This window comes from Mixophyes fleayi, chromosome 1, assembly GCF_038048845.1.
Source record: "Mixophyes fleayi isolate aMixFle1 chromosome 1, aMixFle1.hap1, whole genome shotgun sequence".
NCBI classification, from domain to species: domain Eukaryota; kingdom Metazoa; phylum Chordata; class Amphibia; order Anura; family Limnodynastidae; genus Mixophyes; species Mixophyes fleayi.
In genome coordinates this window covers 90,111,107-90,183,195 of record NC_134402.1, presented here as the reverse complement: position 1 = coordinate 90,183,195, position 72,089 = coordinate 90,111,107, and positions in this window count along the sequence as shown.

The window sequence follows — 72,089 nt, the reverse complement described above, 5'->3', positions numbered from 1 at the left end:
AAAAAACAGAGTCCAAAATAGTCCCAGTGGCAGATGGTAGCATTATCCCCCACTTACAGGGGCGGATTACAGTCACTCCATAAAAGGTTCCTTTCAGGCTTTTTTCCTCTGCTGCCTTTTCTTCTTATGGGATCACCTCGAAGGAACAATAACGCCCTTCTCCAATGGAGTGTAAGCAAGGCCCAGCTCTTCTAAAACATAAGAAGAAAAGTAAAGTTCATAGACTAAATATCTAGAGTTGTCAAGGAATTCGCTCTCAGAGTCTGAGTCCCAGCCAAGAATAGGAGTAGAATTTTATATTTTATGACAAGATGGTGATATGCCCATGAAGCCGGTAACCAAGGTTTGTTGTAATTGATGCAGTCTGGGAAGGGGCTTTTCCTTATTGTTCTTTTTATTATTTGAAGATATAGATTGACCAATGGAAGCAACGTGCATAGATGATTTGTGAATAAGCGAAGAAGCTGAAACACAGGCCGGAATGGAAACAGAAGAACTATGACCAGGAGACTTGACTGTAGATGGAGAATACTTCTGACAACCGATATTAATAAAGTCCATATTATTATGGATAATGGGTTCATCGGAATTTAGTAATGAATTGGTCAACAAAGTAATCCGGATATTCCTGAAACTGTTTGATACAGAGTATGAAAGTAAACTGCTTGAGGTCACTGTCAAAGAAGACTGAAGGAGGATCTGATGATTCAGAAGAGGCTTCTGGGTGCACTGACTTAATAGCGGACTGTGGGCACTCTGGCTCTTAGCAGACTGTGGGCGCTCTGGCTTAATAGCAGACTGTGGGTAATCTGGCTCAATAGCAGACTGTGGGCGCTCTGGTTCAATATCAGACTGAGGGCTCTCTGGCCCAATCGCAGACTGTGGGTGCTCTGGCTCAATAGCAGACTGTGGACGCTCTGGCTCACTAGGAGACTGTGGGCGCTCTGGCTCAATAGCAGACTCTATAGAATCCACGACTTGGGCAGTAGTCTCTGAAGAGTCCCCGACTTGGGCAGCAGTCTCTGGAGAGTCCCCAACTGGGATGGCAGAGCAAGAGTCCCCGACTGGGACGGCAGAGCAGGAGTCCCCGACTGGGATGGCACACCTGATGGAGAGCCTGGACTGGGCACACCACTGAGACTGTACAGCACGGTAAGAGGCCTCGGATCGGACAGCAATGTGAGAAGCCTCGGACCAGACAGCACTGTGATAAGCTTTGGACCGGACAGCACTGTGAGAAGCTTTGGACCGGACAGCACTTTGAGAAGCCTCAGACCGGACAGCACTGTGAGAAGCCTCAGACCAGATAAGGCAACTGGGGCAGAGCCAAACTGTGTGGCAACTCGGGCTGAACAGAATTGTGTGGCAACTCAGGCTGAACCAAACCGTGAGGCAACTCGGGCTGAATCGACTGTAATGTTTCTGGTAGCGCGGTGGGCAGCACGGTGGCTTAGTGGTTAGCATTTCTGCCTCACAGCACTGGGGTCATGAGTTCGATTCCCGACCATGGCCTTATCTGTGTGGAGTATGTTTTCCCTGTGTTTGCGTGGGTTTCCTCCTGGTGGTCCGGTTTCCTCCCACACTCCCAAAAAAACATACTGGTAGGTTAATTGGCTGCTATTAAAATTGGCCTTAGTCTCTGTTTGTGTCTGTGTATGTTAGGGGATTTAGACTGTAAGCTCCAATGGGGCACGGACTGATGTGAATGAGTTCTCTGCACAGCGCTGTGGAATTAGTGGCGCTGTATAAATAGATGATGATGATGATAATAATGGTAGAGACTGGAGGGACAGGGTCCTCTCTGGAACAGACTAAAGAAAGTGGGCCCTCTCTGGAACTGATTGGAGGGACAGGGCCCTCTCTGAAATAGACTAGATGAACAGGGTCTCCTCTGGATTGCTGTAAGGGCAGTGCCCCCTCTGGAGCAGGCTGTAAGGGCAGCGCCCCCACTGGAGCAGGCTGTCAGGGCAGTGCCCCCGCTGGAGCAGGCTTTAAGAGCAGCATCCTCGCTGGATCAGACTGTAGGGCACTATAAATCTGCATCACATTTTAAATTTAACTCCCCCTCCAATGCAACATGGTTTACCTTACTTGCTTACTTTTGCTTAACTTTCCTTAATGAATCCGTCCCAATATGCATTGAGATGGTTCTTACTTCATATAATGTCTTTTAAAGATTATTATACTTAATCTTAATTTGTCATATCTTTTTCCTACCCTTTCCCCTTTTACCTTATATTCATCTGAATAGTAAATTGATTATTAGAGATAAAAAATGGTATTTTGGTTATTGTCTATTGTTAATGTCTAGTTAAATAGAAATACTTGCTGTAGTATATACTTCACTAAAATCTTTTAACAATATCTTGTCTGATAGTATAGGACGTTTTTGTTCCTGGATATTGTATCCCCTGCACATAAATAGGGAATTACACATTCAATAAAGAAACTGTTATTATAGATCTTTAATTAAAAATGTGTGTTTATGGTTATAGCATTAACTAAGGATATTTCAATTGGCTTGGATATATGTGTAATTTGTTAATTAGTAAGTTTCCTGTAAAGGGCAACTGATTTGTATTGTAATTTAGAAATTTAGTAATTTATTAATATATTTTTAATATTGTTTGTGTCCTGTAATCCAGTTTATCCTGTGCAGAATGGTGGCTCAGCGGTTAGCACTTCTCCCAGTATCTGTATGGCTTTCCTCTGGGTGCTTTGGGTTTAAACGCACACGCCAAAAACATAGTATTAGGTTAATTGGCTGCTGACAAAAATGTCTCCTTAGTATGTGTACGTCTGTCTGTGTTATGGAATTTAAACTGTAAACTTCAATGGGACAGGGACTGATGTGAATGACAGATATTCTCTGTACAGCGCTGTGGAATTGGTGGTGTTACATAAATAAATGGGGATGATGATATATCTAGTCTACATTGCTTACAGTATGTAAGTTTAAAGTAATAACATAGAATAGGTATCCTTCCTGCGCTCCTATAGGAAAGGGGGGAGGGATGGGGATTGCAGCCCGATTCTCTTGGGAATACCCACTAAAATTCCCAAAATTACAGTAAATAAAACAGAGATTCGGAATAAGGCGCAATTGGGAAGGTAATGAAATGGACGGTTTTTCTGGGTATCACAAGGTGGATTTCATCAATGGTAACATATATATATACACAATAAAATAAAATAAATGTAGCAAATTGTCCACAGTCACAATATAAAATAAATAAGATCCCAATATACAGCGCTGAAAGACACCCTTATGTGCACCGTTATCCTTACAGAATGTAAGTGTAAACTTTATTGTTGTTTATTAAACGCGTCTTTTATTGGAATACTACACCATTTGTGGACTTTTTCTTCTCTTACCTTCCGTTTGGGTACTGAAATAACTGAACTCGGAAGACTGTATGGATATATGATCGTGATGTTAGAGTGTTAGCAGGAGTCTTATCGCTTGTGAAAGATACCTTGATGTGGATTGTTACCTTTACCAAATGTAAGTTCATTTGATTATTATTTGCACAATTTAACTCTATATTGGAATACTACACTACAAGGAAATCCTTGTTTCTTCTTGTCTTCCGCATATATGTGAACTATATGGTGGACCCTGGGAGGAACGGAAGTATATCGAGGGACCATTTGGAATTGTATTCAGATGACCTGAAAAGACTGGGGATCTTATTTATTTTATATTGTGACTGTGGACAATTTGCTACATTTATTTTATTTTATTGTATATATATGTTACCATGTTACCATTGATGAAATCCACCTTGTGATACTCAGAAAAACCGTCCATTTCATTACCTTCCCAATTGCACCTTATTCCGAAAGTTTGAAGTAATATTTGTATGGGTTTTTTTATGTGAACTTTTTTATTGAGGTTGGTAATTTTCATAGAAAACAGTAACAGACTATTCTAAAATAGAAACATTAAACTTATAAATGTAACAATTTTATATAAAAACAAGCGGAAACTGGAAAAAAGTGACAAGAGAAAACAGGGATGGAAAGGCTGGGAGGGTGCCCTGTGCTCCTGTTAACTGACATGGTTAGATTTAAATAAAGAATCTTTTTATATGTGTCTGATTCTTTAAATGTTAACCAACTAAACCAGGTATGTTTTATGTCTTTTTGATGTAATCAACTGTTGATTAATCTGCAATTTTTTATGCTATATTAAAACTTATTTTTTGGATAATCAAATCATGTTCTGCAATGGTTACGCCAGTTGTTGTGAAGGTGATATCTGTCAAATGTTGCTTTTGCATAGTTAAATTAATTTATTATTGATTGTTTATTTATGAGCGCTGTCTATTTTTTCACATTGGTTTAATGATCACAGATTTTGAGCATCAATGAAAATTCAATTATTCAACATCTTAAAGACTGATAATGAATCAAAAATAAACATTTGGAAAAGCACATCATGAGTTTGGTTCGTTAAGGAACGTAAATGCCGATATGTGCCATATTTTTTGTAAAATCACTCTGCGCATGTCCAGAAAAAAATGCAATTTTACTTTCGTTTTCAATACTATAATGAATCAGGCCCTATGTTTGTGATACAACCCTGAGGTATTACTGTGTTCAGGATGCCAATATTAGAGATAATAGAGACCCAAAATCTAGTCAATAACCTTGATAATTATTTATTTTTGGAAGATATAAGTAGATATTAGTAAAATATATTAGTAAATGTTAGTACCAGTATTTAGCTCAGCGGTCTAAAGGTAACGTGGAAATTCCATGACCATGATCTTGAATATTAAACCTTGCAAAAATTAATGGCTGTCTCGGAGAACCAGGAGCTGTGCAGCCACCTCTGCTGGGAGAGGGGGTGAGAGCCATGGGGTGCTGGGAGAGAGGGTGAGAGCCATGGGGTGCTGGGAAAGGGGGTGAGAGCCAGGGGGTGCTGGGAGAGGGGGTGAGAGCCATGGAGTGCTGGGAAAGGGGGTGAGAGCCATGGGGTGCTGGGAGAGGGGGTGAGAGCCATGGGGTGCTGGGAAAGGGGGTGAGATAGCCAGGGGGTGCTGGGAGAGGGGGTGAGAGCCAGCGGGTGCTGGGAGAGGGGGTGAGACCCATGGGGTGCTGGGAAAGGGGGTGAGAGCCATGGGGTGCTGGGAAAGGGGGTGAGATAGCCAGGGGGTGCTGGGAGAGGGGGTGAGAGCCATGGGGTGCTGGGAGAGGGGGTGAGAGGCATGGGGTGCTGGGAGAGGGGGTGAGAGCCATGGGGTGCTGGGAGAGGGGGTGAGATAGCCAGAGGGTGCTGGGAAAGAAGGTGAGATAGCCAGGGGGTGCTGGGAAAGGGGGTGAGATAGTCAGGGGGTGCTGGGAGAGGGGGTGAGAGCCATGGGGTGCTGGGAAATGGGGTGAGAGCCAGGGGTGCTGGGAGAGGGGGTGAGAGCCATGGGGTGCTGGGAAAGGGGGTGAGATAGCCAGGGGGTGCTGGACAAGGGGGTGAGAGCCAGGGGTTGCTGGGAGAGGGGGTGAGAGCCATGGGGTGCTGGGAAAGGGGATGAGAGAGCCAAAGGGGAAGGGGTGCTGGGAGAGGGGGTGAGAGAGCCAAAGGGGAAGGGGGTACTGGGAGAGGGGGTGAGAGAGCCAAAGGGGAAGGGGGTGCTGGGAGAGGGGGTGAGAGAGCCAAAGGGGAAGGGGGTGCTGGGAGAGGGGGTGAGAGAGCCAGGGTGTTAGGGGGTGCAGGAAGAGGAGTGAGAGAGCCGGGGGGTAGAGGGTGCAGGAAGACGTGTGAGAGAGCCAGGGGAGTAGGTGGTACAGGAAGATGTGTGAGAGCCAGTGGAGAAAGGAAAGAGGGACAAAGGAGAAGATGGTGCAGGGGCATAGGTAAAAGAAAGTATAAAGGGAGAGACATCTTAAGAATTCGAATGTCAGGGATGCAGCTATCATAAAACACAAGTAATAATGAAGAATGGAAATGCACAGAGGGTACAAGTGTTAAAAAAAATAAAAAATCAAGCCTTCATACTCCATTCACTTATATTTTCTATACCCCCACTCCTAAATTTCTGCTTCGACCACTGCCCTCTATTCCTGCTCCCGTCTGCCTGTGTGAGCTGACAGCTGCTGATCCCTCCTCGCCCAACGCACCCAGTAGGAGAACAGAACACAGGATGCCATAATCAGGTAAGTTCATATATTTTCTCGTGTGCAATATGTTTTTAACCATCCTTTCTTGAACTGGGGACACTACAGCGTATCCAATAATGTTTAACACTATGTATTGCTCATTATTACGCTATAATGTTTTTTGCATATTTATCTGTACAGAGATTTTTAATTAAGAGGAAAAAACATTGCTTGTCATAAATTTTATCTTTAATTGTGTCAATATATCTATTTTTGTTTGCATTGTAAATGATGTATTAAGCTGCTCTTGGGACTCACACTCAGTATCTGATATGCTGTACCAATTTTTATTTGTGAATGAGTTTTTGTCTGAGCTTTACTAATGATTTGGGGGCACTACTATGGCATAATGTTATTTGGGGTCACTATTGTAGCATAATATGATTTGGAGGCACTGTTGTGACATAATATGATTTGTGGGCACTACTGTATGGTATAGGTTTTGGGGGCACTACTATGCCATAATATGATTTGTGGGCACTTCTGCATGACCAAATATGAATTGAGAGTGATACTATGTGGCATAATATGACCTTGGGGCACTACGATGTGGCATAATATGAACTGGGCACACTACGGTGTGGCATCATATGAACTTCTGCCAAAGGCAAGTCTTTCATTGTTGAATATGATGGGATCCCAAAGAAGTTGCTGTATCGGGGCCCAAAATTCCTCTTGTCAGCCCTGCCTGTGAGTCAAGGGGGTAGACGTCTCCAGGTAAATAATCTAAATGTTTCCTATCTAATCAAAACTGATGGATCACATCCAATTATTTCTCACCCACCTCCTCTATCCCCCTTAATTTATATACTGTGTTATTTAAAATGAATAGAAAAGACGCATATCCAATTACTGTAGTAAAACAAAAATATTTTTCTCTGACATTTTGCTGTAGATGGAAATACTTTTAATGCGGCCGTGTGGGTTCAATTGATCATTCAATAGTTATGTTTTTTAGATATATGTTAGTTTTATTTCATGTGGAATGATTAATGAAAATTCTGCCATTTCTATTTAATTGAGGGAAAAGGGTACCTGTTACCTATATGTGTGTGTAAGTACTCTGTTCGTTGTTGCTATTTTGTGGGAGATTTGAAAAAAGCAAAACATTGTTTCCTACAGTGGCGTCTGGATAATTGGTGGTATTGCTGTAGTATGGGGTGGCGTGGTGGTGGCAATGTTGTAGTGTGTTTGGTGATTAGTATTGCTAATAAGTAGGAGAGGGTATTGCTATAATGTGGGGGGTAATGCCGGTTGCTGTAATGTGGGGGGTGATGCCAGTTGCTGTAATGTGGGGGGTGATGCCGGTTGCTGTAATGTGGGGGGTGATGCCGGTAGCTGTAATGTGGGGGGGTGATGCCGGTTGCTGTAATGTGGGGGGGTGATGCCGGTTGCTGTAATTTTGGGGTGATGCTGGTTGCTGTAATGTGGGGGGTGATGCTGGTTGCTGTAATGTGGGGGGTGATGCAGGTTGCTGTAATGTGGGGGTGATGCGGGTTGCTCTAATGTGGGGGGTGATGCTGGATGCTGTAATGTGGGAGGTGATGCCGGATGCTGTAATGTGGGGGTGATGCTGGATGCTGTAATGTGGGGGGTGATGCTGGATGCTGTAATGTGGGGGGTAATGCCGGTTGCTGTAATGTGGGGGGTGATGCTGGATGCTGTAATGTGGGGGGTGATGCTGGTTGCTGTAATGTGGGGTTGATGCCGGTTGCTGTAATGTGGGGGGTGATGCCGGTTGCTGTAATGTGGGGGGTGATGCCGGTTGCTGTAATGTGTAGGTGATTGATGAGGTATGAGTGTGTGTGGGGGGTTATTTATTGCTGTAATTTGGGTATTAATAATGTATTGTCATGGTATTTATTGATGTAATTGGGATGCTAACAATGTAATGTTGAGGGTCATTAGGAGAAATAAATATCCCCCCCCACACACACACTCATAATACATCATGTTGTACTGCGCCAGTATTAGTGTGCAACAATATAGTGCATGGAGCCCACAACACGTGGGCCTGTGAGCTTTAAATGCCAGGGCTGATTTTTAGCCCCAGTCCGGCCCTGCCCCTCATCCAAGTCAGAAGTACAGACAAGCAGTTCTCCCCACACTTCACTCCAATCAAGTCGGAACAAAACCATAAGAGGAGAAGAAACGATGTTAAAATAGTGTAACTTTATTAACAAATAGACAAAGTATACACTTACATGTAGGAACGCGATGTCCCGTATCCCTAAGGTAAAAGATCACAATTGAAGCTATAAACGGTCTGTCACTCAACGCGTTTCGCTCCCCTAAGGAACTTTTTCAAGAGTATGAAATAAATGGTGGGAAATCCTTAAATACACAAGTGTGCTTCTCCCATTGGGTAATAACAAAATCATTTCATTGGATGTCTGCGAAATAATTGCAATAGGGGATTTTGTCTCAGGTGGTCACAATCAATTAACCACTGGATACTAAAAGGGGACCAATGCAAGTAAAGGCATACAATAAACCAATATAATATTATATTGTTTTAACATTATATTGATGAGCACTGCAATCAAACCTATTTGGTTAATTCCTATATGCGAATATATACAGCAACAAATATAATGTATACAAAATAAACATAAAACATGATATAAAAAAATGAGAAAATGAAAATAAAAATAAAAATAAAATAAAAATATAAATATAAATATAAAAATAAAAATAATAATATAATTGTAACTATACACCCATATGTGCAATGATAAAAGCACAAGTACAAAAATATGCTGACCACCAGCAGGGGAGTGAAAGAACCACCCTGCTGCCTAACAGCGAGACGCGATATGCTGCATTCATGCACTCGCACTGGGTGCCAAAGGAAAGCAATTAAGCATCTCGTTGCTAGGAAACGGGACGTGGCAGTCAGGTAAAGACAGATGGCCGTCTGCTGCACTTAGTGTCAGTGGAAAAACGGCGCCTGACGATGTGATAAAGGTGAATGTTTAAAAAGGTTGTGTAAAATGATGCCTCTGAAGTACCTCTGAGACGGGTGTGAGTTATTTGATGTGACTAAAATAGCAAAAAGTTTGCAAATTGCATCATAACAGTGAAAACGTTAATGGCCTGATAGTTTGCTCAAAAGTATGTTGAAATGAAACTGCACCCACGCCTGTTAGATCCTGTTCTACCTTGTTTAACCTTGAGACATATACTTTGCTATTCGCTGACTCAATGCCTTATAATGTCACCCTGACGAATGAACTTCAACTTTACTGATTATTTGACAACTTACCTTTGACAACTTGGAAGTCTCTTTGAGATTCTAAGTTCTTCTCTGTGTTCAGAAAATGGTTGTGGTGGGCACTGAATAACAGAATCGCAAAAACCAGTCTGTGAGTAAAACTTATTATCTGCTCAAAACAGGCACTTTTTTGTCTTCTTGTACCTTCCCTTCAGTCAGTGCTTGGGGAACACTTGGGGATCAAATGTCTCAGTGACCAGTTGTCTTTTAAATGTGTTTTGATTGTCATTGGGCGTATGACTGTGTGAATTTATCAAATTAAGTTGTATTTTGCATTATGAGGCTGGATTATTCTAAAGACCAACACGGGTGCCTCGGCTGGCTTGTCTGGCAGATTCTCTCAGACATCCCTAACATCCCTAACTCTCTGGGAATATAGTTGATTGTCATTGCCTAGATCAACAGAAAGAAGTGACGGTGTATAAAGCTGCCCATTGAGTTTGGTCAGGGAACCTTGCATTTCTTCGTTGGTTCCCAAGTGAGGCGCTTGTAGTCAGGGTGTTGCCCTATATGTTCTCATTAATTCTAGTCACCCATGCAAGAATGCGTAGAGATTCATTGGAAAGAGGGAAAACTTTTATTATTAATCCTAATAGGATTACTTGTGGTGGCCATAATATACCACGTAGGTGTCAAAGCAAAGAAGGGAAATCCAAGAGACAGTTTATTTTTATAGAAATAAGTAGTTTAATGGCTTGATTAAAAGTAACAACTTAATAAATGGGAAACAGTGGCTGTTGCGAGGTGTGTGCATGCACAGTATTATTGTTAAAATATCTGTGATATATTTACATGACATTATTTTTCAAGTAAAACTGGAAAACGGTGTTCCATATCAAATAGGATTGACAGTCTATATAACCCTCTGCTGTCATTTACTGCCATTAAAAAAGATGTATCGAAAAGGTGGGATGGTATTTTAACTGAGGTTAAGCTATCAACCCACAGTGTAATAACGCTCGATCCATTAGATCCCGGATTTTGAGTATAGTAAAAAATTGTTGTGGGTTCTGATGGGTATGAACAGACTAGTCAATTGGGCAGGACTCCCACTGCAGGGGACATTAGACCCAGATAAACTAAGGGATATGTAGATAATGCATAAGAAACATATGCGAGAAAAGGGCCTGGATCAGTGGCATGAAACAGCAGAGAGATTGGTATATGAGAAAGAATTAGATGAGATGGAAGAACAAATGTGTTGCATGGAACTTGCAGCTGGAGAACAGTCACAATCAAATATACCAAACTCAACCTTAAGGAACAAAACAAATGGAGCACTCTGCTACACTAATTGGTGGTGTAAAATTGCAGATTTTGTAATGAAACAGGGGATACAATATGTCTCAGTTGTCAGGCAAAATGGACCCCATCATGTCTATCTTGCTCAAAAACCAACTAACCACCATTATCAAATATTTAGAGAAATAAACAAAAAGCCACTAGGATACTTAGGATACTACTACTTACATCTAGACTCTGTAATCAGAGGAGCTTCTTCATTTGTGCGAGCTGTAGCTGTAGTCGCCACACTCACAATCAAATTCGCAGACATTGTACTAGGATACCCAATAATCATTCAGGTTCCTCATTCTGTCATTAAGATCCTAAATCAAGCCCAACCTTGCTGCATGACTTACAAAATATGAGGTAGCCTTACTCACACTGTCCAACATCACCATCAAAAGATGCACAGTTCTGAAACCAACGACATTCTTACCTCTGGGTCCAGAAGAGGGGAATATTGAGATAGGAGAATGGGATGTTGAACAGGGAGAAAGTGAAGAGGAGAATACAAATGACAATCAATTTTTTTCCATTGCCCCATGAACATGGTTGTCCTGAATTAATGAAATCTGAAACCTGAGATTTCTGTACTATGGCTGATATCCCTCTTCAGAATGCTGATTTACAGTTTTTTGTCTCAATACTACATAGATCAGGTACCACATACAGGGGCAGAGGAAAAGGACGAGGTGTGGGTAGTGGCCCATCGCTATTGCCTGCTCGGTTCACTCTAACCAGTAATGGCCCAAATCTTGCATGGTAAAACGCACATTTCAAGAGACATGATTGTAAATATTCTAGACAAATACTGGGTGGCACTAGGCTTCACTCAGGCAGCACAAGCCTATACTATGGACTGCACAATTTGTGCTTTGCATAAACCTGGAAAGACTGTCCCAGTGTCTGCTAAGACCATGCCCAAAACTTATTTTCCATTTCAAAGACTACAAATGAGTTCATACAACTACCCAGGGTTGCAGGGTATAAGTTCATTCTGGTGTGTCTGTACCTCTTTTCAGGATTGCCTGAAACTTGGTCCTGCACGTCAGAAAGTACTAAAACTCTAGGAAAAAAAATAATATCAGAAGTGATCTGTAGATATGGTGTCTCAGAGGTAATAGAAAATGGCAGCGGACCCACTTCATTGGAAAAGTGTTGATGCATATCTTGACAGACTTAGGCATTTCCCAGGCCTTACATACCCCTTATCATCCACAATGTAGTTGCAACGTAGAAATACTAAAAGGTACTATTAAACTGAAACTACAGAAACTAATGGCTGAGACCCAGAAAAATTGGTTGGAATGTCTCCCATTAGCTCTCTTTTCAATAAGAAATAGCCCTAGCAAGACGCACGGTTTAACTCCATATGAAATCCTTTTTGGAACCCCTGCTAAGACAGGATGCTATTTCCTTGAGCAATTACAGCAATATGTAATACGAATGCAACAAGAACGTATGCAAATACACCACAGGGTATATGCTTCTATTCCAGATTCTAACCTGTCTTATGAAACTCACAACCTCTAACTAGCTGACTGGGTGTGTATAACGAAGCATGTGAGGAAAGGACTGGACCCCTGGTTTAAAGGACCATATCAGATTTTACTTACCACCCCAACATCATTAAAGGTGGCAGGATGATACACTTGGATCCATGCATCCCACTGCAAGAAAATCAACAAGGGAAGTAATAATCTATATCCAAATACTAACACTGGTTCTGGGTTGTGCATGAGCCTTAAAGATTTGTTAAAAGAGAATTGGGGTGATAAAATTTATCAAACATCAACAGGCAATATATAAACTACTTAATCGCTCTTATTGTTGGTTACACACTCACTCTCCAGTTGGGGCTAAGTCCATGCTGTTTTTAGCATTACTCCTGACTGAAGAGCAATTGATATGGGAACATGGATGTGCACCACCTCAGAATGAAACAGGATCACTTGGAGAATGGGTTAATGTTTCAGTACCATTATCTATAGAAGGATGGGTAAAGGACCCATGGTGGCAGATTAGCATTACCAAAATGGTGGTTAAAAAAGCGATTTAGCAACAAGACCTGGGAGGTGTATGGAAGTGGGTGTCACATACCACAGTACCATAGGGAAAATTCCCTACGCTAATATTCAAATTAGTTTTTCTTCATCAAACTTCACTGATTCTGAAATCTATATATGTGTACATAATAAAACATGGAAATATGCCAGATCTTTCCCTAAGGCTAACCAAACCACCATTCCCTGTACAGGACACAAGGAAGCGGGACCTGATACATTTTTCCACTTTATAATAGTAGCATTCCCTGTTTCACACTGCCCTTTATAATCCCAATAATACAGGCAAAGATTGGTGTGTGACTAACCGTACTCTAGGACTAGTCACAACCGCAGCTGATCTCATGAATACCCCATAGCTAGTTGCTAAAACCAATGTTTACATAATTTGTGGAAATCATACATACAGAGGATTACCACAAGGTGCCACTGGTACATGTACTCTTGACCATGAGGACTTACCTTATTTACAGATCCCCAAAAACTCTATATTCAAGAGCTGCACCTAATTCAGACAGGTGAATCTGAACATTTTTTTCGAAACCCTTTTCATTTACCTTGTGATAATGACAACCTATAATAAACTTGTAGAGTTGGGAGATCTTTTTAATGATACCACTGAGGCAATATTTGGTCTTATCAATGAAACCTCTAAGATATAAGAACAATTGGGACATGTATCAAATTGTAGACCAGTGTTACAAGTTGCAGTGGTACACCGCATCCTGGTGTGAGGTAGAAGCTGAGCACGTACATTAGTTACAATGAACTGTTATCTCTGTGGCATAGAGTAGGAGGGTGTAGGGACATCATCCAACTCCAGGGGGAGCTCTTGCATGATTCTATTTGTCATTTATACATGTTCCTTTTTTGTGATATGACCTATACTAGTTCTAAGCTAGTAATTAATTAGCAGCCTCCTGAGGCTGATTGTCAAACCCTCTGAGCACGTTCAGCTCTATGGGAAAGGCGACTGCTATAGGCAAAGACCTCCGTGACCTGTTCTACACGTTTATGACACTTCCAGTCAGCCCTAACATCTACGAACTGTATTATAATGGGCTTTATAAGACTTGTTTAAATGATCTGTATGGCCTTATTTCTCTAATCACACACAGGATATATGTTTATGTTGGGTGTAGTTGTGTTCAGTACTCAGTAAGTTACGGGACATATAACTCATGAGGGATTCTAGAAGGTAAAGACATGATTGGTAACTGGTACACCAACACTAATGGATATTTAATCTCATAGTTTGGAGTTCAGTAGGGATCCTAAACTGTGATATACAGGTTGCTATGGGGACTGATAATCTGAGTTGAGTTAGGTAATAGATAATTTTGAACAAAAAGAGGGTAGTTGAAAGAGTTAATTGCCTGATACTTTGTTCAAAAGTATGTTGAAATTAAACTACACCCACGCCTATGATATCCTGTTCTACCTTGTTCAACCTTCAGACATGAACTTCAACTTTACTGATCATTTGACATCAGTAATTAATGAGATTAATTATTAATAAAATCAAAGGCATTTGTATCAGTATTATTGCATAACATACAGTTTCCTACTACAACAAGCAGCTCCAGTAAAGGTCACCAAGATATTTTGGCTCTTCCCCCTACATGTTGTGCAGTCCTATTTTATATGAATATCTGCTATTACTGAACTCAATCTTATCTGATGGAGTTACAATAAGCATGCTTTTGCTAAAACCTTTTACGTCATTAGTGAATAGCATTTACCCTAATACAACAGTTGCAATAATGTGTAATACAGCAGTTGGATATTTTTGTTTAAGCATGTCATGGATGTGTATAGAAAATTGCCACAATGACTATAAGTTTAGCTAGACATACTGGAGGTAACTATGTAATAATAATTAACCATGCTTTACGGCTGGCATCACTGTGTATACAATTAGATGCAGGTAACAAGGAGCCGCAGTAGCATATTCCTCATTTACAACTGTATTACAACCTGTGTGGTGGTATTAGTTACACAGCATAGCATTGGGAAATGAAACGGTATGAAATATGACATGTGATTCCATGATGTATCAATTGTGTTATAGTTATGACAACAAGTTGAATCTGACATAAAGCCCAGAAGGCTTTTGAAATAAGGTAGGGTGTGGAGTTTTATCAGCAGAGTATGATATGTGAGGGATTAATTATATAGTGTAACATACAAAACAGAAGGTATGGTCACACACAATTCAGGACCATTCATCTATAATGGGTACTTAAAGTAACCTCACAGAAAAGATGGGGTGCACTCTAATGTATACTTTGATCATAGTCAAAAAAAGGGAGAGAAAAAGAGTAAATAGAGGCACTCCCACCTCTGTGAAAAAGCAAAGTGCGAAACGTACGTCGAGGCTTAGTGGCGTCATATGTGACGTCACAAGCACCCGACAGTGGCATCTGGTCCCGGCTGTGTATGCCGCGGCTAGTAATCCCGTACATCTAGTAAAAAGCGCTGGAGGTATTTGATTTACCCTCATATTAATAAGCGCGCCTTTGAGATACAGTGTTTTAAAACTATGAGTGCATGTATATACCGAGTGGGGCATAATGGGAATTGAAGGAGGCAGAATGGTAGTGACGCCACTGCACCATCCCGTTAGGTGTTAGAGTGGCAGTATACCTATTAAAGGACAAGATCATTTCACAACACTAAACATTGTATGGTTCTACATGTGCGAGTGCATATTTCATCCATTCACCTTGGGTGTTTATTAAACTCAGCGTCTTGTGCTATTCAGACCTGACACAAGGGATTTCAAAATACTGTGTTAATATAGCCAATAAGGAATCAACATAACTAATATATGCCCGTAAATTATACTTAATAAGGGCTATCGACATGATGGTAATATATTCCCCTTTGATGTCATCATACATATATGTCTAAAGGACCCCTCTTATTTGGTGTTATGTGCTTGGTGACCATTTATATAACATGGTAATAAATCTCTCCCTCTTAGCCCTGCATACCCCCACTACATGGTTGTATATAGATGCTCATTCATATCTGGGGTACTGTCTCCCCTTTCATAGCTCTACTGCATAGGGATTGATATATGGGTTACACACTTCAAATAGGCCATAGGCAGACCTATGTAACTTTGGATACTATCTGTTTGTGGAACTCATATTTGATAATTGATAGGTTCCTGGATGGACGCAATATATCTTATTTGGCTTTTGTGATACCCTATATCTGCCACTGCCAGGGTGTTTAGTATTTTAACACACTACATACACTATCTTTCATTTTCATTTTTATCTATATTTCGCCGCTTTATTTGATGTTTTAATATGAATCCAATAAAATTTAGTTTTAATTGATACTATTTCTTTGGGGACCGGAGTGCCTCTATTTACTCTTTTTCTCTCCCTTTTTTTTTATATAGTGTAACCCCACTATTTTCCACTCTATGATAGAACTAACAGAATGTTCTAAGTACAAGAAGTAAGGGCAGAGGAGAGAGTGAATCATTGGTTTCTAAAGGTCATGTGCTCATAGGCACCAAATATGTAAAGCCAGACATAGGTTTTGTAGATAGAATTTCCACGTATTCTATACAGAAAGCAGTGTATTGATTGGACTTCAAGGTTCTCTGCAATATTGTTGACTTTGTCAGACATGTTTCACTATAGAAAGACACCTAACATAACTTGGGGAAATATGAAATATAGTGCTCAGCAGCAATATTGATCTTGCGCCCCCGCACCAATCAATAATGCTGCTGAGCACTTTCAAGGGCTCCCTGGATGCCTGAGGCCCCTGGGCAGTTAGACGTCGGGTTAATCCGGCCCTGCTTCCACTGGATGGATTTGGACAAAAACTTCACAGACTGGTTACATTGGATCCCAGAAGACATACCAGGGGGATGAGGTCCCAGTCAAACCTCCCGTTGGTGTATGCTCAGCAAAACTTTGAGCAGGGGCGCCTGTTCCAGGCCATCTACTGCATGGATTTGGTTTGTTTGTCTGTCCGGTTATACATTCGGACACCCATGCACCGATTGGGATGAAACAAACGCAAGGTTAGGGTCCCGGTCGGAACTCCCGTTAGAGTACGCTGGACAGGCTTTGACCCAGGGAGCCTGTTCTGAGCCTTCCACTGGATGGATTTGGACAAAAACTTCACAGACTGGTAACACTGGATCCCAGATGATATATTAGGAGGTGAGGTCCCAGTTGGACCTCCCATTGGTGTACCCTGGCCAAAAATTTTACCTAGGGAGCCTGTTCTGAGCCTCTCACTGAATGGTTTTGGACCAAAACTTCACAGACTGGTAACACTGGATCCCAGAAGCCATACCAGGTTGTTGAGGTCCCAGTTGGACCTCCCATTGGTGTATGCTGGCCAGAGCTTTGACCCGGGGAGCCTGTCCTGGGCCTTCCACTGGATGGATTTGGTTTGTTTGTCTGTACAGTTATGCATTCGGATATCCCTGTACCAACTGGGATGAAACTAATGAGAGGTGGTCCAGTTGGATCCTGGCCAGGTTTTAGGAGGTTTCAGGTCCCGGTTAGACCTCCCATTGGTGTATGCTGGCCAAAGCTTTGACCCGGGGAGCTTGTTGTGGACCTTCCACTGCATGGCTTTGGAAAACATTTAATAGAAAAGCAAAATAGACACTGGGCAGCCACCTAATAAGTGTGTTGGAAGAGCTTCTAAGCTGCTAATTACTTTTAAATTGTTGACAGTTACATCCAACTCATTGTTAACTTAAAGATTTAAACACTGTTAATGCCAGGTACTTCAGCTAGTATATATATATATATTGATAAAGAAGTCATTGTTCTTATTGTATATTGAAATAAAGGCAGAATGACCAAAATTAATACATGTATTTTTCAATTTCTAATTTACAGATGTTGACAGGATAGTAAACCTTGTACATAAAAAAAACATTTCTCCAGAGAGTCTGGTCTAAATCTTTCAGTTTAATCTCAGTTTTTAAATTAATTCTAGAACAAATGCACTGCCTACCCATGCTATCTATTCATCCATTATTTGATCCATGGGGATATTTCAGTTTTTGTCATTAAATATATTATAAGCTCTTTTAAAGCTTTAACTTGCTACAGCTCCAGGAAATGTTTTCTTTCTACTGTTGTGACAACGATTTGTTTGATGAGAAATATAAAGATGTTACATTGCAGACACTTACAAGAAAAAGAGACAGTTGTCACTGGGTTTGGAATATGAGCATAGTTTAAAATGTGGCTTAAAATTATTTTTTCCAGCAGATTAAGTGCAATTAAATAACAACTTCTATGTAGCAATAACCTTATGCACATCAATCTATTTATGTGTGTTCAGGTTATTCATTTTGCATTTAACTCAATAAATAGTAAATTGTTTTTTCATTATAAAAGTTAATTTGTTAACCAGTGAAATAATACACTGAAATAAAGATGTTAATTTACTTGTATACAGAATCATTAAACGCAACACTGCAATTGTTCCAATTAAATCAATACAACAAAGTAGGAGACATTTTACTTAATTACAAATCAAGATACACAATTAAGGAGCACAATCAAGAAACACACATAAGTGTAAATTGATGGTCACCAAGAAGTGTAAATGCAGTTCAGTTTTCCTAGTGTCTCTTGTTTTAAGAATTAAATCAAAATTAATTTGAAATTCCAATAAGTGGAGAATTTGATGCCATTATATGTGGACTAGTGGTAACTATACTATATTCCTTTATTGGAACAGTTGCAGTTATTCAAGAAATCATTCAGAAGTGGTTCACAGTACACTGCCATAATTTTGCAAGATTGTCCAACATCTGAAATCACCAACTTAGAAGAATAATCAAAACTGCTTTATTAGTAGCAACAGCTGATTATTCAATCCCAAACTACCTGCTTACAGATAAGACTTTTTTAAAATTGAAAATAAGAGCAAAGGAATTTTATTATTATTGAGTTTAATATGCTGTAAGCATATTTTGCAAAGTACCATCCATTACGAGAGAGCTCATTATGGCAGCCGTGAGACTACAGAATCTGGTGTTAGTATTAAATTCCCCAATATTACTTTCACATGTTAGGATGGATACCACTTACATGACATTTTAATCTTTATTGCCATTCTTCCCACTTGAATTATACACATCTCTACTATCTATGCTTACTAATAATAGTCTTAAAGAATTGACTTTTTTTAAGTGGTGAAATGTGCAAAAATGTTTGCACATTTTGTATGCATTCTGATGTGGTTATGTAAATATGATTTTCAAGCATTTTTGGATCAAAAGCTGCTGACAAAAGAAGAAGACATCATATTAGTGAGTATATGGGGTTTTATTATTTTTAATAAACAGATGTGGTATTAAAGAGGGTGTTTTGTGTTTATATTGGGATTTTATTATTTTTATTCAAATGTAGTGGTTTAATGAAGGTATTGTGGAATTTTTAACATTTTTGCTTGTGGAACTACAGATCTCAACAAGGCATGGGTGTCAGGCCATGTTGGCACTTGTGTTTCTCCAAGTGCCAGCATGACTTGGCTACTATGGGTATGTTGGTGCTTGTAGTTCTATAAGCACCAGCATGCCCAGACTGTTTAGAACAGCCTGACCTGGCTGGAACTTGTAGTTCCACAAACAACAATGTTGTCTGTTTGTTCATTTTGTACTTTATTCACCATTATTACCCTACACCCACCTCCCAGGGGTGTAGGAGGAGCCCTAGTGCTTTCAGCACTGGGCTAGTAATTCCTAGAGGGGGGGGCACATGCTTTTTCTCGAACCCCACTCCCTATTGAATCCAGCCCAGCACTGAACAGCCTGTGGTTGGTTTGTCATTATGACAGGGGGACCCCTGTCGCAGATCCCCCAGCTATAGTGCCAACCACCCCAGCTGGTTACCCTAGTGCTGGCTGTGTGAAAATCAGGGGAACCCCACAAAAATGTTTATCCGATTCTTCACGCAACCAGCAGTAGGCTGGCAACATTAGGGTTAATCGTGATTGGCTGGGGAGGGGGGTTCACGCATTTTGTATTTTAAGCACTCATCTATTTTTAAACTTTTGACAGCCGTCGGGACCTGCGGCGGTATAGGCAGGGCAGTGTAACAGTGATGTGTTTAGAAATATTGCATCTAGAAAGCGGCGTGTTGTATCTGACGCTTTTTATTTGATACTTGGTCAGGTTAGCAAAATCACAGCTTCATACATTTGGAGATTTTTATAGCTAGAGTGGGGAAAAATTAGGAGAGTGATTTGCTCCGAGTTTGAAACCAGCAATTTTTTACAATAATTCATCACCGGCGATTTTACATCAAATCTTAGGTTAATACATTAGCGAGTTTTAACTCGCCCAAGAAAATCGCAGGATTTTCAAAATCGCAGCTTGATACATTTACCCCCAAGAGTCCAAAAGGCTCAAGTGGCTGCATCGGAAAAAGGCGATAAGGCTGACAAGTTATTGGTCCCTAAACTCCATGCAACAATTTCAGTCAATAATCTCCTGGCTATTAGGGAATCCAATTAAGTACTAGTTTATGATACACAAAAATTTGCTAATAAATTTAGAAATATTGCCTCAAACTCTATAATATTCCCGGACCTCAGATGAATTAGCTTGCCATAGGCAGGTTAGGGCAATAGAGGAGTTGCTGACAGCTGCTTGACCACCCAAATTAAGCCCTCAAAAGACTGACCAACTTAGCACTGAGATCACTTCATATGAGAATGAGCAGAATCTTGGACCGATATAGCAAACTCTCAGGCTAAAAAAAGAATATTGAAAAGTCTGAAGCCTTACTACTCAATATCCCCCCAATATGGTCAAAAATTTACTTCCCTATTTAATTTTAAGTTGCAAACAGAGAAGAGAACATATCTAAAAGTTTACATCACCAGCTCCTATGAGTTCCTCTGGCAGGAGAATTACCTAAGCTTGTTCATCAGAATCAAATTAGATCTATTCACCTGGCGTTCTCTGATCATCTTGCGACTGGGCAGGATAATTGCCATGAAAACTAATGTTCTCCCCAAGCTCCTATATCTTTTTCAAACCCTTGAATCTCTATATCTCCTTAGTATTCAAAATGCTTAGCAACATTTATTTGGAACTGCAAGTTTCCCATAATCTAACTGGCACTGCTCAAGAAGCCCACGACTAAGGGGGAAGAGGGTATCCTGATTTAAAAGCCTACTATTGGGCTGCTCACCTTAGCCAAATTATAGCCTATAGATATGGCTCTTTTCTTTATAAAATTATCTTTGACAATTTGTTGGTATATGGGAACTGACATGAGAGGTAATGAGAGAGGGACCTGGGACTCCCTCCAGAAGAGGATTATTGAGAAACTACCAGGACTTTATCTCTATTTCCACCTTGATTAAGGAGAATGCTTACATTTTAGGTGGTATCTGACTCTGGACAAGCTAGCTAAAATCTACACTACTAACTCCTCTGCTTGCATGGCGGGATTGTGGTTAAATAGGAACATTTATACATTGTTGCTACTCCTGCTTAAGGAAATCATCTTCCTGAAAGAGACCCTCCACTCCTTTCTTCTCCCACGCCCAGTCCCCTTGTCCTTTTTCCTTTTCCACCCACTTCAAGATGCAGCCAACCACTTAACAAAGCTGGCTTCTCATATTCTCATATTCTCGCCACTGCCTCATGCTTAATTGTCAAATCTTGGTAACAGAATGATCATCCTCATGTCTCTTTGTTAAAATCCTACATTTGGTTTATAGCACATATGGAAAATATCACTCACCACCTGTATGATAAGAAAGATACATTCCACCAGCCCTGAGCTCTCTTGTTATATATGTAGTCTACTCATACATATCCCTCAGTTTGATTTTGGAATGATACTCCTCTTCCTTTAACTATTTTATATATTTCATACCCCCTCTAATCATTGCCCCAGATTCACCTAATAAGTGCCACTGTCTATGTGATTACCCCCATTTCCTTCCAACCCCCTCCCCCTTCCATAGCCAGGCCTGTATTGATGGCCATACAGGCAGTGCAATCACCTAGAGCACAGAGACATTGGAGTGCAACACTTGACTGCTATATGCAGCCCTCCAAAAATACATTAAGCCCTGTGGAAGGAACAGGGAGCCAGCATAGTGAGGAAGGTGCCCAGCATCCTGATGACTGCAGCATTGCTGACCTGCAAATGTTATGCCAGGACACTGAATAGAGGAACCAGTGTGGAAGCAATAAAAAGCAGGAAAAAGACAGACAGAGGAAGATAATGACAGAGCAAGAAGAAGCAGGCAAAAAACTCAGAGATAAGAAGAGAAGCGGTGTAGCCCAAAGGTAGTTAAATTACTGTGAGGCTTAGAGAGAAAAGGATGGGTGGAGAGAGCAGGGTGAATGGGAGAGTGGCCTGGAGAGAACAGGGAAAGGGGTCTGTAAAGAACAGAGGGGGAGAGGGGGCTGGAGAGAAAAGTGGAGGAGAGGGGGCTGGTGATAACAGGGGGGGAGCGTGTTGGGGATTGGAGAGGAGGAAGGGTTCTTTTGAGTACTGTTATGAGTGTTTTGTCGCTATCCAATAATGATTGTTGAATCTCAATTTGTGTTTCCAACGCACAATTATTTATTCTCAAAAAGTAGCAGAATAATTCAAGCAAAATAATAGTAAATACAGCCGTTACTTATCGCAGGCGCTCTGGATCCAGTGTACAGTCATTCAGTCCTGAAGTCTGTGGTCTAGGTGACTGAACACTACATGAGAGCTACTGCTTATATGCAAACAGAGATACAGTGAAACAATACAGGTGGTATAGCTTGCTTCTATTGGTCCAGGCATCAGGAAGGTCCAGGGTGTTACACATCATAGGCTGATTCAATCTATGGAATCCAAAGGTGGGGGTCTCTCCAGGGGATGAGCTCTGTTCTTCCCGCCAAACTGCTCTGTTCTTCCCGCCACACTCCAATTACAATCAGTCCATTTGCATTTGACAGTTAATATCATATTAAAGGTTTATTCCCTAACATCAATAACTAGAGTATGCAATGTGCGATCTCTTCGCCGAATGCACCGAACAGCTGCTGATGTAAAGGGGATTAATATGATATTAGACATGACACATTTCTTTTAACTTGAACCATATGTATCACTAAAATGCATATAACTTATAATATTACACATAAACACTACTATATTTCGACATAAATAACTATGTGTTGCAACTACCATTAATGTGTACTATTTTACAAATGTGTGTGTTGGTGCGAATGTATGTAAAAGCGTAAATACTGTTGTTGCCACATGTTGCGGCTGCGTACGCCCTTCCACGCCGTAGCGTGCCATACGCATCTTTTCAGACAAAGACAACCAAGTTTGCTCGATTTTAATTGAAATTACTTTATCCAATTTACTGACTTCGACAGTACATAAATATATGCTACATTAATGCAATAAAAACCAAAGTAATTAATTATAGAAAATACATTTTATGTTCAAGAAAGAGGTAATGTATTTTGTAGTAATAATCTCTATTAAATGTGGTGGAAATTTGTAAGCCATTCAATTTATTCTGGAACTGGTGATGGAAACATATTGTACTAAATGGGAACACTATTAATATAATGTTGAAGATGGTGAGGGATGAAATTGGTTGGTTTATTAAATGTGAATGTTATTAATTTAATGTCAGGGTTGGTGAGGGGGGAATATGTCTGTTTATTAAATGGGAATGCTATTAAATGTTGTTGCTGTTAATTTAATTTATTGTCGGTGATACATTGGGGTGAAATAAGCATAGTTATTAAATATTAATGCTATTAATTAGATTCTTGGACAAATTGGGTGGAAGGAGGCCAGTTTATTGAACAAAAAAGCTAATTATTTAAAGTCAGTCTGGCTGGAGTTAGGGTGGCCTAGTGTTTAGCCATTGATTAATTTTCCAGAAGGTGAATAGCAAAACTAACAGGACTCCAATGTACCAGGATCTGGCCAAGCAGCAGCCGAGCTTAAGACACCAACAGCAGCACCACGTATTCAAAGCTCCAAAAAAAGGTAGGAGAGGACCAGCACAGTGTTGGAGAATGGCTTAACATTTGTAAAGTGCTAGGCATGTCCCATCTGGCTGTGTGTTCCCACGCGTATGTGTGAAAGGTGAGGGTGCAAAACCAGTGCTCTGTATTGCAGAGGGCACTAAAATATCAAGCTACTGCTCTGCCCATAACACATAAAACCGGTATTATTATATGCTCCAGATTGTTTATATATAGTTGTTATTTATCTGGTTTTCATTGTATTTACATTTCAAATAATTAAAAGATGTTTCAAGCTTGCTTTCTAGATTGTGTGCTACTAATAACCATCACTAGTAGTAGTACCAATTGCAAGATCTGCAAGAAAACAAATCATAGATTTAATTAAAGATTTTACACATTGCTATAAGTAGAAAACAAATTGATTTAAAAAGATCTGCAGCCCCTATGTTGTGCTTGATGAAGTATTTTACCAAGGAGAACAATGTATTCCCTGAAGTAGGATATAAAAATAATGTTGAACACCGCTGACCTCAACAACTCTTATAGAGCTGAAAGGGCAGTATTAATTATTGATGTTGCTAGTGATTGACTGGTTCAATAACCTGAGCACACGTAATATTGCAAATGTACCATGTACCATACTCTACTAATACCAGACTTAAGGAAGGAATTAGGCACTGGTAAATCAAGAAACTTTCTTTTTGTGATAACTAATATTATGAATATGTTACTTTTTAAGAAAAGTAAATTACTATAAAAATTATAACAATTCTCAATAGTAAATAGCTAAAAACTTTTGAGGTGTGTATATTTTAATACCATTTATAAAAACAGTTGATGGCAGGCATTGATGACAATGGGTGATTGAACTTATTGAACTTTAATGTCTTTAATGAACTTATTGAAATTTAATTGACAAAATTTGTCAATTAAACAATTTTTCCCATCTGACATATACTGCAAATAGAAAATTGAAAAATGGACTATTAAGACAATGGTTCGCTTACACATTTACTTTGATGCAAAACTAATACTGTATTTAGCATGTTGCCTGAAAAGGAATGTTCAGTAGTTTCTTAGGTTCTATTATCTGCAATGTGAATATGAAGAGACCAATGCCCTTAAAAAAACATTTACACCAAATTTAGTGTAATAACACTTTAAAAACATTTTATGTTAAATATTTACTGATCAAGCTCACATGGGCAGCTCCATGACAACAATGCACATCTGGGCAGCTCTATGATTTTTAGTAGAAATAAGCGGTTCGGATTGGGTGAAATCTGACAAGATTTGACATTGAGGAACTGAGTGAAAATGAGTCATGGCTCAGGTTTGCGTACCAAATTCGGATCTCAAAACGAGGAAAAGCGTCATTTACAGGAATGTCTTTTTTTTTAGAACAGACAGCGTGTAGGAAAGAGGTTAGTTGCAGTGCTCTTCTCTGAAAATAGCATTCAGTGTGACATAGAGGGACATTGAGTGACATAGAAAGCAATAAAATCGTTTCATTATTGTAAAGTAGTTCTGTAGAGATTAGTCAGCTAGAATAGTTTGCTAATCAGTTGCTTTTCATTTCAATCTTTTAGAGACTTTACACAGACTAGTGGCTATTGGTTGTTGTTAATGCATATATAATAGTACTAGTATATAGACTGAGTTAGATATCATTCAGAACTAAGTAGTATATATTTAATGGAGGAAAACAACGTGCTTTTGTTGTATGACTATTAGCAGCAGAATCCAAAAAACAAATAGATTTTTTTCTTTTAAAATTTCTAGTGAAAGTAATCTAGTGTGGGGCAGTGACATTTGAAATCATTTTGGGGAAAAATTGGTGTTTGCATGTGAGCAGCAGCTACACACCGCAAAAATGCTATATATTGTAATATTTTCTATTTTTAAATACTTATCAATTTTGAAAGGGTCATTCAGTGACATCTATATTTAAAAAGGGTCTTTGTGTGTGAGGGTTTTTTGGGGGCATTTTTCGACATTCAGTGATAGCATGTAGAACATTGCAGCGGCTGCAAAACAAATGTCATCTGCCGTGCTACCAACTGAAGCAAGGTCATTGGATAAATTGAACAACAGCAAAAATTTAGTGTACGGTGCAAGAGATAAAAATATTGAAACGCTACGCCCACACTAAATTTGGAATGTTACACAGCATGTATCATGGAGAGTGAAGAGGCAGTAACAATCAGATGTCATTAGATGGACAGAGGTATCAGTAGATATTTAGAAAAGAAGATACCCAATTGTAAATGTGCTACGAAATTTACTGTCGCTATATAAATAAATGATGATGTTGAGAGACGGAGGTGGCCTGCACCCATACTAAACAATTTCAAAGACTACTCACACAATACATTTCCAGAACATTAATGGGTAGACAACAGCAGTGCTTTCCTAACCTTGTTTTACTTATATGCTTTGTGCCGTAATACGATACATCTAAAAACTGGCCTGGATGTGAAGGCATACATAAAGTGAAAACAGTAATAATAATGAACGCCTCTCCTTGGTAATCCAGCAAACAGGCCATGTTACATGCAACCTAATCCCATGCCCAGTGATGCAGTGATGGAGATCTCCCACCTTCAACCCTGTATTGCAAAGAGGAAACCATGAAACATGGTCATGAACAAGATAAAGTGATATATTACATAACTTTCTTCATTTAAATCAAATAAAAAATAATGTGAGGGTGCCCAGAACAAGTTGAAGCCCCCTCCCAACCAGTAGGCCGAGGGCATATTTACAGGGTAGCTATAGAAGATTCATAAATGTGGCATAACCCTATACATGTGAAATAAATTATGAGAGAGATACAGAGGAAGAGAAGGAGAAAGAGAAAGAAAGAAAATGGATGCTGGATAAAGAGAAATATAGAGCATTGTTGATATCTTAATATAAATAAAGGATACTAACAATATCATAAAGTTTATGCCTAAAAGTATTTTCTGTTATTTAAATTGCAAAAGCAGTGGAACGAAGCACATACCGTTTTGTTGGAAATTTTAACATAACTGAAAGTCCTGCATATTTTTTTCTTCTATTTCAATCTTATAGATAGAAAAGAGGCAAATGTGTGTACAAATAATAACAATGAAATAGAATGCCAGGATATAACTGGCAAAACATTTTAATCCAAGATAGGCTGAAAGAAAATGTTTACCAATTGTATGTGATATATTGAATTCATGATCCAAAATGCTATTTATTGTTTGTGTTCTTCATTATGACTACAAGTTCTCAAGATTCTTTGTTGAGAAGGTTGTTAGGCTAGCCCATTGAAAAATGTCAATAACATACTGTACAATACATAATATCAATATGCTATAAACAATTTAAACTAAGCCCAAGTCTTTGCTATATTTTCTATAAAGATCTACAAATGCATTGGGAACTCTTGCTTTATTGTAAACACTTTAACATAAAGATTTCGATCAGACTCGCACTTCATTTTGTGAATCACAGTAATGTACAGTACCCCGGAGGAGAAGTTTGTTGAGAAAGAAAAGAATTCTTCTATTACAAGGATCATTAAGCAACATGCTTAGTTCAGTTTGTGTTCTAAATACAGACATTATAGTTGGTGCTGCTCCACTACCTTACAAAATAACTTTATATTGCTTTCTGCTTTACTACCTTCTGCTCTATAATCCTTTTGATTTTAACACTTTTACTACCAGGAAGCCTGAAACATATTTCTAAATGTGTTTAGCTTGGCATCTGTCCCATTTCCTCAAAATAATACTGTATGAATGCAGACATTATTGCTCAATAAAAAGTTAGTGGACATAAAATAAACTATGCTTCTGTTGTATTCATATCTCATGTTAAATGAAGAATGCTAAGTATATTATAGCATAAAAGGTTCATGTATGCAACTTCTTTACATGTCTTCTATATTTAAAATATAAATATAAAATATAAAAACTTTATTATAATTATTGTCATGTGTGGGAAGATATGTTGTTTCAAGGGCTATTATGGCTGTTTTGTAAATTTTACGTACATAATTCTAGAGTATCTGCGCCTATTGTATTTCTTCTTCTTCTTATTATTATTATTATTATTATTGTTATTATTATTATTCCTGCATTATATTATTATTAGCCTGTATTTAAATATATTTAACATAATATGCAGTGCACAACCACATCTGTTCATCTAACCCAGTGATGGGCAAACTACGGCCCGTGGGCCAGATCCGGCCCACTTGGAGGTTCTATCCAGCACGCCAATATTTTAAAAAATGTCATTAAAGTATGCATAAAATTATTAGGGCTGACTCTGTGTGTCAGAACCTTCATTTTTATGCCTTCCCAGCTATTTCCTCTATTATACTTTATCCTCCTTCCTAAAAGGACACTTCGTATGTCAATCACTCAAACACCTGCCCGCCCCCTAATGGCTGAAAGTCATGTGAGAAGAGATGGGCTGGGCCATATACTAAAGGCGGATTTCGATTGGTTGCTGTGTTGTCAGTAAGGGGCTCACCAGAAAGACAGATCTGCAACAAGCTGCTGAAATAAGTGCTGTGTCTGTACGATCGCTGCACTTATAGAGGTTGGCTGCAATTATATGCACTAACCAGTGATCTCCGTTTTGTAAGTTAATATGAAATTTAAAAGTTTATGCAGGATAAACATCAAGATAAACATATTATCCAGTAGAAAATTATTAATGATGTAGTGTAATAGCAATATATTTAAAATAAAATAGAGCAAAAAATATATAGCAAGTAGGTTATATACTTCTCTGATTTTGTTATACAGTTCACTATGCTACATATTTTTGAAAGTAAGAGAGGTTTTCTGTCCTCTGCCTCTAGTCTGACTACATCTGAACTGACAAGGTTATCACAATTGTCTTCAACAAAATGCACTGAAAAAAGTATAGCACCCAATAAACAATTCTAGCTACTGAGACACATACATGGAGATGTATTTCCTATGGAGAGTCAGAAGTTGCTAAAGCATAGCATGAGCATTTTGTAAAAAGCCGCAGAATGTTTTAAATGGCAGCACTGTATTATATTTAATTTAAACACTGTTTTATCTGAATTCACTTGTAAATGAATGCATCTAGCTAATGAGTGGTTTTTACAGTTATCGTTCACCTTCGCTGGTTATTGCAGAGGTAATTTAGTAAACACTTGAACGCTCTGCTGTAAGCATCAAAGAGCAGCTATGACCAGTGAGTTTAACCCCAGCCCTCTTCAGCGGTGAGCAGAAGAAATAGTGAGGAATATGGTTGCTATAGAAACCAAGGAAAACTGAACCTCTTACTAACCAGCAATGTTACCACTGGACAACACTTTAAAGATTAAAAAAAAAAAGATTAAAAGGAAATTGTTAGAATTTAAAAGAAAAACATTAACCCCCAGCATAGTCATGGGTTTTATAATCCTGGGTCACTATTATCTAGTGAGACCCAGGTTACTTATTCCTAGCTTCCCATAAACCATGATGCATTGGAGCGTGACATAAAATAATGACACATGTTCTTAAGCTCGGTCCTACCTTGCTCCCAATTGGTGTGAGGCCAGGGAAGCCCTTGGAATGATTTTCCCTGTACTACCAAGTGTGTTGTGGAGTCAAGACCTCAAGGACCTTGAAGTGGTCTTTCTATCCACATTTTAGTGAGAGGGATAAATAGGTTCTCATGTGTTTTAGTAGTGATTGCCTGTATCACAGCCCAAGTGACCAAAAGAGTAATCATTGATGCTCTTTCATGTTACATTTAAGAAACAGTGACAAATAAAACAGAATTTTAATTCCTATAGTGGTGTTTCTTGCTGTTTAAAGACCCCAAAATAATTTACTAAATTAAAATAGATAGCATTTGTTTGTTTTTAACTATCACTTGAAGCATGACTGATTCATAATTACCTCCTATAGTACTTATCGAAATTATAGTCTCATCACCTTACTTTTACATTTGGAAAAGGTCAAATTTAATTTCAATTGGCCCTCCTTACGCTGTTTATTTCAAAATGATGTTATTTGCTTTTTAGAAGAACATTTTACAGTTTATGTATTCCTGGGTCTGCAGTTAATGTGTCCCCTACAGGCAGACTTTTTATAAATTAGAGTGAAATTCAATTAGTGAACTCCAGATAACTTATCACAACAGAATACAAATACATGGTTTACTGTGTGGTGTCTTAAAGGTGCATGTCTAAACATTTGTGCAATAGCTGAAAGGAAGTGTACACTACACTAAACAAAGGGAATCATATGGAGAAAAAAATTAAGATATTTGATAAGATGGAAAGGTTTGCATTAAGGGCACTCTGTGTGTTATTTATGTCTCACAATGATTTTGCACTGCACTTAGATATCCCAACCTGCACCCATCAAGGTACATACCTGCTATCTGTTCTTTGAAGACCAATAAAAAAAATCACAGTATTCCGGGCACTATGAAAGTTTTGTTTTTATATATAGATATAGATATAGATATAGATATAGATATAGATATAGATATAGATATAGATATAGATATACCACAGCAACATCTGACAAAAATGTCTAAAAACACTGAAGCAGCAAACTTTGTGAAAACCAATACTTGTGTCATTCGCAAAACTTTTTGGCCATGACTGTTCATCCATCTATCTATCTATCTATCTATCTATCTATCTATCTATCTATCTATCTATCTATCTATCTATCTATCCCTGTACCTTTTGCAGAATATCAGTCTGTCCCTGATGTTTTTCCTGGAGAGTGGTGGCTTCTTTGCTGGCCTTCTTGACACCAGGCCATCCTCCAAAAGTCTTCGCCTCACTGTGCATGCAGATGCACTCACACCAGTCTGCTGCCATTCCTGAGCAAGCTCTGCACTGTGGTGTCCCGATCCCACAGCTGAATAAACTTTAGGAGATTGTCCCGGCACTTGTTGGATGATCTTGGTTGCCCTGAAGCCTTTTTCACAACTATTGAACCTCTCTCCTTGAAGTTCTTGATGATCTAATATATGGCTGATTTAGGTGCAATCTTACTAGCAGCAATATTCTTGTCTGTGAAGCCCTTTTAATGCAAAGCAATGGTGACTGCACATGTTTCCTTGCAGATAACCACGGTTAACAGAGGAAGAACAACGATTTCAAGTACCACCCTCCTTTTAAAGCTTGCAGTCTGTTATTCTAACTCAATCAGCATGACAGAGTGATCTCCAGCCTTGTCCTCATCAACACTCTCACCTGTGTTAACGAGAGAATCACTCACCTGTCAGCTGGTCTTTTTGTTGCTGAAATACAGTGTAAATGTTGTTTTTGGGATAAAGTTCATTGTCATGGCAAAGAGGGACTTTGAAATGAATTGCAATTCATCTGATCACTCTTCATGACATTCTGGAGTATATGCAAATTGTCATCATAAAAACTGAAGCAACAGACTTTGTGAAAAATAATATTTGTGTCATTCTCAAAACTTTTGGCCATGACTGTATATTATTACAGGGGTACTCTAACTGCCATTATAGAGTGAATTCTAGTTAAATATCTCCTAAGTGTAAGTTATAAATAACTATCACACATTGTGTATTGAAACAGAATACCCCTAACAGTATTCATTTCCGTTTTTTTACATACTTATGCTGGATTTGGACACACACCTGCTGGGAACTATCATATGGGACGGTCATTGGTTCATGTTAACATGTTCAACTGTTCACAAAACTATTAAGAGCAAATTGTTGCAGTTTTTTGGTGGTAAAAACATACATCTCTATATTGGCAAATACCAGACATACTTAGAAGCTATAGTTTGTTTGTTTATATATATATATATATATATATATATATATATATATATATATATATATATATATTACTGAAAGTAACATTTTAAGTTAAATAAGGTTAGTCATTTTAACATATAATTAACCATAATAAATCTGAATGAGCGCTTGAAGTCAGTTGTGGATGATGATCTAAACAATGCACAAAGGGAGCAACATTTATTAAAAAAGTGTATTCTAATATCAGTTTTCCTTGTCACAAAGAATTGGTCAAAACACTGAAAAAAAGTTAATTGTAAAGAGACTAAATATATCATAATCTCTAAAAATAAAACATAACACGGTGGAAAAGACTCAAATTGGTATAAAAAAAAATCTGCACAGTGTGAAAGCAGGAAAATACTTAGCGTTAGCCTTAGCGTCCTTAAATATCCCAAGTATATTAGAACTGGAATACCAGTAACGTTTAATACAAATTTAAAAATATCCTCCAAGCTCAAAGTGGGAGTGGGTGTAGTGTGGAAAGGGTTCATATGATTTTGAAGTGACAATAATTCGGAGGAAACTGAATTTCAAAGAATTAAATTTTATTATCCTTTTGTGCTTTGGTGTAATGAATAGGAGCAGATGAGCCAGCTGTGTGTGTGATCTGGGTGCTGGAGCCCCCCCTTCCCCCCCAAATTTGTACAGCTGCTCCCACTAATTATTGTATGCATGCCATTTTTCAATTCTATGGAAGGGAAGGGAAGGGGTGGGGATTAACGCAAGCACCCCCAATTATTTGTAAAAGTTATCTCCTATTGCTAAGAGTCTTTTAGTCCCTTCCCCATTAAATAGGAAACCATTAACACCACTGTGGCTCAAAGAGCCCAGATGCTTTTCAGTGCTGTGGCAAATTTGAATTAAATGAAGGGGTGCACAATGTTTCCTCTGTTGACCCTGCCTACAAGCTCACTATCTGGCTATTTTGATGGGACAAATAAACTACAGAAAATATGTATTACCTTAAACCAAAGGATAGCATGCTTGGACTTGGATGATGTGGATATCTGTTGCCACCAGTGATATGGGGTCTGCATTGTATCGCAGTCTTCCCACTTTAAATTGACGCCATTAAAGTATTCATTAACTTTATTGAAGATATCAATCCCACGAGATCGCAAGTCGAGAGGCGAACCCAACAACAATTCCTCTTCAGTGAGACGTAAACCTTTGTAGCGGACATATACCATCAGCTGCGAATTACTACTAACATCTGTAGTCTCATCAAGCTGAATAGCAAAGTATTTACTCTCTTTTATTGAGGTAATAACGTCTTGCCTCACATTTTCTGCTAAAATAGAAATTCTTCCTTTAACAACTCTTGCAGACAAGGGCACTGAATTTAGTTTCTTGGCTTCATTCTGACCACACATAATCTCTGCCATTTTCAAAGCTGCTGGTTTAACCAATTCTTCACCAATAGTATATGGTTTTTTGTTCCGAGCAATCAACCAGGCCACTTCAAAGCTAGCCTTTGATGCTGAACGTTGATTGAATGTACCTCTCAAGTTGCTGTCCAGTCTTTGTCTTTTGACAGACAATTCCAAATTTGCGAAATATTCCCGCGGTTTTGAAGTCAGATGTGGGTGCAAATTATCCAAGTGCTTCTTCAATTGACTCTTTTTGAAAGATTCTGCAGTCAGTACTTTTAAACAAACAACACACTGTGGTTTCATTATTCCTTTGTCGTCAATTTCGGTAAACCCATAATCAAGGAACTCTTCCTGGTATATTCGTTTTCTATTTGATGTCATCTGAAGGGTAAAAAAGACAGTGATTGGAAAAGTTGTAACCCTTCAGCACACATTTAGAGAGCACAGAAAGGAGGTTCCATAACCACTGAAATTAATTGTAATGCACACTGTACCCCCAGAAATTGATGATATATCCTGCTAGTACGGTACACAGCCTGGCAGCAATTGATGACCATATCATACCACAAAATCTAAAAACGGTTTGGATGAATTTCTTCCAAGAAGTTGAAATTGTAGCTATAATAACTCGGACATTATGTTCCATATATAAAAAATTAAATGAAAATACAGTGAAAATATATTTATTCCAATAAAATTCAAAAATAAGTCAGATTCCCCCAAAACAAGCAGTATGAAATTCTCTTGGACAGACACAAAAAATGATCACACTTGCTGAAAGCTGTACAAAATGAACACATGGAAATTGATTTAAGCACCAATGTAAAACAATCCAAAGAGAGAAAAAGACACTAAAGCACCTCTAATTGAGCACCAGGTGGGGCCTGATTGTCGCGCAGGGCTCTAGTCAAGCATCTAATAATAATGCAATTGACTATATATATATATGCTTCCATAGTTTGTTTCCCCCTTATCTTTCCTCCCTCACCCTATATGCCTCTGTTATTTAACTTACTTTTATATTGACTTTCCCTCTTTTTTCTTCTTTTCTGTTCATCAACTGTTTTCTTCTGCCGCTGCTCGTCTCTGCTCCTCACTGAAATTGACGTCGGCCATGATGACATTCAGTAGGGGAGAGCAGGAGAGGGGACTGCTGGGATCCGTGCGGTCAGGTGATGTATTTAAGGGGGAAAAAAAACCCGCTTTGGAGCCGCGGCGTATGGTTACCCCCGGAAAAGTCATTTTTACCCCATTTGGGGTAATTTACCCCTGTTCGCCGACCACTGATATACAGTATATCATGTCATTACCCCCAGAGTATTCCTCATTACTACTCACTGTACAATATCAGTGTATACACAGGACTTCAAAACAAAAAGGATATATTAAATTATATACACCCCTTTCCTATACCTCTGCTGCCTTTTTAAGTTTAGTCTTAGGGGTATAGTTACTAAATCGTAGGTTTGAAAAAGTGGAGATGTTACCTATAGCAACCAATCAGATTCTAGCTGTCATTTTGTAGAATGCACTGAATAAATGATAACAATAGTTGCTTTATTATTGGTGACTGCTAATGCCACATTTACGCAGACTTTCCTCAGCAACAGCTATGATTGTTGTTCCGCTATCCTATGTATCACGTGCGCCCAACAACTCTTAGATAGTAAGCTCATATGTTCAGGGCCACCTTTATTTTCTGTTTCATGTCATTGCTCATAAGTTGTTTGGGTCATGATACTCTCAATGTGTAATATGTCATGGCTTTATTATATAAACAATATTTAGACTACAATTAGCTAATGACAAATGGAGACAGAATTAGTCAGTGCATTGTAAAAATGATGCTAGTTGAGATAGTATATTATGTATTGCCTTCATATTGGAACATCTATATGGCTAATTATATGTACAGAAACAAAGGTTTTTGGATTAATTATAGTACTGAATTAAATGAAGGGGGAAGTGCTCTGAATATATTGGTCTTTTCTACAACAGGGAAAAACTCTATTTAAACCTGTTTAACTAAAAATTGAAAGTCTCTATATAGCTAACTAACTAGAATGCAAATGTACCAAGTTTGTACAGCACAGAAGTAAACACTTAAAATAGACAGAGCCCATGTTGCTGATTAGTAATTCTAGGTTATCGGGTCAATCAGACAATAAACGGCTGATTAGCCCGATATCACAGTAGTGTGTACCCTGGAGCAAACGATTATCATTCCAAAGCACATGACATTGTTGATTGAGATTTTACAACTGACTTGAAAATATCAATCAGCAATGGAACAATGTTGTTCCAATTCTGCAGTGTGTATGCACTCATGATCAAGATTGCCATAGAGTTTACAGAGTCACAATCTTTTTAGCCAAAGGTTATGACAGATAAAGAGCACAGATCTGAAGGTAAATCTTGAAAAAAGTGTACAGCATGTACACATGGATCAGCATGCTGATCAGGACTTTTTTTTAATCAGTCATTGGTAAAATCGTTATAGATAACATATCGGGTGAAAATTTCTGTATTGTGTACCTAGGCGTACAGCTCACATCACAAGTCACAATCACAAATTGCAGCATTCACAACGGTTTTCCTTGGAACAATCCAGAAAGAATCAGTCCTTTTATAATGCTATTGAAACATGACATTAATTGGTCCTTGTTGATGGACTTTTTTTTTTGCATTCCATGGATTGTGATTTGCCTAATTTTCCAGGGTTCATAAATTATTCTGAAAAGTTGAAACAAACATTTCTTTAATTAGAGAACATATTTTAAAGGGTTGATAGATACCAAGTATTATCAATATATATACTGAATTCCTATGATGGAAAGCAGAAGGATGACCAGTATGCATGTACGGTAGAGGAAAAAATTGATATACGGTTTTATTAAGCTTAACATTTCTTAGCTTATCTGTCCATTCTTTCAAGAGTGAAATATTAAAATACAAGAAATGAGAATGTTCTCTGGAAGGAAAGGAAAGAAGATGTGTGTAACTGTTAAAACAAGCAGCTGACAAGATCAATATGTGAGGTTGTTTTTGAATAAGAATAAGATAAAGGCGTAACTTTACTAAGCTGTTTTTTTTTGTCAATTTGCAAACCGCCAAAGCTAGCCAGCAGTTTTCAGCTCCTTTACTTTCTTGCGGTATTGTGGTTAAAGTCTCAAACCATCAGAAATATCTGCTGCTGGTTTATAGGTTTATACACTAGTTTTCAGCGCATAAACCACTTGCATTGGAAACATGCCTATTAACTGGCAATTGGCTCTCAAAAAACGTGACATCAGAACCTCTATAACAAACTGTCCACTTCCTCATTTTCATTGATAGGGGACTGTGGAGCAAGGTGATAGAAGTGGAGAACTGGGATTTGACCTAGGATTAGTAAGTAGGTAGTATTTTACTATTTCTGTAAGTTGTTTAGTCTGTATGTTGCTTTGTTTCTTTTTTTTACTGTTGTTGTTTTTTTAAAGTCCTGTGAGTGTTACTTGTGTGTGAGTGTGGTGTAATTTCTAGTGAAGTTAGTGTAGTTAGTTGTGCTTCTTTTTCTCTGTGTTTGGTGTTGGGAAAAGGATATGGAGAAGAGGAAGGATGGGGGGTGCTAGCAGATTGTGGATGAGTAAGATAATGACGGAGGCCAGGAAGAGGCTATGCAGGAGGGGATAGAGGAGGCAAGGGCTGAAGAACCTAGCCAGGTGGCCAAAGACACAAGGCCGTTGCTGCCTCACTTATTTGGTTAGGGGGAAACGGTAAGTTTTCTAATATTTCTTTTAAATGTACATATTATTTAATTCTGCCCAATTAAATCTATATAGGTGGATACAAAGAAAAATAAAGTAGACATTGTGCTTTAACTATATATATATTTTTTTAATAAACATTATAGTATTATAGTTTTTCCTGGTGCTCCGAATGCCATCACACAGAGGCTTGTTTGCTTTGCACAACAAGGGAAATGATTGGTTTGGGCAGAAATCCAAGAAGATCTTCAAACTCCTCACCACCACCTACAAGGCTCTCTCCTACTCTACTGCCCCCTATATCTCTAACCTCCTCTCCATTCACACTCCTGCCTGCTCCCTGCGCTCAGTCAATGATCGCCGCCTCTCCTCCACTCTTATCACTTCTTCCCACTCCAGAATCCAAGACTTTTCCCGTGCTGCCCCCGTTCACTGGAACGACCTCCCTCGTTCCATCCGCCTCTCTCCTACTCTGTGCTCCTTCAAACGTGCACTGAAAACCCACCTCTTCCTCAAAGCCTATCAACCATCCGCATAACCCCTTCACCTCCTCCACTCACTCTCTCCCCTTGCCACATCTGGCTCCCCATGTGCCTGTTCTGTTTTCCCTCCCTTAGGATGTAAGCTCACATGAGCAGGGCCCCCTTCCCTCCTGTCTCCCTACCTGTTCTTCTGCTCTGTGTTTATTGCATCAACCAGCCTGGAGTTTCTGAAGTACTGGTATTTTTTGTTTATTGTTTTGTACCGTTTCACCCTGTATAGTCTACTGTTTGTATGGTGTACGGCGCTGCGGAAATCTTGTGGCGCCTAACAAATAAAGGATAATAATAATAATAATGATATCTATATTTGTAATGATGCTTCATGTTGCACTGCACCAGCAATAGCTCATCAGAGTGCAACAATATTCTGCATGGTGCCCACAGCAGTTGGACCTGTGTGCTTTCAATGCCAGGGCTGATTTTTAGCCCTAGTTCAGCCCTGCTGTAAAGCATTGTGTGGCTCAGACATAAAGAGGAGGTAGAAGGAGACGTTTTCTGAAGAAAGATGGAGTGTTGCAGTCACAATAAATGGTCCTCCCCTTGTCATTGGCTATACACCATATGAAGAGGAGCTAAGGCATATTCTGCCACTAGAACTGATAGTAGTCAATGTGCAGGACAGTTACAGGACTCCTGGTGAGCATAGATGTGATTTTACCCATTTATATAAGTACTATGTTTTTGTTTTGTTAAATAGTAAAGCATGAAAAATCTGTACAAATCAATTCAAATAGTCTGGCAAACATAAGTAGTGGAATATGCCACATAGTTGACATGATTTTAATTCAGAGGATAAGTATAGATAACAATCTTCAGAAATTAAAATTGTTACTGTCTCGTATTTCAATCAATATGCAGACAAGCTCCACCAACTGCAACAGAACAACCACCAGATACAGAGCCGTAACTTAGAATTCTAGCGCCTGGGGTGAGAAAGACAAATGTCGCCCCCCTAGCCCTCATTTTTAACCAAATGAACCTAAAATATTCCTAAATTGCGCCCCCCTTGAGCATTGCGCCCTGGGCGGTCATCCCTGTCACACAGCCCTAGTTACGGCCCCGATCAGATGAGTAGTTAGCAGAAAAGTCCACCTAAAAAAATAATATCAACATGTGACCAAAAAGAAAGCCTTACACACATTTTGATTTTATAAGACATAGTTACGCAGATATTTTTATTTCCAGGCACATTAATGCAACATCAGACACAGACTGGAGCTGCCGAGCATGTTGCTGATTGTGAGGATGCACCTACCAGGAGAGGAGGACTTCCTAATTCCCTTCCATGTGGTGGACCTGGACCCTGCCTCATCTGTGCCTGTGAAAACACACCCCACTGAGCAGACTGACTGTGAGGATGCACCTACCAGGAGAGGAGGACTTCCTAATTCCCTTCCATGTGGTGGACCTAGACCCTGCCTCATCTGTGCCTGCGAAAACACACCCCACTGAGCAGACTGACTGTGAGGATGCACCTACCAGGAGAGGGGGACTTCCTAATTCCCTTATATGTGGTGGACCTGGACCCTGCCTCATCTGTGCCTGCGAAAATACACCCCACTGAGCAGACTGACTGTGAGGATGCACCTACCAGGAGAGGGGGACTTCCTAATTCCCTTACATGTGGTGGACCTGGACCCTGCCTCATCTGTGCCTGTGAAAACACACCCCACTGAGCAGACTGACTGTGAGGATGCACCTACCAGGAGAGGAGGACATCCTAATTCCCTTACATGTGGTGGACCTGGACCCTGCCTCATCTGTGCCTGTGAAAACAGACCCCACTGAGCAGACTGACTGTGAGGAAACTCCTTTGCCACAAAATGAGCATATTTGCATTTATTTTATCTACCTTGTATGTCCTTGTTTTATGTTTGTCCTGTTCTCCCTTTTATAGCGAAAATAATAATGTGTACAGTTTGACCTTTACTAAATCTGACAATTTCCAGACCGCACGGATAAAAAAAGAAAATTGGCAAAGATGTGTTGTTTTGCAAAACACACTTTAGTAAATTTACCACAAAGAGTCTACACTGAATTATATCCCAGACATCTAGCACTTTTTTGTTTATATTGGATATAAATGTTATAAGCAAATGTATTTTGCTCAAAAATACTATGATGATCACCAATATAATACATATATAAAATCATCATAAAATATTTAATGAAAACAAAACCGTACTTAAATAACAGCAAATAGAAAAAAGTCAAAAATACAGATTAAATACTTGTCAGCATCTTATTATATAGTTATTGTGGTGTCAGACAGAAATTTTAAGCTGCCCACTCCGGGCACAAAAGACAGTTGTGTGCCATAATGATTACCAGATGATTTCTGGTTATTGCAAACAGAAAGTTCTCCTTCTATTCTTTAAATAAAAATAATGATCTCACTATGGAATGTGTTCAGATGAAAACATGACAAAGGCACTGACATATTATTGGTAGAGAGGAGCATCCACTGTTTTGGTTTTATATTTAAATCCGTCCCCATGTGTTGGTGTTCATTTGGTTATGGCAAAGCTAGTCTGGTGTTTTGGTTTTGGCTTTCACCTTTAATGTAAACTTCATAAAAAATGCTGAAAAAATCATGTAATCATGAGATGTGTATTAGTATACATTAGTGCATTAGTATTTATATAATTTGCATGAAAAAAACAACACTGCTGCACCTGGATGGTCAAGGTGCATTTCCACCCTTCACTTTCGGGAGATACTTCTATAAACTAAAACTATACAAGATGTGTGGGAAAATGTGAAATTCTGAAGAAGTGCACTGTGCAAACATGTAAGCCTCAAATCCCAGTCCAACCCCCTATCCCTTTAGTCCATCCAGCTCTGCTCTGAAATTGAAAGCCTAAATGGGGCCTTATTGCTTATGTGCAGTAGTAGTTCCGCCACTGGGTACATGGAAGTCCATGTTCACTCATGTACTTTTTTTAGTTTAATGACATAGTGCCTTTCAAAGGGGGAAAAGACATTTTTGATTCATAGTATGATTGGTTCAATCGCTCATTAAACTGGGGCTTTGCAGCACACATAAGTGACCACAGCCTCACAATGCATGTTGAAAATACAAATGCCAGAAAATAGTTCCAAATACCCAGTGTCAAAGTCGTATAATTGGATGAAATAAAGTATATTGATCAACATTGTTTTACTGTGCGATGGCGGAGCGCACACCATGACACGTGACGTAATCGTACGATAAATCATGCACGCATACACTCGCACTTACACATTCACACACACATATATATATATATATATATATATATATATATATATTTCATATTTCAAATAGTTTCAATCCACAGTCGTTTATGAGCAGATGTTATTTGGTTTATAGTTGTATATTATAAGGTTATATGTACACTTTAGTTATATCTAAAATTCAGGTCACGGGAAGCATGTCATGTTTGGTATCATTCTAATCATTTATTTATCCGCAGTTGTCCGGTTCATTCGCCGAAGGGATCGCACATTGCGTAATTTAGTTAACGATGATAGGGAATAAATGGTTGGAATGATATTGTCTGTGTAATGTAAATAGATTAGTTTAAACTGGATTATTGGCGGGAAAGTTGGAATGCATCATCTGGAGAGCTGACCCCCACCTTTGGAAGGCTGACCCCCACCCTTGGAGGGGGATGTTTGAACTGACCTATGAACTGCATTACACTGGACCTTCATGAAGCCTGAACCTATGGAAACTTGTCAAGTCACCTGTATTGTATTTACTGTAACACTAAATGTATATATATATACAGCTCACTGGAATCAGCTGCAGTCACTCTGACCACAGTCTTCAGGACTGAAGGACTGTAGCTGGTACCAGCGGAGCGCAGGGGGCACAGCATATGTATGTATGTAACATGTATCGGCTGTACTGTACTTATTTATTGAACTGCTAAGCTATTTGCTTTGGCTAAATAAATGCTTGTGCTTTGGAACCACACAAATCGCATAAACAATGCTTATTGGAAAACGATGAAATTACTTTAATACCAGGTTTTAGAAACCACTGACAAACTGTCTGCTACAAACAAAGTGGCCCAAGAGACATTGTCCTTAGTAGAGTGGTTTCCACCTTCTTAATGGTACTTGCTGCTCATGGGAAATGCATGCTACATTTAGACATTTGCCATGGCTTCTGATGTGGAGCTGCTGCTGGTAGTCACTGCACACCACAGCAATCATGGCATTCCTATAGCAGGACACTCAACTGTCATTGCACCTGTTTCCTCTATTACCAATAGCAGTTCTTGCTACACATATGCACTAATATCAGGGATTGTTAAAGCTTTGCTCACAGTGACATCACTGAGACCAAGGGAGCGAGAAAAAAAGTGACAGTTAGGTGAGAGGAATGACTGGAGACTGGCAGTTGATGTGTAGCAGTTGGAAGAGGAGAAGGATTATGGAGGAGAACAGAGGAGAGAAAACAGTATTGAACAAGGGATACAGTGGTGATGAGAGAGACCATCGCTGTATAGAAAGAGAGAGTGCCAAACCAGGAGACATTATAAGCTGGACTGCTGTGAGAGATATGAACAGAGGAGCAAAGAGAGAAAGAAAGAGGCTAATAAGTACCCATGTTTCTTATATTATTCAAGTTATTGGACTGATCCATATTCATTAGCTAGATAGGTATTGTCATGAGGCACGAGGAGGATAGCGGCACCTGCAGGTATTGGCACAACTACGCTAGGAGGTCTAGTAGTCTAACACGCCTCCAGTCTTCACCAGGGACCCCCGCAAGGGAGTTTGGACTCCACAGCGAGCGACATGCAGGTCGCGGCACTCCCAGGGAGATACCTGCGAGATGGTGGAGGTATTTGTGGTTGTACAGGCAGAAGTCAGGAACTGTGCTGGCAGATGAGGAACAAAATCGGAAGCAAAGAATAATCAACAGACCAAAGCTCAAAACCGCAAAACCGGAGCGCGCAATGTGGGAGAGAAGGGTAATCCAAAAGCAAGTTCAGGGAAGCTGGGTCAGTACACAGAAGACACAATCAGAGTATATATATATATATATATATTGTAACAGAAGACAGGTAGGGCGCCTCAATGTGTATTATCACTTATATAGTATAAATGGATGTAATATAATGCGTACCATGAGATATTGGTAGGTCGTCTAGTCAGAGAGGGAGAATCCTCCTCATAGGTTATTCCTCCCAGTGGATCAAGTAACGAACAATGCAGAAAACAAAACACAGCATAGAGTAGTATTGTCAAGATGTGCAATCATACCACCTGTGAGTATATACACCACCTATAGGGCTTCCTTAGCGTGAGCAAACAACTACGCCCAGGATAAAAACAAATATAGTATACAGGACACCCGTGTGTTCCAACCATATAGATAAGGTAAAAACTGCGTACCAGATGGTCTCTCCAAAATAGCCTGGAATATTTCTTTAGAGGATCAATTGGGTACTCTCTCTCTCCCAATCTTAGTCATTGGCAGCAGTAATGACAAGAAAGGAGGTATAAATAATACAATAGCACTTTATTAAAAAGATAAATATATGCACTTACATCAAGGAGTGCAGATAGATGCTGATATAATAGGCTCAACGCGTTTCGTCCCGATAAAACGAGACTTCATCAGGAGCAAAAAGTTTTTCTCCTGATGAAGTCCCGTTTTATCGGGACGAAACACGTTGAGCCTATTATATCAGCATCTATCTGCACTCCTTGATGTAAGTGCATATATTTATGTTTTTAATAAAGTGCTATTGTATTATTTATACCTCCTTTCTTGTCATTACTGCTGCCAATGACTAAGATTGGGAGAGAGAGAGTACCCAATTGATCCTCTAAAGAAATATTCCAGGCTATTTTGGAGAGACCATCTGGTATGCAGTTTTTACCTTATCTATATGGTTGGAACACACGGGTGTCCTGTATACTATATTTGTTTTTATCCTGGGCGTAGTTGTTTGCTCACGCTAAGTAAGCCCTATAGGTGGTGTATATACTCACAGGTGGTATGATTGCACATCTTGACAATACTACTCTATGCTGTGTTTTGTTTTCTGCATTGTTCGTTACTTGATCCACTGGGAGGAACAACCTATGAGGAGGATTCTCCCTCTCTGACTAGACGACCTACCAATACCTCATGGTACGCATTATATTACATCCATTTATACTATATAAGTGATAATACACATTGAGGCGCCCTACCTGTCTTCTGTTACAATGTCTCCATTTCCGGACTAACCATCTGGCTACAGGTCATCGGGGCTGCTGCTCATACTTGAGCTTTCTACATATCTGGAACTTTTCTACTTTTGATACTGCATTATTGTGACTACGTTGTGGTTGTGAGCGCCATTTTATATCTGTCTGTTGGTTTTTTATATATATATATATATATATATATATATATATAGAAACTAGTTGCTCTGGCATCCTAGTGGTGTCAGAGCAGGATTTAAATAAGGAGAAGGCTGCTGTCATTGGTGGACAGCGGGTCGGTGACCGCCGCCAGGAAGCGGGGAAAGCGCGTCCCATTGCTAGGCGACGGGCGCGCATGCGCAGAGGCTTGCCGGAAGGAGCATGCCCGTTGCCTAGCAATGGGGCGCTCCGTCAGGAGAGGACGACCGTCCCTGGTGAGCGGGGCACTGGGAACGGCGTCTGATAGTACCCCCCCTCATAATTGGGAGAATCAGCGGGTAACAACCGCCATTTAAGGAAGGCTGCCAATAACCGTGGGGCATGTAAGTCCTCCTTAAAATCCCAGGACCTCTCCTCTGGTCCGAAGCCTTTCCAATGCACAAGGTATTGAAAACGTCCTCAAAGTTTGCGTTCAGCCAGGACTTGACTAACCTCATATTCATCACGCGTGGTGGTCGGGATGGCTCAAGGAACCGTGGTGGCATGGGAGAATTTGTTGAGAACCAGAGGTTTAAGGAGCGAGGTATAGAAGGTGTTATGGATTTTCAAGGCCGGAGGGAGTTTGAGTCTGAAGGTAAGTGGATTAATTACTTGAATCACTGGAAAGGGACCAATGAAGCAAGGTGCAAGTTTCATAGAGTGGACCCGTAATCTAAGGTTTCGTGTGGACAGCCACACTTTGTCCCCAACCTAGAGAGCCGGCACAAATCTCCTGTGATGGTCAGTGGAGGATTTATAATGACGTCCAGACTTTAGAAGGTTCTGCTTTGTGGAGGCCCATAGTTTAGCCATATCTTGAGTCATGACATGGGCAGCAGGAACTGCGTGAGACTGAGAAGAAAACATGGGAAGAATAGGATGGGTACCATACACAGTGAAGAAGGGAGACTATCCAGAGGAAGAATGACTTTAATTGTTGTGGGCAAATTCAGCCCAAGGCAGCAGAAGACGCCAATTGGATTGATTTTGGGATGAAAAGCAGAGGAGAAATAATTCCAAGTCCTGATTTACCCGTTCTGTCTGCTGTTGGTTTGTGAGTGATAGCCAGAAGAAAACTTAAGGGCTAAATCCTTGCAAAAAGTCAATGCAAGGCCGTAAGGTGCCATCCTTCTTTTTAACAAAGAAAAATCCTGCGCCCGCAGGGGAGGTAGACTTCCTGATGAAGTCTCGCTGGAGATTTTCTGAGATATATGTAGACATAGCAGAATTCTCAGGAAGAGACAATGGATAGATTCTGCCCTTAGGAAGCGGTTTATCCAGTAGTAATTTGATAGCGCAGTCCCAGGGGTGGTGAGGAGGTAGAGATTTTGCAGCAGTCTTGCAAAACACATCCATGAAGGAGATGTAGGGAGATGGTAGGTCAATTTGAGGAGACGTCAGATGGCACGGGAGAGAGGATTGCCCAGGTTTAACGCTGGGGAGGCATGACTTGAAGCATCGGAAGCCCAATGATATAACCATCGCACGGTTCCAATCGAATTGGGGAGAATGAAGCTTGAGCCAAGGTAATCCTAGAATAACAGAATTCACAGAACGAGGAAGAACCAAGAACTCGATGACTTCAGAATGTAGCACCCCTACCGTCAGCCGAAGGAGAGAGCAGATGTGGGAAACGGAACCATTGGAAATTCGATTCCCATCCACAGCGGTGAGAAAGAGCGGCTGAGGCAATTTTAGAGTGGACAATTGGAGTTGCGATGCCAGTGTGGCAGAGATGAAATTCCTGGCGGAACCGGAGTCCACAAAGGCTAAGGTTTCAAAGGGGACGACCGGAGTATCCAGAGAGATGGGCATGAGGCAATCAGTGCTGGAATTAGAGTAGGGAGTAGTAACCCCAACTCCTAGGTCGGCCTCCCTGTCACCGACTAGGAGGAGGCGTTTCCCGGCCTCTTGGTGCAAGAAGAAATGACATGACCTGGTTCCCCGCAATATAAACAGAGATTTTGCTTGAAGCATCGCTGACATTCTTCAGGGGATAACCAGGAACGGCCAGTTTGCATAGGTTCCTCCAAAGGTGCAGGGTTCTAAAAGAGGGGAGCAAGTCCTGGAGAGATCCGTCTGGTGGCAGTACGTTTATGAGTACGCTCCCGAAAGCGTAGATCAATGCGATTGCATAGGGAAATCAGAGAGTCAAGATCTGGAGGGAGTTCTCGTGAAATGAACTCGTCCTTGACACAATCTGCCAGGCCTTACCAGAACGTTGCTACTAAGGCTTCATTACTCCATCTAAGTTCGGAGGAAAGTGTGCGAAATTGAATCGCGTACTGACCGACTGTCAGAGATCCCTGGCGAAGGTTCAAAAGACTGAAGCAGCAGAAGAAACCTGTCCGGGTTCATCGAAAACTCTCCGAAAGGCCTAGATAAAGGAGGACACACTAGACAAGAGAGGGTCATTCTGTTCCCACAGGGGGGAAGGCCAGGCAAGGGCTTGTCCGGACAAGAGGGAAATAATGAAGGCCACCTTTATCTGCTCGGAAGAAAAAGAATGCAGTGTTACACTCAAAGTGGATTAGGCACTGATTAAGGAATCTTCTGCATTTCTTGGGTTCCCCATCAAACTTGTCCGGTGGGGAAAGTTTTAAAGAAGCGGTAGAAGCCACAACAGGAGAAGGTGGAGGTCACAGAAGCCTGGAGGGATTCGAGGTGTGCAGCGACACCCTGGATGCACTGGAGCAACTGTGCCTGTTCGGTCTCCTGTTTCTCTACTCTGTTGGTGAGGTGGAGAAGTAGGTCTCGGGCAGACGGTTCGCCAGGTGTTTCGGTTGACATGGCCAGAGCAAGATGTCACGAGGAGGATAGCGGCACCTGCAGGTATTGGCACAGGGTGCTCCGTCAGAAGAGGACGACCGTCCCCAGTGAGCGTGGCGCGGGGACGTCGTCTAATCGGTATTGTTAGTTAGAGTGATTGGACTTAATCAAATCATAAGAAAGCAGCAAAAGTGTTTTGTTATACAAGTAATATTTACAGAGAGAACATTTTCTTGCACTTCAGGCTGCCAACTGCTTTATATTGGAACTGAAAGAAGAAGGCCCTGTATTCTAACTGCCGTGTGATAAGGCGGTATATCCATGTAGATTATATATATATATATATATATATATATAAATATATATATATATATATATATATATATATATATATATATATATATATATATATATATATATATATGTCTTTGCTTAATGAGGACTGTATTGTTATGTTAAATGTTTAACATGTTTAACAAATGTATATAGATTTATATCAGTATTTTAGTATAGGAAGTATTATGTAAATAGTAATATAGGTACCACAAGTTTATAATTTACTAGAGAGATCTGTTTTAGGTGCTATGCACAAAATGTTGTAGTGTGTTTTCTTTTTGTTATGGTTATGCTATTGTATTGTTCACATTATAGTAGTATAATTTTCTATAAAATTAGAAAGACCAATTTGGTGTGAGAATATTTCCTTTGTGTGTGCCTGTGGTCCAGTGTAGGGGGACAGAGGGTTCCTTGGTCTCTCTCTGGTGTTGCTAACTCCAGAATACTACCACACGAAGAGCCTACAGTACTTAGACCAAGGTGGAGGCACTGCACAAAACTGAACACATAGTAAAGAGTCCATTTGCAGACAGGACACACAAAGAGTAGTACACACACCCTAGCCAAAAAAAAGGGTGTGTTACATTTAGACAAGAGTTTTGCCTTTGTTTAAATAAAAATACCCTGCATATAGCACTACAGAATGAAAGACATATGTATCAGATTTTACAGGACTTAAAAATGAATTCTACAAACTCCTTGTGCTTTTAGTGCACATTGACATCAACTAGAAGGAGGTGAAGACTGTACACTATGGAAGGAATAGAAAAAAATAAGGTCTAAGTCAACATGGAGTGAGAGAGCCTGAAAAGTCTTTAGCACCAGAATCAGAAAAATCCGAAGAAGCGCAATACAAACTAACATGATACATATCTCCCGCTATCCCATTTTCATATTATGCCAAATAGAAGTGCCCCCCAAGTTAATATTATACCATACAGAAGTGACCCCTGGTTCACATTAGGACACACAGTAGAGCCCCCAGTTCATATTTTGTCACACAGTAGTGCACCCAAGTCACATTATGCCAAATAGAAGTGCCCCAGTTCATATTTTGCCAAACAGAAGTGCCATCTCAGCTCCTATTATGTCACACAATATTGCCCCAGATAATATTGTGCCACAAAGTAGTGCCCACATATTATGTCAAACAGATGTGCCCTCCCAGTTCATGTTATGCCACACAGTAGTATCACACATTCATAATATGCCAAATAGAAGTAGACCCTAGTTGATATTATGCCACATATTATTGCCCCCCAATTTCCAATATATGCATACACATGATGATTAAACACATATATTAATAAAACATGTGTAGACATTAGCAGCGGCTCTTTTTCCCTAATTGTGACTGGAGTCTGTACATCAAGTACAGAGCTCTCCAGGTCAGAAAAAAAACTTTGCAAGAGCTGCTGCGGCTGGGCATGTGCAGCAGCTCTGTTTCAGACATCTTGTGTGAATTACGGCTAATTGAACATAGAGAGAAGCAGCCATGGAGCTTCTCTGTAGTATACAGTCAGTGTGCACAGTACACTATAAATGTACTGCTTGTGCTTTCACCTAAATGCAGATGTGTACAAGGGTGTGCCTGGGAGCAAGTCTTTGCTTTCAGTGTTTTTACCTGCCTGTCCTGCTGCCCTCAAAAGTTTTACCACTTCAGTAGATACACTGGGAGTAAGAGCTCCTACTGTGTCCACATCCAAATCAGGCTCTACACCCTCAATACCAAAATAGGTGCTGTGACTGGTATTGTCTTTACTTCTACAGTGTACAGAAACGCAGTAAAAAGTTAGAGCAAGGTTGAATTCCCTCACAAATGGTCAGGTACAAACTGTAATAAGAGCTGACCCGCATATCTCCTTCATATGTTCACATGTCCTTGACTGGCAATTGTATTTGAAGGTACACACCTACTTTCTGGAATTGCTCTGGCAAAATATATCTGCGCATAGTCTTGTAAATACACCTGAAATGTGCATGGTCCAATTTACTAACACTGTATATCTTTTCCCTAAAACATTTCTCGGTTTAGTTTAATTTACAGTTTAAATTAATCAACAGTGAGGAACAATGGGATTGCCTTTATTAAATGTGTTTTTTTGTGTGTTTGAAGTTTATCACATTGGCCAAAGTAAACCCATAAATGGGATTTTCTGCAGAAGTAAAGGTGAAAGCCGCAAAATTAATCCCCTTAACAGTATCCAATGAGACTTTCTACTTTTGTGGGGAGGAAAAGGCTGTCTGCCCTCCTGAAAAGTAAGAATTTTCTCCACCTCTTTATCTTGTTTAAATAATCCATCCTAGAAAAATAAAATCTTGGATTTATTGTATGTGCAATAGGTGCCTAATCTGTACTTAGTAAGGCTGGGTACACACTGCAGAATTTTCCTACCAATGTCTATAACGATTGTACCTACAACTGAAGGTCCAATCGGTCGGTTGATTAATTCATACACACTACACACGGCATAATGTTGTCTCAAAAGAATGCGATTCCGTACACACTGAAACAATATATGGCCTCGCTGTAGCTCTACGCCAAATAAATTTAAATAAGGGCCTCAACATCACTGGCAAAACAATCCTACAAACTCAGATTCAGGAAAAGGAAAATACGTAATCCCATTCATTCTACAGCACGCTGTTTGAGGAATTATCGGCAGTTGGTCGAGCAATTGGTTGTGATTTCCTACACACTGTGGTTCGGAAGGAGGATTTTATGGGTAGGAAATTTTTAGTTCTACCAACCAATCAAATGAAACGACGATCGGTACTTTGGAACGACTATCGTTCATCGTGTAAATATACACACTAATGCAATATCTTAATGGTAGCTTATCGATTGATTGGCCCGAAAATTGGCTGAATACACTGTAGTGTGTACCCAGCCTAAGTCAAATCTCCAATCTGCTAAAACTCATCCCTTTGAACATTAAACTTTTGCATTCCCACATGGAACCATACATGCATTTGTGCAAAAGTAGGCAAGTGACAGCACAGAAAAGAATCTGTGCTGTGGGACTGGATGTTTGCACCTTTGTAAATGTCTTTATGTTTCATGTATGAAAATTTAACCTTTTGGATTTATCTCTCCTTTAGTTGATATTCTGTGGCATGTGAAGAGTACTATATATTCAAGCTACGTTATAATAATATAACATCATACCTTCAAGATCAGGTGGATAAGTGTTGCCAACTACTGATTAGTACAAAAGCTGGAATCCTCAGACCTATTCTGCATATACTTATTATGTTTGATTAAATTCCCATTACAAGTCCTAAACATGGAACATTTTTGACCTTGCCACGGGTTTTTTAGAGCTGACATTGGTGACATTTTCTAATATCTTTAAGGGCTAATTTATTTTTGCAGAAAGAGATATAATGATGGAAATAATTATCATTTGAAATCTGCGATCTGCATTGATCTACAATAAACTATAGAACGTGGTAATAATTGTAAGTTTAATACTGGAAGGACAGTAATCAAAAAAATATTAAACAATCAGCACACTATCTGTGGAACAAATTTGCTCTCATGTCTTGTAAGTCACAAAACACAATCTCAATATGAAACAGGAATAAATTATCTAGAGCGTTCCAAAAATCAGATTATATTATTTCAACAGAATATGCTACAGGGCACATATTACGAAAGCTGAGCTCAGGTTTGTTCCCAAATCAATGTCCTCTTTGTACTGAAGCTTGAAAGTTGATATGAGGCATTTTATTTAAGAAAAAGCTGTAGCCTTTTAGCAGACTATATATTCCAGATGGTCTCTGTGTGCCAGATAGTTTTTTTTTAACTCACACAGTATAATATTCGTTAGAAACTAACTAGTATGGTATGACTGCATACATTTTGTTATCAAATGGCTTGGGATTGATTATGACCCAGGCTATGGGTTCATAAGAGTGCTGTCTGCAATAGGATTGGTTAACTTAAAACTTTTTAACATCAATATTTAAAATAATGAGGAAATATGTTGAAAAACACCAACTTGATCTCTTGTGTACAAGAGTTCAAATATTACAATAGTTTGCAGTATTTTCTGAAAACAGAATCATGCAGCCCGCCACAGGCCATCTTAATTTTCACCCAGAAAGTGGTCTGTTAAAAACTTGTTCTGTGTGGCTGCAGGTAATATGAGATTGATCTGAATAACTAAAGAGTGAATGTATCCTGCCAACTTATTACTGGTGAGTGGCCAATGACAGTGGAGGAATTACTGCCATGGCAGGGGGTGTGAATAGTATGGTAGTCCATCTTCTCGTGACCCCCACTCTGTTTGCTTGGGCATGCAAAGCGGCAGTGATTCTGAGGCAGTTAGATTGATTAGCCCTACATCTCAAACCATTGTACTTACAGTAAACCATACAACAACTACTGGAAAAGGTTACTTTATGTCAGGCTGCACCACACTAAACAGCTATAAGCATATTGACAATATCACTGAGATTATCTAAAGTTGCGTCCCCTCTCCAGAAAAAGAAATCTCCGTTCTGCTTTGGGGAGGCATTTTCACCCCTAGAGCATGCTGATTATTTCATCACTTTTGTGGGTTGGCACTTCTCATCTATTTAGGTATTTGCAGATTAAGCTGGGTACTGTCAGGCTGTAGGCCTTACTGACGACTGCATTGGAAGGAAAACACTAACCGCTATTAGCACTACTGAACTAGCAGGTGCGGAGCCTAAAGTACCCCTGGAATTTTTCAGGGATCCCCGCAAGGAGGTTTGGACTTCGCTGCACAGGGCACGCAGGTCGCGGTCCTACTAGCCAGTTGCCGGTGTAGTGTAGAAGGGTCAGACAGTCCGGGTCAAGCCAATCAGGAATGCAAGGTACAAGGGAGAATCGAGAAGAGTAGTCAACAAGCCAATGTCGCAGGAACAATTTTGGTCACGCAGAAAGAAGGATGGTCGACAAGCCGGGTCACAATGGGAGAGCAGAAACACTAGGAGAATGGTCTGGGAAGCCGTGTCCCAACAAGGAAATCACCAGTAGAATACTAGAGGCAGGAACCTGTTACTCTGGCACCCTAATGGCGCCAGAGCCAGGTTTAAATAGGGCAGACTAGGCAGTGATTGGAGGAGCCAGGAGGCGGCATGCTGCAGTAGAGGTAGCGTCCCGTTGCTAGGCAACGGGACAGAGCAGGGTGCATGCGCCCGACAGGAGGCTGAGGTGGAGGCCGCAGCGCGTCTGTTGCTAAGCAACAGAGCGCTACGGCCAGGAAGGCAGGTGTCCTTCCCCGTCTGACAGGGGATCAGCGGGGATGGCAGGTACACACCTATGCAATCATACCACAGAAGCAATGTCATTAGCAATTTCACCAATGATTGAATGTCTCGATGAGCATGCGATCTTCATCTGTCATAATCATATGCTGAAAAGATCGTGACTGTGCACTCTCTACACATATCTGCCTGCGTAGCTGGTTGTAAATGTGTACACACTTCCACATTTGCCAACATTGTTCCAATATTGAGTGTGATTTTTAGAAAGTTCAGAAAAACAAATCAAATGATGCAATGTGCTTTGGTCTGATAAAACATGATTGTGGAAGTGCACACAATAATGCAATGTCATGGTTTATAAAATTACATTTTGTACTGCCTTACACATTGCTTTGTGTGTTAGTGGATTGAGGTAAAAGCAGTGGTCAAAGTGGGGGTGTATACGGGGCTATATCATATCACCACTTCTCCTACTGTCTCCACTTTAAGACTATCAAAATCCATTCTCTTCCATTTTCCATACCGTCACTTTTAAATTTCCATGCAGTTACTTCTAAATTTCCACTTCGACCACTGGTTAAAAGTGTGTTATTACTAGGGATGAGCGCACTCGGATTTATGAAATCCGAGCCCACCCGAACGTTGCGGATCCGAGTCGGATCCGAGACAGATCCGGGTATTGGCGCCAAATTCAAAAGTGAAACTGAGGCTCTGACTCATAATCCCGTTGTCGGATCTCGCGATACTCGGATCCTATAAATTCCCCGCTAGTCGCCGCCATCTTCACTCGGGCATTGATCAGGGTAGAGGGAGGGTGTGTTAGGTGGTCCTCTGTGCTGTTTAGTTCTGTGCTGTTTAGTTCTGTGCTGTTTAGTTCTGTGCTGTTTAGTTCTGTGCTGTTTAGTTCTGTGCTGTTTAGTGCTGTGCTGTGCTGTGCTGTGTTCTGCAGTATCAGTCCAGTGGTGCTGTGTGCTGTGCTCTGTCCTTCTGAGGTCAGTGGTGCTGCTGGGTCCTGTGCTGTGTCCTGTTCAGTCCAGTGGTGCTGTGTCCTGTGCTCTGTGCTTCTAAGGGCATAGTTATTTCCCCAATATTCCCCTGTGTTTAAAAAAATAAAAAAAAGTTTTTTTAAAAAATACCAAAAACTACTTTAATATTTTTTAATTACCACAAAATTTGCACAACCAATCCTGCAGTATAAGCCCATTGGTACTGCAATATTACCAAGTTCACACATTCAGCAGTAAAAGTCCAGTGGTACTGCAATATTACAAAGTTTACACATTCTGCAGTATCAGTCCAGTGGTGCTGTGTCCTGTGCTCTGTCCTGCTGAGTTCCGTAGTGCTGCTGGGTCCTGTGCCGTGTCCTGTTCAGTCCAGTGGTGCTGTGTCCTGTGCTCTGTGCTTCTAAGGGCATAGTTATTTCCCCATTATTCCCAAGTTTTTAAAAAATAAAAAAAAAGTTAAAAAAAATAAAAAATTTAAAAAAAAAAAAAATATATAATAATTATAACCAAATTAGCAAAACCAATCCAGCATTATAAGTCCATTGGTACTGCAATATTACCAAGTTCACACATTCTGCAGTATCAGTCCAGTGGTGCTGTGTCCTGTGCTCTGTCCTGCTGAGTTCCGTAGTGCTGCTGGGTCCTGTGCCGTGTCCTGTTCAGTCCAGTGGTGCTGTGTCCTGTGCTCTGTGCTTCTAAGGGCATAGTTATTTCCCCACTATTCCCAAGTTTTTTAAAAATAAAAAAAAAGTAAAAAAAAATAAAAAATTTAAAAAAAAAAAATATATAATAATTATAACCAAATTTGCAAAACCAATCCAGCAGTATAAGTCCATTGGTACTGCAATATTACCAAGTTCACACATTCTGCAGTATCTTGTGCTACATATAATGGAGACCAAAAATTTGGAGGATAAAGTAGGGAAAGATCAAGACCCACTTCCTCCTAATGCTGAAGCTGCTGCCACTAGTCATGACATAGACGATGAAATGCCATCAACGTCGTCTTCCAAGCCCGATGCCCAATCTCGTAGTACCGGGCATGTAAAATCCAAAAAGCCCAAGTTAAGAAAAAGTAGCAAAAAGAGAAACTTAAAATCATCTGAGGAGAAACGTAAAGTTGCCAATATGCCATTTACGACACGGAGTGGCAAGGAACGGCTTAGGCCCTGGCCCGTGTTCATGACTAGTGGTTCAGCTTCACCCACGGATCTTAGCCCTCCTCCTCCTCCCCCCCCTACAAAAAATTGAAGAGAGTTATGCTGTCAGCAACAAAACAGCAAACAACTCTGCCTTCTAAAGAGAAATTATCACAAATCCCCAAGGCGAGTCCAAGGGTGTTGGTGGTTGTCAAGCCTGACCTTCCCATCACTGTACGGGAAGAGGTGGCTCGGGAGGAGGCTATTGATGATGTAGCTGGTGCTGTGGAGGAACTTGATGATGAGGATGGTGATGTGGTTATTGTAAATGAGGCACCAGGGGGGGAAACAGCTGATGTTCATGGGATGAAAAAGCCCATCGTCATGCCTGGTCAGAAGACCAAAAAATGCACCTCTTCGGTCTGGAGTTATTTTTATCCAAATCCAGACAACCAATGTATGGCAATATGTAGCTTATGTAAAGCTCAAATAAGCAGGGATAAGGATCTTGCCCACCTAGGAACATCCTCCCTTATACGTCACCTGAATAACCTTCATAGTTCAGTGGTTAGTTCAGGAACTGGGGCTAGGACCCTCATCGGTACAGGGACACCTAAATCCCGTGGTCCAGTTGGATACACACCAGCAACACCCTCCTCGTCAACCTCCTCCACAATCTCCATCAGATTCAGTCCTGCAGCCCAAGTCAGCAGCCAGACTGAGTCCTCCTCAATACGGGATTCATCCGAGGAATCCTGCAGCGGTACGCCTACTACTGCCACTGCTGCTGTTGCTGCTGTTAGTCGGTCATCTTCCCAGAGGGGAAGTCGTAAGACCGCTAAGTCTTTCACAAAACAATTGACCGTCCAACAGTCGTTTGCCATGACCACCAAATACGATAGTAGTCACCCTATTGCAAAGCGTATAACTGCGGCTGTAACTGCAATGTTGGTGTTAGACGTGCGCCCGGTGTCCGCCATCAGTGGAGTGGGATTTAGAGGGTTGATGGAGGTATTGTGTCCCCGGTACCAAATCCCCTCGAAATTCCACTTCACTAGGCAGGCGATACCAAAAATGTACAGAGAAGTACGATCAAGTGTCCTCAGTGCTCTTAAAAATGCGGTTGTACCCACTGTCCACTTAACCACGGACATGTGGACAAGTGGTTCTGGGCAAACGAAGGACTATATGACTGTGACAGCCCACTGGGTAGATGCATCCCCTTCCGCAGCAACAGCAACAGCTGCATCAGTAGCAGCATCTACAAAATGGCTGCTCATGCAAAGGCAGGCAACATTGTGCATTACAGGCTTTAATAAGAGGCACAACGCTGACAACATATTAGAGAAAATGAGGGAAATTATCTCCCAGTGGCTTACCCCACTTAGACTCTCATGGGGATTTGTGGTGTCAGACAATGCCAGTAACATTGTGCGGGCATTAAATATGGGCAATTTCCAGCACGTCCCATGTTTTGCCCACACCATTAATTTGGTGGTGCAGCATTACCTCAAGAGTGACAGGGGTGTGCAGGAGATGCTTGCGGTGGCCCGCAAAATTGCTGGACACTTTCGGCATTCAGCCAGTGCCTACCGCAGACTAGAGGCACATCAAAAAAGCTTGAACCTGCCCTGCCATCACCTCAAACAAGAGGTTGTGACGCGCTGGAACTCCACCCTCTATATGCTGCAGAGGATGGAGGAGCAGCAAAAGGCCATTCAGGCCTACACAGCCACCTACGACATAGGCAAAGGAGTGGGGATGCGCCTCAGTCAAGCGCAGTGGAGACTGATTTCCGTGTTGTGCAAGGTTCTGCAGCCATTTGAACTTGCCACACGAGAAGTCAGTTCCGACACTGCCAGCTTGAGTCAGGTCATTCCCCTGATCAGGCTGTTGCAGAAGCAGCTGGAGAAAGTGAGGGAGGAGCTGGTAAGCCATTGCGATTACACCAAGCATGTAGCTCTTGTGGATGTAGCCCTTCGTACGCTTTGCCAGGATCCGAGGGTGGTCACTCTTTTAAAGTCAGAGGAATACATTCTGGCCACCGTGCTCGATCCTCGGTTTAAAGCGTATGTTGTGTCTCTGTTTCCGGCGGACACAAGTCTACAGCGGTGCAAAGACCTGCTGGTCAGGAGATTGTCCTCTGAAGAGGACCGTGACATGCCAACAGCTCCACCCTCATTTTCTTCCACATCTATGGCTGCGAGGAAAAAGCTCAGTTTTCCCAAAAGAGGCACTGGCGGGGATGCTGATAACATCTGGTCCGGACTGAAGGACCTGCCAACCATTGCAGACATGTCTACTCTCGCTGCATTGGATGCTGTCACAATAGAAAAAATTGTGGATGATTACTTTGCTGACACCATCCAAGTAGACATGTCAGACAGTCCATATTGTTACTGGCAGGAAAAAAAGGCAGTTTGGAAGCCCCTGTACAAACTGGCTCTATTTTACCTGAGTTGTCCCCCCTCCAGTGTGTACTCGGAAAGAGTTTTTAGTGCAGCGGGGAACCTGGTCAGTGAGCGGCGAAGGAGGTTGCTTCCTCACAACGTTGAAAAAATGATGTTTATAAAAATGAATAATCAATTCCTCAATGAAGTACAGCACTGCCCTCCAGATACTACAGAGGGACCTGTGGTTGTGGAGTCCAGCGGGGACGAATTGATAATGTGTGATGAGGAGGAAGTACACACTGTAGGGGGAGAGGAATCAGAGGTTGAGGATGAGGACGACATCTTGCCTCAGTAGAGCCTGTTTAGTCTGTACAGGGAGAGATGAATAGCTTTTTTGGTGTGGGGGCCCAAACAAACCAATCATTTCAGCCAAAGTTGTTTGGTAGGCCCTGTCGCTGAAATGATTGGTTTGTTAAAGTGTGCATGTCCTATTTCAACAACATAAGGGTGGGTGTGAGGGCCCAAGGACAATTCCATCTTGGAACTTTTTTTTTTGCATTATATGACCAAGCAACAGTCGTTTGCCATGTTCAAAAAGTAAAACCAAATGTAAAAAAATTCAAGAAATTAAACCAAAAGTAAAATGCCGTGTCATAATTTAAAACAAGAGGTATTGACGTGCTCTAAAACTACTGTATTGTTGTTTATATTTTATAAACACTACACTTGAAAGCTTGAGTCTTTCAATAGAAAAGTAACTGTCCATTGCACGAATATTTGCAACAGGGACAATTTTAGGGTTAAGAAAGTCAACTAATAATAACACTTCGACGCTGTGTGTCTTTATAAACACTACACTTGGAAGTTGGAGGAGGTATTGTGGCCCCGGCACCAAATTTACTACCGGGGACACTCCACTGTGCAGTCCATATTTAGGTGTATCAGATATTAAACAACGGTGACAGTTGATGCCCAATTTTTTAATTATATTGTGGCCTCATTATGTAACCCCCTGTCACTGTGTGTAGTGTGGGGTGCAAAGGGTACACAGTGCACCTCCTTCTCAAGCCCTGGCTAGCTGATGGGCATGGGTGTAAATGATCAGGGGGTCCCTGCACATGCAGGTGTTTCTTTGTAGTTAGTGGGACACAGGTAATGTCACTTTGGTGCAGTGTAATAGAAGTCACAATAATTTGGGCGCCAGACCATCTCTATAACAAACTGAACTTTTATTTACACTCTTCCTCCAGCACGATAATCATAATGGTTGCAGAATATATACATCTCCTTACTCTCTCCAGCACAGTTATTAATGAGAAATACGAATATGGTTGCAAATATCTTATCACTCCTCCTGCACAGTTCTTAATGTTATCCAGATGTTAAATAACATAATTTACATGTCTCTTGCACTCCATACTCACTGCAGATCACCCTTTCTGCAGGGGCACATGCATGGATGCTAATAGGCAGGCAGCCTCTCCTCCATGCAGCTCTGACACACTCTGTGTACCTCTCAACTGCAGCTCATCCCTCCTCTGCGGGGATAATGTCTCCTGTGCTCTGACACGTCACTCTGTGTACTCTCAGCCTCAGGATCTGACACTACAACTACCATGCCTCTTGTAGCAGCCCTCACTCCAGGGCCTCTTCCATGTGCAGTGTCCCCCTCTCTCTTGGGTTCACTATAGTGGCATGGAGTTCTCCCCCTCATCCAGGGCACACATTCCTTGCCCTGGCTCAGTCACCACGCTCAGACTTCCAGGCAATGCTGGGGGAGCCTGGGAGCTTCCACCCCAGGTCCCCAGCTACAACTCTCCTCTCCTGTGTCTTCTCTCTCTTTCTGACACTTTAAAGATCGTGCCTTTAAATGAAAAAGTCAGTCTTCATTGCACGACTATGTGCAACAGGGACATTTTTTTGGGTTTACAAAGTCAAACAATAACACTTCGACCCTGTCTGTCTGGGGTCTCTCAATGACGAATTGTCTGTACCATGTTTGGAGGAGGTATTGTGGCCCCGGTATCAAATTGGGTACCGGGGCCACCCCACTATGCAGTCCAGATACTTGTTTGGTGGAATTCAGACACGTGGAGGGTTTTTTAATTATATTGTGGCCTCGGTACCAAATTGTGTACCGGGGCCACCCCACTACGCAGTCAAGATACTTGTTTGGTGGAATTCAGACCAGTTGAGGGTTTTATTATTATATTGTGTGGACCACTCTATCTATACCACACTACAACTCTATACCACTCTATTTCCTACTTTAATTCTATTTCATACTTTAATTCTATTTCCTACTTTACTTCTATTACTAATTAATTACCATAAAGAGGAACAAAATAAACCAATTTTACCAAAAGTATAATATGACTTAGACTAACAAACACTACACTTTAAAGATCGTGCCTTTAAATGAAAAAGTCAGTCTTCATTGCACGACTATGTGCAACAGGGACATTTTTTTGGGTTTACAAAGTCAAACAATAACACTTCGACCCTCTCTGTCTGGGGTCTCTCAATGACGAATTGTCTGTACCATGTTTGGAGGAGGTATTGTGGCCCCGGTATCAAATTGGGTACCGGGGCCACCCCACTATGCAGTCCAGATACTTGTTTGGTGGAATTCAGACACGTGGAGGGTTTTTCAATTATATTGTGGCCTCGGTACCAAATTGTGTACCGGGGCCACCACACTACGCAGTCAAGATAGATAGATGCGTATTGCGTATCATAGATAAAGTACATTCAGTGGTGTGGGGCAAATTGAAAAATATTCAAAATGCACTGACATTATCAAAAACAAGAGGTTGTCACACGCTAAAACTCCAACATGTATATGATGGAGAGGATGGAGGAGCAGCCGTATGTGTAGTGTAATGCAGATCTGTTGAAGGTTTTTTATATATTTTATTGTGGTGCCCAGTGCCCACTCCTCTACGCAGTCCAGGTACAATTATTGGTGCGAATCATAAAAGTTCAGGGTTTTTAAGATATTGTGGTGACCCACTCCTCTACGCAGTCCAGGTACAATTATTGGTGCGAATCATAAAAGTTCAGGGTTTTTAATATATTGTGGTGACCCACTCCTCTACGCAGTCCAGGTCCAATTATTGGTGCGAATCATAAAAGTTCAGGGTTTTTAATATATTGTGGTGACCCACTCCTCTACGCAGTCCAGGTACAATTATTGGTGCGAATCATAAAAGTTCAGGGTTTTTAAGATATTGTGGTGACCCACTCCTCTACGCAGTCCAGGTACAATTATTGGTGCGATTCATAAAAGTTCAGGGTTTTTAATATATATTGTGGTGACCCACTCCTCTACGCAGTCCAGGTACAATTATTGGTGCGAATCATAAAAGTTCAGGGTTTTTAAGATATTGTGGTGACCCACTCCTCTACGCAGTCCAGGTACAATTATTGGTGCGAATCATAAAAGTTCAGGGTTTTTAATATATTGTGGTGACCCACTCCTCTACGCAGTCCAGGTACAATTATTGGTGCGAATCATAAAAGTTCAGGGTTTTTAATATATTGTGGTGACCCACTCCTCTACGCAGTCCAGGTCCAATTATTGGTGCGAATCATAAAAGTTCAGGGTTTTTAATATATTGTGGTGACCCACTCCTCTACGCAGTCCAGGTACATTTATTGGTGCGATTCATAAAAGTTCAGGGTTTTTAATATATATTGTGGTGACCCACTCCTCTACGCAGTCCAGGTACATTTATTGGTGCGAATCATAAAAGTTCAGGGTTTTTAAGATATTGTGGTGACCCACTCCTCTACGCAGTCCAGGTACAATTATTGGTGCGAATCATAAAAGTTCAGGGTTTTTAATATATTGTGGTGACCCACTCCTCTACGCAGTCCAGGTACAATTATTGGTGCGAATCATAAAAGTTCAGGGTTTTTAAGATATTGTGGTGACCCACTCCTCTACGCAGTCCAGGTCCAATTATTGGTGCGAATCATAAAAGTTCAGGGTTTTTAATATATTGTGGTGACCCACTCCTCTACGCAGTCCAGGTACATTTATTGGTGCGATTCATAAAAGTTCAGGGTTTTTAATATATATTGTGGTGACCCACTCCTCTACGCAGTCCAGGTACATTTATTGGTGCTATTCATAAAAGTTCAGGGTTTTTAATATATATTGTGGTGACCCACTCCTCTACGCAGTCCAGGTACAATTATTGGTGCGAATCATAAAAGTTCAGGGTTTTTAAGATATTGTGGTGACCCACTCCTCTACGCAGTCCAGGTACAATTATTGGTGCGATTCATAAAAGTTCAGGGTTTTTAATATATATTGTGGTGACCCACTCCTCTACGCAGTCCAGGTACAATTATTGGTGCGAATCATAAAAGTTCAGGGTTTTTAATATATTGTGGTGACCCACTCCTCTACGCAGTCCAGGTACAATTATTGGTGCGAATCATAAAAGTTCAGGGTTTTTAAGATATTGTGGTGACCCACTCCTCTACGCAGTCCAGAAAGATACCTTGTTGCAACGTTTTGGACTAATAACTATATTGTGAGGTGTTCAGAATACACTGTAAATTAGTGGAAATGCTTGTTATTGAATGTTATTGAGGTTAATAATAGCCTAGGAGTGAAAATAAGCCCAAAAACTTGATTTTTAAACTTTTTATGTTTTTTTCAAAAAAAATCCGAATCCAATACCTTAAATCCGAACCGAGACCTTTCGTCAAGTGTTTTGCGAGACAAATCCGAACCTCAAAAATAACGAAAAACCGGATCCAAAACACAAAACACGAGACCTCAAAAGTCGCCGGTGCACATCCCTAGTTATTACACAACTCTCTTTACCAGTTATACATAGGTATGTATAGACATTAGACATATTGAAAGGTTAATTTTTATTGTGGTCCCACTTTATAATGTTGTCTATAATGTAAATAGTTAAATATGTTAATATGTGTTTAATGTGTCTAAATAAAATATTGATGTAGTTATTTTACTCTATTAGCTGCTTCTCAAACGCACACTTAAAAAATTCATGCTCTGTATTCATTTATAAAATATTTTACTAAGACCTTCCAATTTCTATGCCCTAGATACACAAAATACAATTGTGACTTGGTTACAGGCAGAAGACAGTAAGCATTACAATTACAAATATGCTAATAGAACAGACTGACAGAAGCTTTGAAAGATGAGGCAGTTGAAATGAATCAGGTAAGTTGTCAAGTAATGGGGCGATAGTAGATGAAAATAGAACAGCCATATTCCTTATTGATATGTCATAATTAATCACCAGCTAGACATTAATTATGGAACTTGCTCATTGCAAAATGTCCATTAATAAGTCATATAATGATCATGTAATGTTTGCATATGTGTATGCTCAGTGGTCAAAGAGGAAATTTAAAAGTGATTGGTATGGAAAATGTAAGTGAATTTTACAAAGCAGTAGGAGACGTGGCAGTATGGCTTATGCCCATATACCAACCCACTTTGACCACTGTGTATGTTAAAAAGGTAAAAACAAAAAAAAAAATCACTTAAGCATTGCAATACTATAGAATAAATCCAGATATGTAATGAATGACCACCCCATGCTCAAAAAATCGACATAATTAAAATTTCAAAATATCTTTGCACTAATATATATATATATATATATATATATATATATATATATATATATATATTTATACACATATATATATATATATATATATATACACACATACACACACATATACACACACACACTAGCTGAAATACCCAGAGTTGCCTGTGTTTAAATCTCTTCAAGGTATTAAGTTAACAATGAATTGGATGTAACTGTCAACATTTTAAAAATAATTAGCAGCTTAGAAACTCTTCCAACACACCCATTAGGTGACTGACCTGTGTCCTTTTTGTGTTTATGTAAAATGTTATCCAAATCCATCTCATGGAAGGCACAGAGCAGGCTCCTCAGTTCAAAGTTCTGGCCAGCGTACACCGACGAGAGGTCTGACCAGGACCTCAACCCCCTAGCAAGTCTTCTGGGATCCAGTCTGTGAAGTTTTTGTCCAAATCAATCCAGTGGAAAGCTCAGAACAGGCTCCCCGGGTTAAAGTTCTGCCCAGCGTGCACCAACGAGAGGTCCGACCAGAACCTGAAACCTCCTAAAACCTGGCCAGGATCCAACTGGACCACTTCGCATTGGTTTTATCCCAATCGATACAGGGGTTTTCGAATGCATAACCAGACAGAAAAACAAACCAAATCCATCCAGTGAAAGGCCCAGAACAGGCTCCCCATGTCAAAATTCTGGTCAGCATACACTAATGGGAGGTCCGACCATGACCCTAACCCCCTTAAAACCTGCCCAGGATCCAACTGGACCAATTCGCATTGGTTTCATCCCATTCGGTGATTGGGTGTCCGAATGCAAAGAAACCAAATCCATCCAGTGGAGCACTCAGAACAGGCTTCACAGGTCAAAGTTCTGGCCAGTGTAAACCAACAGGAGGCCTGACTGAGAACTACACCCCCTAGTATGTCTTCTGGAATCCAATATTACCAAGCAGTGAAGTTATCGAACAAATCCATCCAGTGGAAGGCTCAGAAAAGGCTCCACGGGTCAAAGTTCTGGAAAATGAACACCAACGGAAGGTCCGACTAGGGCCCTGAACCCCTTTAAATCTGGCCGGGATCCAACTGGACCACGTTCCATTGGCTTCATATAAATCAGTGCAGGGGTATCAAAGATATTCACCTACAAACAAACTTCATTTATATATACGATATACAATATATATATATATATATTGAAGTTCAATGAAGGACCACTCCATGCTCAAGGAATCTACAAAAGTAAAGGTTAAAAATATCTTATCACTGATATATATATATATATATATATATATATATATATATATATATATATTGTAACAAATCGCACCCTTCTCGTGGCACTTTTGTCACCTTCTGTTGCAAGAACACCCGGCAGATACCAGCAACACGAAAACCTTCTTGCTTTAAATCAAATATATTTATTGTTTGCATCACAATAAATAGCAATTCTTCTGTCAGGAAGACACCAGCAAGCAACCCCTTTTGCTTGCACCTCCTGGTGACCCTAATGCTTACTAGACATAGACCATCTCTCTACTAACTGGCCAACTAGTTCAGCATCAGTCACCTCTAACAGGAGCACAACTCAAGGTTAAATACACAGGTCTCCTCCCACAGGCTTGGGTGACTGACAGGCGACACTCCCATCTTGTCTTTAAAGGACGTCTCCTCAGGTGCTCTGTAAAGCCTATTCAGTACAGCCACCCCTATCAGCTCTGCTGCTAGCTGTGGATACAAACACATTAAAGCATGTAAGTAAACCACATTTTACATTTACTTGTCACATGCCTTAGACCTGTACATAATTTAACATAAGCACAGTGCTACACCCATGTATGACTTGATTTGCAGCCTTTTACCTGCAGACTGTTAGCTCCATAGCTAATTCCACTCTGAGAGGCCTGTGGAAAACCACTTCCATTGCCACAATATATAAATATACATATATACACACATACATACATACATACATATAAGTATGTAAATAAGAAGAAGTTTGCTTGTTTGTTTATAGGCGAATATCTTCGACACCTCTGCACCGATTCGGATGAAACCACTGTGTGGTGATCCAGCCAGATTTTAAGGGGTTTAAGGACACAGTCAGCCCTCCTGTTGGTGTACAATGGCCAGACTTTTGACCCACAGATCCTGTTCTGAGCCTTCAACTGGATGGATTTGGACTAAAATTTCAAAACTTTTAAAATTATATCCAAGACATACTAGGGGTGTAGGTCTCAGTCGGACCTCCTGTCGGTGTATGCTGGCCAGAACTTTGATCTGTGGAGCCTGTTCAGGGCCCTCCGTTAGATGGATTTAGTTTGTCTCCATTCAGTCATGCCGGCACCAATTGGGATGAAACCAGCGCGAGGTGGTTCAGTTGGATCCTGGCCAGGTTGTAAGGGGGTTAGATTCCCAGTCAGATAGCCCGTTGGTGTACACTGGGCAGAACTTTGACCTGAGGAGCCTGTTCTGAGCCTTCCACTTGGTAGATTTGGATGAACGCTTCACAGACGGGTAAAATTGTATCCCAGAAGACATACCATGGGGTTGAGGTCCCAGTTAGACCTCCCATTGGTTTACGCTGGCCAGAACTTTGATCCGGGGAGCCTGTTCTGGGCCTTCTACTGGATGGATGTGGTTTGTTTGTCTATCAGGTTATGCATTCTGACTTCCCTGCACCGATTGTGATGAAACCAATGCAAGGTGGTCCTCCCTTTGGTGTACGCTGGCCAGAACTTTGATCCGGGGAGCCTGTTCTGAGAGTTTCACAGGATGGATTTGGACGATAGCTTCACAAACTGGTAACATTGGATCCCAGAATACATACTAGGGAAATGAGGTCCCAGTCAGACCTCCCATTGGTGTACACTGGCCATAACTTACACCCAGGAATCCTGTTCTTCTCCTTCCACTGAATGGATTTGGAAAACATCTATATATATAACAGAAGACATGTTTGTTTCTTTGTTTGTAGGCAAATATCTTCAACACCCCTGCACCAATTGGGATAAAACCATTGAGATGTGGTCCAGTTGGGTCCTGGCCAGGATTTAAGTGGGTTAGGGTCCATGTTGGATCTCCCGTTGGTGTACGCTGACCAAAACTTTGGACCGGGGAGCCTGTTCTAAGCCTTCCACTGTTTGGACTTGGGGGAATCTTTCACAGACTGGCAACATTGGATCCCAGAAGACATATGAGGAGGTTAAGGTTCGGTCGGATTTGGTTTGTTTGTCTGTCTGGTTATACATTCGGACACCCCTGCACTGATTGGGAGGAAGCCAATGTGAGGTGGAACAGTTGGATCCTGGCCAGGTTTTAAGGGTGTTAGGGTCTATATTGGACCTCCCGTTAGTGTACACTGGGCAGAACTTTGACTCGGGAAGCCTGTTCTGAGCCTTTCATTGAATGGATTTGGACGAAAACTTTACAGACTGGCAACAAAGGATCCCAGAATACCTACTAGAGGGGTAAGGGTCCAGTCGGAACTCCCATTTGTGCACGCTGGTCAGAATTTTGACCTGGGGAGACAGATCTGGGCCTTTTACATTGGATAACATTAAACATATTAACAAAAATGACACTGAGCAGCCACCTAATGGGTGTGTTAGTAGAGCTCTAAGCTGCTAATGGTGAAAGTTACATCTATATCATCGTTAACTTAATAACTTGAAGATTTAATAATGGGCAACACTGAGTACTTCAATATATATATATATATATATATATATATATATATATATATGTTCACTGACTCCCGTGTTCTGGTTTTGGTATTGGTTTTGGATCTGGAATAACTTCGTGTTTTGGTTTTGGTTTTGGGAAAACCGCCCTTGCTTGTTTTGGTTTCGGATCCAAAAATTTTTTCTAAAATCTCTATTTTTTTTTTTGCTAAAATCACATATATTTGCTTCCTCCCTACATTATTATTAACCTCAATAACACTAATTTCAAGTTATTTGCAGTCAGTTTTGGCCACCTCACAGGTCACAATATTATTTTCAGACACTTTCAAGCAAAGACTGCAGTGACCTGGCTGGATGCTAAGCGACAGAGCAATGACTGAAACACACGGCAGTTCCTAGCATATCTAGGAAACATTGCCACACAGCAGTGTCAATAAAGAAAAGTTGTGCAATTAGCAATGGACTCTTTGTGTGTTACCTATTTAACACAGTACAATGTGAGTGCAGATTCAGAAGACCAAGTCTGCCAGACCTATTATTTCTATTTCAATGACAATTAGCAATGGAACAATGGAGCTCTCCTGAATGTCACTGTAGACTTTGAAGAACACTGCTACCCCTCCACTTTCTATTCTACCTATGACGCTGCTAAACTGCACTAGAGACTGCCAAGAACTGTGCTACCCCTTCTTTGTCCCTCTGTGAATGGCGCTGGATCGCCATGTAGGGCATACTACATACTACATACCCGGAATCCTCTTGAAAAAGTCGAGTGATGAAACGCGTTGAGGGGGATAAGGCGTTTTCTGATTCTTTCCGTGGATTACCATATCTACCTCGGCCAGGTGGTTTTGAGAGATCCGTGATTACCATCAGGAAAGATTGCAGATAAGCCTATATATGTTATATATTATGTACGGGCGCATTTTATATATATAAATTATTTTATCTTTGTAATAAAAAAATTATGGATCAATTTGATATGAGCTCATGTTGGTACCCATTTTTGAGGAATTGTTGGTAGCCTTATTTGGCATACTACACCATAATAGTTCTGTTCTGAGTCCATAGTGATCTGAATATCTGGAGCCATAAGGACTGGACATCAAGGATTCTTACTATATAGGATGTCGGGAATCTAATTACAGATAAGCTGTTTATTATTCGTTTTTTGGTACGATGCCAATTCACTTGTTTGTTACACCGAGAAGACTAATTGTTGGTCATTTAATACACTATGTGTGGCGCTTCTCTCTCCTTTTGTCTTTCAGAATTATTTGAGCACTTGCAAATGAGTGCCTGCTTTTGAGGAGCTGCCTGCTGCATAAATTTGTATGTTTTTATATTTTTATTGTGTATGAGGTACACATATACGCATAAGCATTGTCACAATTTGGTGTTTTTCTATTAATGCACTAAGCACCTTTTGCTTATTACTTTTCTATATATATATATATATATATATATATATATATATATATATATATATATATATATATATATATATTAACTGCTGCTATATAATTATATAGTTTTATATATATCTGTATATATATGTATATACACCCAACTGTTAATAGCAGTCTACGCTGCTTACATCAAACAAAAACTATAACTATAATAAATCTGTTACTAGAACACATTTGTAGGCATATTTGACTGCTATAAATTGTGAAATCTCAGGCATTTCTTCTGTTGATATGATAGAGCTTTACTTTACTTTTATTCCATCTTCTTAGCAAATATGTGAAATAGTATAATATTATAGTAGATTTATACGTACAGAATACAATATTTCTGCACAAAAGCTGCTCTGGTCAGGAGGTTAATAAATGCTCAATTGTAATAACTGAACTAAAAATCTACCTATTGAAACCAAATGAAGGATAAATCCAGGGTGGAAGGCAGGCGACCTTAAGGTGAAGCACTTGGAATCATCCACAACATGATAAAGAATATTCAGACATGCTTTGACAGAGCAAAAATGCATGTTCATTGACCTGTTTGGCTATCTGTCTATACTTAATACGTTTCTCAGTTGTTGCGGCATATATTCATCATCATCATCATCATCATCATCATTTATTTATATAGCGCCACTAATTCCGCAGCGCTGTACAGAGAACTCATTCACATCAGTCCCTGCCCCATTGGAGCTTACAGTCTAAATTCCCTAATATAGACACACACTCACACACATAGACATATACATACAGAGAGAGAGGTAGAGACTAGGGTCAATTTTTGATAGCAGCCAATTAACCTACTAGTATGTTTTTGGAGTGTGAGAGGAAACCGGAGCACCCGGAGGAAACCCACGCAAACACAGGGAGAACATACAAACTCCACACAGATAAGGCCATGGTTGGGAATTATTAAAAAGGCATGCAGGACATACAACTTTGGTCCACGGGAAAAGGCTTCCAGGAAATATAGCCTGGGCTCCTTGATATTCACTGTCAGAATGCACAGAAATGTCAGATTCATCATATGATCAAATTAACCTGCTTGAAGCATCATTAGTGCTACTGTCAGAGGCTGGAGATAATCAAACTATATCTAATATTTAATTGAAATCAAGATTGTCTTATCACATGACTGAATATTTTAGTAGATCAGACATGTGTTGCTGTTGTGGAACTTTTACTTCCCATGTTTACAGTTATTCCTATACAGTAATCCAGCAGAGACAGAATGAAAGCTCTCAGACTAGGACCGGTATTGATATAAACCATTGTTGCAAATGTGCCATGTGGCTGGGAGGGCAGGTAGAGATGAGATCATGTGGGAGCTGCAGCTACCAAAAAGATGTGAAGGAAATTATAAGGGGAACAAGGTGCACTCTGATACTGAAATGAAATGATAATTGTGACTATTTGCATTTTATTTTTGTTGGTTTTCACATATTCCAATATTAGGTGTTTTGCATTTCCAACTTTTACTACTACTAGCTATTATAAAATACTGTGTAATTACCATATGTATGTTGTCCTTTCTAGTGCCACCAGTCTGTCTGCTTTATGTCTGATTGCACTGTTATTTCAGGAGGATTTTGGTGGCAGCTTTAAGGAATCTTTGAAATATAACTTTGTGATTGCAATTGTTTAAAATAAAAAATTTTAAAAAGCTATTAAACATGTAGGGTAGATTTGTCAAACCTTCTAAACAGGAAAAGTGGAGATGTTGCCCATAGCAACCAATTAGTCATTAGCTATTATTTATTAAGTGCGCTCTAGCAACACCTCCACTTTTCCTGTTTAGGAGGTTTGCTAAATCTACACCTATGTTTCATTAAATTCCAAAAAAGTAAAATTAAACATTCTTGCTACTTGCGTTTCATTACAAAGCAGTCTGTACTAGACCTAAAGTACATGAGCAATTTTACCTCTTAAATTTCATGAGATTAATTGCCAAGGAAACACTGTGCTTGCACTTTATATTACTTTATGTTATTAATCACCTGAGATTTATCATCCTGAAATCTTATTGCAGAGGTAAAAATAACATTTTCTATCCTGAATTGCCTAAAAAAACTTACATGGACATGTCTGCCTTTGGGAGATTTTTATTAGACTGAAAATCACTCGTAAAGTAGCCATCACCCTTAGATGGAAGCTGATAACTTAGCAGGAGGTCACATATGCATTCATGACACTTCTGAGCAAGTATTTGTCACGCATAGAGTCAGACACAGATGAAAGTATAGAGTTCTTTAATAAACTAGAGAGCATTCAAGAATATATATTGACAGTGCTTTGCAACTCCTCAGGCCAGAGTGATATTTTAAGATTGATGTTAGCTTTACAAGCAGAAGTGGAAACTGGGAACAGTTTTAACATAGTGCTATGAGCCAGGATGAGAGTGTAACTGCATATGTGGATCCCTGCAAACAGAAATCAGGGTTGGCTAGGAGGCCAAGGACAATGGCAACATGGAGCCAACATACATGGTAATGACAAGAGGCAGATAAGGGAATTAACATTACAACCACAGTTAATACAGACAGATTGGAAGCATTACCAAACACTTCTAAGTATGGGCCTGGAAATAGAGGAATGCACTCGTCTGCTAATGTGGACTAACTAAGCTGTATTTAAAAGTTAAAATTATATTCAAAAGTTCTGTGTAAGGTGAAATATTAAAAAATACATGTATGGATAAGTGAAAAATTTAAGGAAATGAGTGAATTAAAATAAAAAGCCAATATCAATAGATATTCCTATGTGAGAGAGAATAATAAAGATAGTGTAAATATTTCCTTACATTAGGCTTATGGTGACATGCAGTGTATAATATATATTAATTTCAGGTATATACTAGAGGTTCTGTATTATACAATAGATCAACTGATTGATTATTTATAGCTAGTATCTGGCTCTAGGTGGTTCGGGCTCCCAACGAATGATAATAATCAATGAGTCCCTGGTTTCTTGACAGGTGAATTGCAATAATACAAAATATAATGTTACTGCAAAGCCATTCTCTGTAGAGTTAAAAGATTCTTTTGACCCATTTTTGGGTTAGTCTCCACATACAGATAGTGTTAGGTTAGAGAGAAAAATTTGGTTTAACAAGAGAGAATTTAAGAGAAATTAATTAATTTATTTATTTAATGTTCATTCTGAATATAGATGCTTCTACCAGATAATTAAGTTAGTGAAAGATATGTTCATTAGTCTGTATAGTAAAGGATAAGATTTTCGGGCAACTGATCCGGTGGAAGATAAATATCTAAAAGAAGACTGGGATAGTTTATAGTGGAGCCTGAGATAATACCCTTATGCGTACTTTGTTTAAAGATTTGAAACAGTTCCTTAATGTTCTCAAGTATTCCCTTATTCCCATTTATATATATATTATAACAATATCTAAATCAATTTTTATGGATTAAAAATCCCAGACTACTTTATTTATTTTACCAAAGATTCACAAAAACAGACTGAATCCATGAGGCACACCAATTGAATTTGGGATGGGCTTTCATGACAAGATACGTTTGCTTGTGAAAATGTACCTTGTTTTACAGTTTATATTGCAGTGTATACTTCCTTTCCTCTTCCGCATTACACTAAATACACCATATACACTCTCCTTTTACACCCGATTCAAGGCTGCCACTCATATCATGAGGAAACATATTAACTAATGTCAAAGTACCTTGATCACTTTGAAACAAAGACTCAAGATATGATTAATGAATTTATTGCTTGGATATCATACGGCACTTTGCTATTCAAATCACTGTCATCACATAACTTATCAATACTCACATTCCAATAACTGCTACTATTTTTTAGGATACTCCAATAACTCAGCATCTAATTTATTTGTATATTCTATATCTTAGTCATTGTGATCGGTCTGAGGTATTCGATACATTACAATTGTTTGATCATCATGCTTATGCTGTTCCGTTTATACCTTACCCAGGTGTACTGCAATAGCTATTACATTTCAATGACCAACCACGCATGCCTGCCAAACTAAACATAGGTATCACGTTTGTTCCATCCAGTTTGAAACATCTTTAATGTGATACATGGATCCATACAACTGTATTAGATAATATTTGCAGTCTATAAACATAATCATTATATATAATGTAATGAATATGAACTTTAATTATAATATCCAATGAGAGGTTTAACTGGACAGTCTGCTTGTTACTAGATATATACTAAAATATTCTCTAGTCTTGTACTTATTAGTAATCTAAGTATTCATAATCAGAACAATCATATTATATGAATATAAATGGATTTGATTGGAGGCGTTATTGACTATTTATTCACTTTTCTAGAATTCATTACTATTACTCGACAACACATATAACACACAGAATAGGAGCCCTCCTTCCTTTTGTCATATTCTAACAGCATCCATCATTTCAATAAAGTAGCATTAATCATTGCAGCAACAGATGCTAAAAGTGTAATAAAGGCTTCTAGCGATTGTGTCCAATAACAAAATGTCTTTTGGACAATACTTTATCCTTTTATATTAAAACCAGGTTGAAGCTTTAATATAGTTTAATGATTATATCTGCCAATTTATTTCTTAAGCATGAAATTCCAAGTAGACATAATTTCTGCTATATGACCTATATTATTATTTTTCAGTTAATGTTTTGACTTCAATAACCCAACCACTTTATGACCAGAATGAATGTCTCATAAGGATATTCATTTATCTGACCAGATTGGTCATTAATATAAACCATTTGACATCTTATTTGGATTGGTAACTATATTTACTCAATATTGCATTTAATTGATTAGAATTGAGACTTTATTTC